The sequence below is a fragment of the Staurois parvus genome, unplaced genomic scaffold, assembly GCF_062004578.1.
Source record: "Staurois parvus isolate SC_StPar_1 unplaced genomic scaffold, SC_StPar_1.0 ptg000018l, whole genome shotgun sequence".
Lineage (NCBI taxonomy): Eukaryota > Metazoa > Chordata > Amphibia > Anura > Ranidae > Staurois > Staurois parvus.
Window position 1 is genome coordinate 24,285,792 of NW_028317814.1, and position 72,089 is coordinate 24,357,880.

Here is a 72,089-nt window from a genome sequence, read left to right on the forward strand (position 1 = left end):
CTTGAGGGTTAGGGACTGATGTGAATGTACAATATATATGTAAAGTGCTGTGTAAAATGACAGCTCCATATAAGTACCTGAAATAAATAAAAATAAAATAAACTCTTCTGCAATATGTAAACCAACCACTTGGTGTCACTGTGTTCATCACTACACTCCCCTGCAGGAGCATGCGCCTTCTCAGCCCTTGATAGAACAGATTGAAATACTAGAGGGCGCCATTTCATATCAGCTGTGACATTTGTCTCCGTTTTAGGAGCCATTTTGACGTAGTCTTCTACCTTGGTTTTCATTGTATATGGTCTTCGGACTAATGGCTTCCTGCAGCGCAGTTCTGAGGACACCGGTGTTTACACATGAGGCTCAGCTCCTGGTTAGATGGTGATCACTTTCAATGCTGAGTCCCCGCTATGTTTTCTTGTATACAGTGGACGGGGTGAGCTGTGTCACCTGTGTGATTGCAGGACCTGCCTGCTCTGCCTTGTGCAGCCCTGGAAGGTGAGCCCCAGGCTTCTCATCCATTCATGGCCCACGGTGAGTACAGGGAACCAACATATATATGAACTTTATCCTCTCTAAGCTGCTGACAACTAATGCATTCCCTCCCCCATAGAAGTACATTGGACCTGCAGGGGTTCGCGGGTTGGACAACATGGTCCTGTACCCCCGGTTCACACCTAAGCGTTTTCCAGAAACGCAATACAGTCCATTTAACATGATTTCCTGAAGGGTCAGGGACTTTTTTGAATACAAAAGTTGCGTTTTTGTTCTATGGATAGAACAACATGTAATGCGTTTTTTATGCATTTTTGACGCCTTTTGCATTTTAACCACTTTAAGTCCGGACACTTTCACCCCCTTCCTGCCCAGGCCAATTTTCAGCTTTCAGGACTATCACACTTTGAATGACAATTGCGCGGTTATGCAACACTGTACCCATATTAATTTTTATTAGCATTTTTTGAGACAGATAAAACTTTATTTTGGTAATATTTATTATTTTATTTTTGCTATATAAATGAAAAATTCTAAACATTTTGAAATAAAAGTTTTTTTAATAAAATTTTTCAAATAAATAATCTTTCTTCATAAATCTTGTCCAAAATGGATTCAGCTATCTTTTTAGTAAAAAAAAAACAAAACAAAAAACAAATTAGTTTATAACCAAAAAGCATAATTTTTCAAAAAATTGTTTTTAATTTTTATATTTGTTATGGTTTTTTTTTTAACATACTGTCACCCTAGCAGTATAGTGTCACCATAGTGGGGGGTGATGATTTTTTTTTTTTTTTCTTTTTTTACACTGATTGCTTTTACACCCATAAAGGCTGTAAGGCTCCATGTACGCTGCAGCTGATAAACTGACGTTCAGGAGCTTTTCTGCGTTTTTTTGAGCAGCCCCTGAACTCTCCCTAATGTTTTCCTACGTGTCCATGTACACATCTTCATTTACAGGCAGTTGAGTTTACAGTCGTTTTTTTGAACGCACCAAACTTGCATTCAGGAGTAGATTTTATCAGCGTTTCAAATGCTAAACATGTTTATAGGCGTTTGCGTTTGAAAATTTTTTTTAACTCTTCCATTTCCAGATGCTGTCCAGAGCCTTTTTTCATCATGAAAAATGCATGCAAAGCTTTTTCTCGGTACTCAAATGGACCCGGTACACCATACTTTGAGGTTTTGCATGAAAGAAAATATGTTAGACACTGCTGCAATAATTTCTGCACAGAAATGAGCTGGAACACATCCAAACACCGCAAAAAAAAAAAAAAAGACAGGTCATCTCAACACATACTGCTCTCTCTGCTTCTGCTCTCTCTATTTCTCTCACAATGTCTGAAATAGGTAATTTTTTACTATTTTGAGTTTACAGTCGTTTTCTTGAACGCACCAAACTTGCATCCAGGAGTAGATTTTATCAGCGTTTCAAATGCTTGTGGAAATTGTTTTTAACTCTTCCATTTCCAGTTGCTATCCAGAGCCTTTTTTCATCATGAAAAATGCATGCAAAGTGTTTTCCCGACACTCAAATTGCTGCAATAATGTCTGCACAGAAATGAGCTGGAACACATCCAAACACCACAAAAAAAAAGACAGGTCATCTCAACACATACTGCTCTCTCTGCTTCTACTCTCTCTATTTCTCTCTCTTACTGTTTTCAGTACATTCTGGGTATTTTGGAAGGTCTCCTGATGTTATCTTTAAAAAACACTTCTAAACGCAAACTCTCAAACGTAGTATGCAAACGTGGCCAAACAGACGTTTTTTTAACCTACGTTTTCTAGCCAGGGGCGGACTGACCAATCGAGCACTCGGGCACTGCCCCAGGGCCCGGGGTCAGTAGGGGGCCCCATGAAATGCCCCTGTTACCTTTTTTATAGGCTTTTTTGGGTGTGCTTTGAGTGTGGGCAAGGACACGGGCCCCATGACCCCCTATTGCCCTGGGGCCCCATGAGTTGTCTCTCCGCCACTGTTTCTAGCAGTCAGTTTCCATCATTCAGAAGTGTCCTGTGTACATGGAGCCTAAAAGCAATAATTTCTCCTTCTCTCTGGCTGCATTCTTGCAGTCTTTGAGAAATACTGTGAGAGCAGTGATTGGTCACAGCTTGTCACAGGGTACAATGCTGTTGTGAATAGCCTTGCACCATGTGGCCTCGGTGATCATTCACAGATTTCACTAGTAAGCAATGATGTAAGGAAGTGACATCTTGTTTACTACTATTCCTGTGATCACTGATTGGCCAATCAAGGATCACATGAATCGGGACCTCACACAGTGGTCCCGTACAGCAATCGGTGTTCTCCGGACACAGTGGGCACCGGATAGCGGTGCCTCGTGCTCCCAGGGAGCTCACACAGGCAGTGAGTGCAGGGGCCATTTATAAATGGTGACCCGCTTTGGCACTGCTCCCGTCCGGCTGTTTATGTAAATAGGCCGGACAGGAAGTGGTTAATCTGCATAGCAACAAGAAAGAAAAAAAACCGCAAAACAGCAAAAAAGCACTGCAGAAGAAGATCAGACGCAAACTCTATAGGTTGAACCTAGCCTTAAGGGGCCCTTCAGCCAAAAGTACTGGACTTTCTGACCTTTATAAATATTTACCAGGCTGCATTGTCCACGCTGTCTTTGTACAACTGTTCAGTGCTGTTGTTGGTTGCATGCCGCCATCTTAGATTTGCGGCGGTGATTTTCTGATCAGACACTGCGGGCCCCTGACTGCCACTGTGCAGGATTGGAGGAGACTTGTCTGAAGTCTGCTTGGCAGCGATGCGCTCCGACATGCCTGAACCCACCTGAGCTATCCCACCGGGAAGTTGTCAAAGCCGACAGCATATCATAAGCAGCAGAGACAATATACGCCCCTTAAATACCTGCAGCTATGAGACGGGAATGCCTTCGGCGCCTATGATTGGCTGTCAGCTTTGACAGCTTTGTAGCAGGATAGATCATGTGGATTCAGATTTGTGTCCAAACATTCTCCGGGTCATCCCTGCTCCTGAGATGTGTGATGTATCCCTTGGGGGGGGGGAGCCATGGCCACGAATGGTGGTACAAGTATGGCACACACGTGGCTCATGCACACCCCCTACCCGGAACTGCAAATTCACGTGTATGTATATATACACACGTGATTTTGTGCACCCCTGCCACCCTGTAGCAGTATATCTGCTACAGGATGGTGGGGAAGCGGTAAACTAGAGATGTTTTTGCATTGAAGTCAATAGGGTACATTTTTGCATTGAAGTCAGAGGGACGCGATTTAGTATTAAAGTCAATGGGATGCGATTATGCATCGAAGTCAATAGGGGCGTTTTTGCTTTGAAGATATAGGGACGTGATTTTACTTTGAAGTCAGTGGGGTGCGATTTTGCATTGAAGTCATTAGGGAGTGTTTTTGCATTGAAGTCAATAGGGGGTGATTTTGTCTTGAAGATATTGGGACGTGATTTTACTTTGAAGTCAGTGGGGCGCGATTTTGCATTGAAGTTATTAGGGAGTGTTTTTGCATTGAAGTCAATAGGGGGTGATTTTGTCTTGAAGTCGGTGGGACACGATTTTACCTTCAATCAGTTATCATTATCAGCACCTTTTTTTTTCTATTGGCAAAAGGTTGATAACCCTATTTTTGGCCAATAATTTTCGGTGGCCAATATATCGGTGCATCACTAGTTTTTATTTCTGTCTGTTGCTGTTGAAAATTCCCTTCACTTCCTGTCTGGTAAAATGTCAGCAGGACAGGTATTATGGGAAATCACCCCTAAGAAAGCCCTGGATAGTAAAAACCTGACAAGGGTTCTAATCCTTCTTCACTGTATCCAAAACAAAGAAAAAGTTTTGGTGGGATATACACGCCCACCACAAGGTATCTTTTCAGTCATCTCATATAATTCTTTTAACACGATTTTCCTCTGCTTACAGGAAAAGTGTATGACTATGGCAAAACGTCACATGCCTGCCGCAGAAATCGTAATGCTGATCTCAGACTCCGCCTCTAGCGAAGGAGATTCTGATGAGTACATTCCAGATCACTATCACAAGCAATCCGCAGATGCCTTCAGTGATGGAGAATATGAGCCCTCATGCAAAAAAACTAAATACAGCAACACAGTGAAGCTTCAAAGCCATGTAGAGGATACTAATACAAACTGTAGAAATGTTTCTCCAAAAACATGTAGGGATGTTGCATATCATGATGGACATTCAGAGCCTTTGTTTACTTGGACCGTGCCTAATGTGATCCAACCTGTGCGGCCTCCTTTCACAGCAACCTGGGGGTGTAGGATTAATACTGACAGTTTTTTGCCCATTAACTATTTTCACTTGTTCCTGGATGATGAGTTCTTTGAGAACGCCGTCAAACAAACCAACCGTTATGCAGAGCAGTATTTTTTGGAACAGGACAAAAATCAGGATGGTGGTCCTGAGTCCAGCCAGTGGACACCAACCAATCTGTCTGAGATGCAAAAGTTTTGGGGTCTCACGCTAAACATGGGCATTACCCAGAAGCCAAGTATTGAGTCCTACTGGTCTGCAAAGCATCCACTTACCAACCCTATTTTCGTGGCTACAATGAGCCTTAATAGATTTTTGCTGTTGCAGAAGTTTTTACATTACAATGATAATAGGCTGGCTCTACCTCCAGACCATCCTCAATTTGATGATCTGTTTAAGGTGAGGCCTGTCCTTGACCATCTACTCAAGAGATTTCAGGAGGTCTACATCCCAGGGCAGAATCTAGTGGTGGATAGGTCCTTGCTCAGTTATAAAGGCCGTATAGTCTGCAAGGAATATTTTACCAAGAATGAAAAATGTTGTAAACTACACAGGCTCTGTGAAAGCTCAACCGGTTACACTTACCGATTTAGGGTTTGCATTAACAAGGTGCCTGACCTAAATTCATCTGAATGCTCTTCAGACTTTGGTTTCAGTGAGAAAATTGTAGACAACCTTGTGCATCCTCTCTACAACCAAGGCTACCACTTGTATATGAACCATTCATACTGCAGTTTTGCTTTGCTCAGGTTGCTGTACACTAAGGGAACGTTGGCATGTGGAACAACCCACCCTTCTAAGAAGGGGTTTCCACGAGAACTCAGAATTAAAAAGCAGAAGAAAGGTGAAACCACCCTACTGCGCTGTGAAGAAATTCTTGCTGTGAAATACAAAGGAAGCAAAGATCTACTGCTTCTCACAACAATACACGATGAAAGCACGTTAGCCTTCGCCATGGAGATGGAACAAAATGTCACCAAACCAAAGTGTCTCTTAGACCACAACTACTACATGGCTGGAGTAGAAAGATCGGAGCAAATGTTGGAGCCATTTATTGCTTATCATAGGGGCATGGTGTGGTATAAAAAGTTGGTTCTTTATTTGGTTCAGCTCTCCATGTTCAACGCCTATGTGGTGTATCACCAAACCACTACTGAGAGGCGCCTGTCTTTCCTAAAGTTTCAAGAATCAATCATAAAAAGCCTTCTGGATAATGATCAATTTAGCATTGCTGTAGCAGAACCAGAAGTGGAGGAAAGACTAGTTGGGAGGCACTTTCCTGAGTTGATACCTCCAACCACAAAAGCACACCCAGCAAGGAGATGTCGGGTGTGTTCTCGGCATGGATTTCGTAAGGAGACACGATACTACTGCCCAGATTGTTCCTTGAAGCCTCCGCTTTGTATACGAACCTGCTTCAAGACTTATCATACAAAAGAAACTTTATAGTATGTGGACCACATCTGTTGTTCTCTCTGAGATTTCCGTTTGAGTGTTTTTCGAGAGTTGTGTTTTTTGATTGTCTTATACAGGAGTTTTATTTTTCAACTATAGTTTTATAAAAAAAATGTTTTTTACGCAGTATGAAAAGTAAATGTGTAACAGCTCAGAGGACTACCGTTCCATTCATGCCTATGCTGTGTGACAATCTTCTGGATTTCTCTATGATTGGCTCCTACAATAGGATGCATTGTTCTTTTAAGTCTCCAGGCACACTAGCGTTTTTTTAAGCTCCTAGAACACGGGTGTCAAACTGGTGGCCCTCCAGCTGTCGCTAAACTACAAGTCCCATTATTATTATTATTATTATACAGTATTTATAAAGCGCCAATAGTTCGCTCAGCGCTGTACATTACAAAAGGGGACAGAACATGTGACAGAACAATACCAATACAATGCAAAACATGAGGGGATCGAGGGCCCCGCTCTTTCGAGCTTACAATCTAGGAGGCATTGCAAGATTGACAGTTAAAAGCATGACTCCCAAAGGCAGGGGCATGATGGGACTTGTAGTTTCACAACAGCTGGAGGGCCTGCAGTTTGACACCCCTGTCCTAGAAGTTATTAGTGTATTTTTTGTGCTCCTAGAAGCTAAATAGCGTTCTTCTATGCATCCCTGTACATTACTTTAGGCTATTAGCATTCTTTGAGCTTCAGCATCTAGGAGCAGAAAATAAAATTTTTTTGGAGTGTTTTTCCAGCAGAAAAAAAACGCTAAATGCTTCTAGACATACTTAACCACCTCCCGTTCAGCCGTTGTATATAAACGGCCAGACGGTGGCAGTGCAGGGTCAGGTGGCCGTTTATAAACGGCCTCCCCGCACCCTGCTTGTGCGCTTTCCCTGGGAGCGCGCAGCACCGCAATCCGGTGCCCGCTGTGTCCTCCGAACACAGTGGAACACTGATCATCGGACAGGACCTCTGTGCGAGGTCCCGATCATGTGATCACTGATTGGCCAATCAGTGATCACATGCAGAGTAGTAAGCAAGATGTCACTTGTGACATCATTGCTTACTACATGTGAAATCTGTGAATGATCACAGAGGTCACATGGTACAAGGCTATTCACAACAGCCTTGTACCATGTGGCCAATCGCAGCTCACTCAGTAGTTCTCAATGGCTGCAAGAATGCAGCTAGAGAGAAGGAGAAATGATTGCTTTTACAGCCTTTATGGGTGTAAAAGCAATCCGTGTAAAAAAAAAAAAAAAAAAAAAAAAATCTTTATCACCCCCCACAAGTAGTAGAGTGTCACCATGGTGACACTGTACTGCTAGAGTGACCGTATGTAAAAATAAATAATGTAAAAAAAAAAAAAAATGTTTAAAAATTATAATTTTTGGTTATAAACTAATTTGGCTTATTTTATTTTACTAAAAATATAACGGAATAAATTTTGGCCAAGATTTATGATGAAATACTATTTATTTGCAAAATTTTAGAAGAAAAACACTTTTTTTCAAAATTTTTGGACTTTTTAATTTACATAGCAAAAAAAAAATAAAAATCCCAATGATGAATAAATATCACCAAAATAAAGCTTTATCTGTCTCAAAAAAATGCTAAAACATTCATATGGGTACAGTGTTGCATGACCGTGCAATTGTCATTCAAAGTGTGATAACACTGAAAGCTGAAAATTGGCCTGGACAGGAAGGGGGTGAAAGTGTCCGGACTGGAAATGGTTAAACGCTACTAAAACGCTCCTAACAGCTTTATTCAAGCTGTTTTTCCTCTGCATGTACTGTAAAAACGCTACTAAAATGCTAATGCTCCTAAACACTTCTGAATGCTGCTAAAACACTACTAAAAACGCTATTACCAGTGTTTTGTATCCAGCATTTTTCCCAGCGTTTTTTGAGCTTAAAATAAGGCTAGTGTGCATGAAGCCTAAATCACAATTGTAAATGCAGTCCTAGTTAAAGTGCAGGCATACGCACATTGCACATTACGTAGTATTATTTATCCCTTGGTTACATGCTGGTAAAAAGAGGGCTGCAGGGACACTGCCCCATAACCCAGCAAGGGAGAATGTCACCAGCACACCGAGGATCACCAATATGGGTCCAAATGTTTTAATGAACGATCACATAGTTTCAGCAAGGCAACGTTTCTCAGTCTCTCAGGACCCCTTCATCAGGCATTTTTCACATACCTGATGAAGGGGTCCTGCGACACTCTGACACGTTGCCTTGCGGTAACTATGTGATCGTTTTTAAAAACTTTTGGCCCCATATTGGTGATCCTCGGTGTGCTGGTGACATTTTCCCTTGCTGATTTTGTTCCATTCCAGCTGACTGTCGCTGCAGCACCCACTTATACCCACAGTCATTTTTAACGCAGGAACGTGTGCATTTGGATTGTACACTTGCCCCTATAACCCCTCACACTCCAATTTAGCCTCCATTTTTTTGCTACTGTCTTTAGATGATGGACATCTGCAGAGAGAAGCTTACCTACTTATGTTGGGTGTATTTCTCTCAAGAGTTTTCTATCAAGACCCAGCTGCACTATAGCCACAGCTGCTTTCCTTCAGCAGCTTCCCAGTCGGTTGACTCCTTGGGGGACCATACCCGGACCTCGTTTGGATGAAGATGCGTGGCCAGCCTGTAATGTTGCTTCAGGCAATAGATTCTGTGTGGGTGTTCACCTTAACATGTGGTGCATTGTGTTAAATTATCTATAGTGTACTATATAGGTCCATGGCCATGGTTTGCCTGCTATGGACTCCTATCCCTGAAGACCCCTTCGAGTGTACCCATTCAAGGAGGGTAAAGCCAGGATGAGGCTTGTCCTTCTGCTCCTGCAGGAAGATGATCTGCTGCTTTGAGTCAGCCTACAACCCTTCCCTGGGCCCAATGTACTTTGTTCTTATCTCCTAGGGCCCAATAGAGCAATGGTTGTGACACTTTAAACTTTCACTGAGCTTTCCCTGCATGTAGGTACCATTTTTACTCCTGGCGCACAGAGGACCAGCTCAGTGTGCTCCTGCCAGTAAAGCAGCACAGCAGTCATAGGACATTGCATGGGCTCCAGCAGTGATGGGTGCCTGGCAGAGACAGCGTTAGACTTCCCACCCCACTACAACTATTGTGAGTACCCCTCTGGGGACACTGCAGCTCCACACATGGCAGATCTATGGTGCACGGGCCTCGGATCTTGTTACTCATGGTGGATAAAGTCTCACTGTTTGCCGTTTCATACTGCAGCCTATGGTGGCAGAGCCTGACCATACACTATACAATATTCTTACATTTTTCTGCCCAATTTCCTTTAGATTTACCTTCAACTATGTAGTGCAACGGCCTGCCTAATTGGATATCATTGAAAGTGTTATTTAAGTTTGACCTCATATTATATGATTTTTGGTAAATCTAAAGCAAAATTCTCAAGAAAATTGTTTAGTGTATGGCCAGCCTTAGTCACGGATGGCCATTACCCTCTTCTACTATATAGGGCTTTACATTTGACATTGTCGGTGATGCTTTATTGTACTGTTGTACTGCAGCCTTTGGTGACTTAGTCATGGAATCTATGAGGGTTATTTACTAAAACTGGAGAGTGCAAAATCTAGTGTGGCTCTGCATGGAAACCAATCAGCTTCCAGGTTTTATTGTCAAAGCTTAACTGAACAAGCTAAAACTAGAAGCTGATTGGCCATCATGCACAGCCGCACCAGTTGCAGTAAATCTCCCCCTATGTCAGATTTAGTTACTGCACATGCACCAGTGGTAGACTGAGAGACCAAGAGATTGAGGTCATCCATGTGCGGTGCCGAGCCACATACCTCATATTTGAACACAAACAGAAACCTCTGACACCAGAATGTGAAGGTTTACTCTACCATAGGCTGCACATACGGGCCAACAAATGACACCATGAACCTACATGATCAATGCACAGGTGAAAAACACAAGGTGCAGGTTTATAATACCTTTAAAAATGCTTTTTAGGATTTTTACATTAATATATAATTGAGAGTATATAATAATTAATAATAGTTAATTGAGAGTATTTTTCAGCCTACATTTCTGTGTTAACAAATCCCATGCATATTATACTTCTATATCACAACACTCAAACCTATAATATCCCAGAAAAGTGATCTACCTTCACCCTTGAAGGCCAACTTAACAATATATATGTGACTTTTCTATGAGCAAATACATCAAATCAAATGAAATAAAACCAAAAGATTATATGAAAATTATAAAAATGATATAAAATAAAATAATGTCCAAAGTCCCACCGTGTCCAAAATTAAAATCAAAAATCCCAAAAAAATAATCCTCACAAGTGTAACACAAAACTTAAACTTTTCCTTCTTCTTTCATCACAAAAACCTTCTTAATACCCGAAAATCCTGATATTCGTGTACCTCAAAAAGGAAAAAAAACTCGACATAGTGTCATACCCTAAATAATAAAACACACGTGCCACTCACTGTGCAGCATGCAAAATAAACGTGTATACTCAAACCAAGTGTCAAAACACATACAAATAAGTGAAATGACAATGTGAGTGAAAGCACATTCACATAGGATATGCAATGCAATGTGTAAAACCACTTCACAAATCACACTGACAGTGTATAACACAACACCCTATATATAAAAAGGTGATAACCAAAACCCAGATCACCACTCTCCAACTCTAATATGGATGGGTAAAAAGGTAATTTGAATAAATTCGATGCCTATATTGATATCAATAAATATATTAGAAAATTGAATATTAAAAAATATTTTGCATCTCTACCAGGCCCCACCTTCCTATCAAATATAAATAGTGGATCTACTTTTGTCCATAGCAACCTTAAGAATAAGTCCACCTTTAATCCGATTAATTCAAAGAATCAGAATATAGAGGTCTTTAAACAAATGGTAATAGAAGATTTGCAGAGATTACAAATATCTAAGATTATGGAAGAGAAATCGATCTTTCAGGGCGTGAATGCCCTGAAAAAAGAAAAAAATCTAGTTATCAGACCAGCGGATAAGGGGGGAGGGGTGGTGGTGATGGATAGAAAACAATATGAAGAAGAGATGGAATGTATTTTAAGTGATTCAGACACATATGTTAAAATTTTAAAAAATCCGAATGTTTTCTATAAAAAGCAGTTAAAAAACTAGTAAATCAAGCAAAAGATAACAAAATTTTAAATGACAAAGAAGCGTTATACTTAATACCTTCACATTGTAGAACCCCGTTTATTTATATTTTACCGAAAATACATAAAAGCCTGACGAAACCCCCAGGTAGGCCAATCATAAACGGCATTGGGTCAATTCATTCGAGAATTGGGGAATATGCGGATTTTTATCTGCAGCCCATTGTGAAGGGAATGCCGTCATATTTGAAGGATAGTCGAGATGTAATAAACCTACTGGAAGGAATGGAGACTACACAGAATACTCTGTTTGTAACAATAGATATCAATTCTCTTTATACTAATATTAGACATCAAGATGGGATTGAGGCTGTGAAATGGGGTCTGAAGATTTTTTCGGACCTACATTTAAAACAGAGGAAGTTTATTATTCAATTGCTCGAGTTTAGTATGAGTAAAAACTTTTTTTGGTATAAAGGGGAGTTCTATGAACAAAGGAAAGGCGTGGCGATGGGCGCCAAGTTTGCCCCTAGTGTGGCAAATATCCTTTTATCGAAATGGGAAGATAAGATCATTTTTGGTAAACAATGGGAAGGCCTAAAAATCTGGAGAAGATATATTGATGATATTTTGATCATCTGGGAGGGTACAGAAGATAATTTGAAGATTTTTTTAGAGGTTATAAAAGACAATGAATATGGTTTGAGTTTTATATGGAAAATTGATAATGAATCGGCCAATTTTTTAGACTTGAATATTTTTAAATATGAAAATAAAATCTGTTTTAAAACCTTTTTTAAGGAGACTGACAGGAATGGGTTCATTCCCACGACAAGTTGCCACCATCCTCAATGGATTCGTGGGATACCGATTGGACAATTTTCAAGAATAATGAGGAATTGCTCCAAATTAGAGGATTATATAATTCAATCAGAATTGATAAAACAAAGATTTATAATGAAAGGATACAACCCAATCGAATTGGAGAAGGCAAGATTTAAAGTTAGTAAAAACTATATAGGAGAAACTAAGATAAAGACTGAACCTAAAAAGAGAAAAGATAAAAATGTGGTAGATTTTGCCTTTATTTCAAAATTTAATTGTCAGTACAAAGAAGTAGAGGGTATTTTTAAAAAATATTGGCCCATTCTGAAAATAGACCAAACATTGAGAAATGTATTGCCTGCCCAACCCCAGTTTGTTTACAGAAAAAGTGATAATCTTCAGTCCTTACTAGTTAAAGGGGCCATTTCACCCCCCAGAAAGAAAATGATGTTTGATCTACAGGGGTTCTATCCTTGTAAAAAATGTAAAATATGTAAAGTGACAGGTATCAAGGAGAGAAAAATCTCGAATCATAAATCAGTCTATACAGGAGAAGAATTTAATATAAAAAAATTTATTACATGCGATACTAAATATGTGACCTATGTTTTAGAATGTCCTTGCCCATTACAATATGTAGGTAGAACAAAAAGGAAGTTGGGTACTAGACTAAAAGAACATGTGACCAATATCCTAAAAGGTAAGAAGGACCATAGTGTCTCCCGTCACTTTAAAGAATACCATAACTCAGATCCTAGTGTAATTAAGTTTTGTGGTATTGACATGGTTGATTCCCATTGGAGAGGTAATAACAAGGTAAAGAGTATATCACAAAATGAGACATATTGGATTTTTAAATTGAATACTTTAAAACCGAATGGTTTAAATATTGAACTAGATTTGAACTGTTTTATTGTGGATTTTTAACAATATATTTTAGTAGATATTTTACTTATATTTTAGAATTAATATGTTATTTATATTCATATTATAGGATATTGTTTGTAAAATATCCCATATGTATGAGGGAAGTTTATATGGATTCATGAAATTAACGAGTGGAATCATTGAGGTAATATAATTTTATATGAAATAATTGTTAATAATAATTGTAGGATATTTGAAATTTTTAATTATTCATTTTAATTTTTTAATTATATACTATCTTATGTATTAGTACAAAAAGAAAAATTAATTAATTTTCAGGTGTTAGATTATGTGTCTTGAATTACGGGTGTAGGATAGGGGTAAATATTAATATCGATATATGGATTTCCAGGCATTAGAATAAGTGTATTGGGGATGAATAATAATATAGGGCAGAAGTCTATAAATTATAGAAATGCCTTTTAATTTTGACCAGTAGAGGGAGCCTTTAGTATGTGCTTTAGTTGTATATGTTCAAAATTAAATAGATATGTTCTTTAATAATTATAAATATGTTTACATCATATCTTGATATATTTAGATATTTTATTTGTGAGATCTTGATGGTTCTTTGGATATATACATGTGTGTGGTCCTATGGAGTATACACTTGTATTTATGTATCAAGATAGGAATGGTAATGTAATTGGTCCTGGTATTATATGTAATGTACACTGTATTTGTACCTTATATGTGGTGTCTTACCTTATAGAGGTATAAGGTTTTAGTTATGTATAGGTGGCAGCTCTATTTTTGTATTAGATACAATGCAGTCAGGTGTGGGCAGCGTTTTCCAGCTTCCAAGATGGCGTTGAGTGGTGCCGTTAATGTAGGAAGGGCGGTACATAAGGAGTCAATGCGCAGACGTCCTTACCCTTCTGAAAAAGTCAAAGGAAGTGACGAAACGCGTCAAGGACACGTGACGTCATACGCATCGACGTTGACCGGAAGTGCGATCGCGGCCATCTTGGAAGTGGGAACATGCGGTTTATGTTTCCCTGAACCTGTCCATGTGGACACTGCTTGTGAGGAGGAGCTGTTACCACGGAATTGTTATGTGAGTTACCAATAAAGAAGAATATCTTTTATATTTGTGACTGGTTTTCTGGAGGAAAGTGGAAGAAGTGACCCTAGTCTTTGGAGAAAATCGATAAGAGGAGAGTGTAACCCAGAGTGGTTAATCTGCCCTGCTGTTTCTGCTATAGGGTAATTACCCATCCATATTAGAGTTGGGGAGTGGTGATCTGGGTTTTGGTTATCACCTTTTTATATATAGGGTGTTGTGTTATACACTGTCAGTGTGATTTGTGAAGTGGTTTTACACATTGCATTGCATATCCTATGTGAATGTGCTTTCACTCACATTGTCATTTCACTTATTTGTATGTGTTTTGACACTTGGTTTGAGTATACACGTTTATTTTGCATGCTGCACAGTGAGTGGCACGTGTGTTTTATTATTTAAGGTATGACACTATGTCGAGTTTTTTTTCCTTTTTGAGGTACACGAATATCAGGATTTTCGGGTATTAAGAAGGTTTTTGTGATGAAAGAAGAAGGAAAAGTTTAAGTTTTGTGTTACACTTGTGAGGATTATTTTTTTGGGATTTTTGATTTTAATTTTGGACACGGTGGGACTTTGGACATTATTTTATTTTATATAATTTTTATAATTTTATAATTTTCATATAATCTTTTGGTTTTATTTCATTTGATTTGATGTATTTGCTCATAGAAAAGTCACATATATATTGTTAAATCCCATGCATAACCTTTTACATTGGTGTTTCTTCATTGAACAAATGGTTTTAAAGGATAAGTTCATCATATTCTGGGCATAACATGTTACGAACTGAGCGCCCCTCCCCCCCCAATACCCTTGTTGACAGGGGCAAATTTCTCCCCCCTCCCCCCACTAGCTGTCAGATGTTTAAAAAATACGACTGTGCCTCACCCACCCGGGCGTGTCACTCATACACAGCATTCTGTGAATGAGAGACTACAAGTCCCTACAGCCTTAGGCTGGCCATACATGGGTCGAATTTCTAATGATTTTTCGTTTGAAAATCGGACCTAAGAATAATTAGCTGATTTTCGCTGTTAGTGGGGCAATGGCCCCGGCCAATTTTCATGGTTCCTCCCCATTTCGTTTATCAGGCATGCTGGAAAATTCATGAAATCGACTGATTTTCAAAATCATTGGTGGCACCATCGGATTACAGAATGAACGTTGTTTTTGATTTTTGATCGGAAAATCGGTCAGAATTTGACCCATGTATGGCCTGCTTTAGCGGCTGTCAGCTTGAAGTCTTCAATGAACTACCACAGTGCTGTGGAGCGCCATGGTAGTTCATTGAATCTTCCTGTCAGTATACCTGCTTCCTCATACATCTCGTACATCCTGTACAAGCAAGCAGATATTCTGACAGATCTGCAGGAGACCTGCATGGCTGGTCTGAGTATTTCACAAATTGCTGATCTACTGGGATTTTAATGCACAACCTTCTCTAGGGTTTACAGAGAATGGTCCGAAAAAGAGAAAATATCCAGTGAGGGTAGTTGTGTGGCGGAAAATGCCTTGGTGAGGTCAGAGGAGAATGAGCAGACTGGTTGCTGTGTCATTCAGATGGTAGGGTCCAGGGGCAGACTAACAACACATGGGGCCCCTGTGTCCTTGCCAAAACTCAAAGAAGCCTATGAAAAAGGTACCAGGGACATCTCATGGGGCCCCCTACTGACCCGGGCCCTCGGGCAGTGCCCGATTTTCCAAATGGTCAGTCCGCCCCTGGAAGGGTCAGAGTTTGGCATAAACAACATGAAAGTATGGATCCATCCTGCCTTATAGCAACGGTTCAGTCTGGTGGTGGTGGTGTAATGGTATGGGGGAGATAGTGAATGCAGGGTCCGGGGAGAGTGGATATAGTGAATGCAGGGTCCGGGGAGAGTGGATATAGTGAATGCAGGATCCGGGGAGAGTGGATATAGTGAATTCAGGGTCCGGAGAGACCAGATATAGTGAATGCAGGGTCATGGGAGACCGGATATAGTGAATGCGTGGACTGAGGAGACCAGATATAGTGAATGCGAGGTCCGGGGAGACCAGATGTAGTGAATGCAGGGTCCTGGGAGACCAGATGTAGTGAATGCAGGGTCCTGGGAGACCAGATGTAGTGAATGCGGGGTCCGGGGAGACCAGATATAGTGAATGCGGGGTCCGGGGAGACAAGATATAGTGAATGCGGGGTCCGGGGAGACCAGATATAGTGAATGCGGGGTCCGGGGAGATCAGATATAGAGAATGCGGGGTCCGGGGAGATCAGATATAGTGAATGCGGGGTCCGGGGAGATCAGATATAGAGAATGCGGGGCCTGGGGAGACCAGATATAGAGAATGCGGGGCCTGGGGAGACCAGATATAGTGAATGCAGGGCCTGGGGAGACTAGATATAGTGTATGCGGGGTCCTAGGAGACCAGATATAGTGAATGCGGGGTCCGGGGAGACCAGATATAGTGAATGCGGGGTCCGGGGAGACCAGATACAGTGAATGCAGGGTCCGGGGAGACCAGATATAGTGAATGCGGGGTCCGGGGAGACCAGATATAGTGAATGCGGGGTCCGGGGAGATCAGATATAGAGAATGCGGGGTCCGGGGAGATCAGATATAGTGAATGCGGGGTCCGGGGAGATCAGATATAGAGAATGCGGGGCCTGGGGAGACCAGATATAGAGAATGCGGGGCCTGGGGAGACCAGATATAGTGAATGCAGGGCCTGGGGAGACTAGATATAGTGAATGCGGGGTCCTAGGAGACCAGATATAGTGAATGCGGGGTCCGGGGAGACCAGATATAGTGAATGCGGGGTCCGGGGAGACCAGATACAGTGAATGCAGGGTCCGGGGAGACCAGATACAGTGAATGCGGGGTCCGGGGAGACCAGATATAGTGAATGCGGGGTCCGGGGAGACCAGATATAGTGAATGCGGGGTCCGGGGAGACCAGATATAGTGAATGCAGGGTCCGGGGAGACCAGATATAGTGAATGCAGGGTCCGGGGAGACCAGATACAGTGAATGCGGGGTCCGGGGAGACCAGATACAGTGAATGCGGGGTCCGGGGAGACCAGATACAGTGAATGCGGGGTCCGGGGAGACCAGATATAGTGAATGCAGGGTCCTGGGAGACCAGATATAGTGAATGCAGGGTCCTGGGTTTAGGAACACTTTAAGGCTGTATTGATGAAAAAAGAACTGCATTCTTCTTGTCTTTTTCATCTTCCTAAAGTTCAGCATTAAAGTGCAATATGGTCCAACCAAAAGAGTTTTCAGAGGACATCATTAAAGTCACTGAGGCTCCTGTAACCCTTACTGTCATAATCTGCTCCATCAACTCTTTCAAATGCACAATGAATGAATAATAATGTCTGTATGTTTGTGATGGGCTGTCCTTCAAGTTGTCATAGTGTAGGTGTGGTGGTCAGGTGTCCACACACGTATGGTCATATAGTACATACGCCCGCCTGTGGTATCACTTTGAGGGGTGGAGCTTAGAGCAGTAAAGAAAGCCACACATAATCATCTAATGTACCTACATGAGAGGCAAAGGAATACGAGCGTCATGGTTGGAAAAGAAACAAATTAGGCCAACTAGCCTCAAATGTATTTAAATATTTTGTGGCTGCTGACACATATACTGCCTTATGGCACCAAGATACTGAAATTCCCAGTTCTGCTAAACAGCTGTAGTCATTACAGAACCAAATCTTATTTTCATTTCCCCCCCGAAGTTACCACAATGTGAAGTCACTCAGGAAGAGATGCCAGCCACAGAGAGCAAAGCATAATGCAGTAGCATTGGACTAGTCTTCATACAGCGCCTTGAAAAAGTATTCATACCCCCTGAAATTTTCCACATTGTGTCACATTACAACCAAAAACATAAATGTATTTTATTGGGATTTTATTTGATAGACCAACACAAAGTGGCACATAATTGTGAAGTGGAAGGAAAATGATAAACGGTTTTCAACATTCTTTTACAAATAAATCTATGAAAAGTGTGGCGTCTGTTTGTATTCAGCCTCCCGGAGTCAATACTTTGTAGGACCCCCTTTCGCTGCAATTCCAGCTGCAAGTCTTTTTGGGGATGTCTCTACCAGCTTTGCACATCTAGAGAGGGACATTTCTGCCCATTCTTCTTTGCAGAATAGCTCAAGCTCTGTCAGATTGGATGGAGAGCGTCTGTGAACAGCAATTTTCAAGTCTTGCCACAGATTCTCAATTGGATTTAGGTCTGGACTGTGACTGGGCCATTCTAACACATGAATATGCTTTCATCTAAACCATTCCATTGTAGCTCTGGCTGGATGTTTCGGGTCGTTGTCCTGCTGGAAGGTGATCCTCCGCCCCAGTCTCAGGTCTTTTACAGACTCTAACAGGTTTTCTTCTAAGATTGCCCTGTATTTGGCTCCATCCATCTTCCCAGTGCCATTAGTACAGTGTCAGTGCTTTTTATTGGAGCTGATCACTGTATTAGTGTCAGTCAGTCCCCCCCCCCCCTCCCCCCATGTCAGAATGCCCGCCACAGTCCTGCTATAAGTTGCTGATCACCGCCATTACTAGTATTAAAAAAAAAATCCATTATATATACTGCATTTGTAGATGCTATAACTTTCACATAAACCAATTAATTTACACACATTGGGATTTTTTTTCTGCAAAAGGCATGTAGCAGAATACATTTTGGCCTAAATTTATGACGAAATTAGATTTTTTAATTTTTTTTACTGGATATATTTTATAGCAAAAAATCAAAAATATTTTTTTTCTCAAAATTGTCGGTATTTTGTTGTTTAAAGCGCAAAACATAAAACCGCACAGGCGATCAAATTCCACCGAAAGAAAGCTCTATTTGTGTGGAAAAAAGGACGTAAATTTAATTTGGGTGCAGCGTTGCATGACCACGCAATAGTCAGTTAAAGTAACACAGCGCTTTAACACAAAAAATAGCCTGGTCAGGAAGGGGGATAAATCCTCTGGAGGGCAAGTGGTTAAAAGAAAAAAATTTTTTTACAAAAAATAAAATACAATAAAAAATAAAACCTGTGTAGTGCTGGTTCATGTGTTCTCATTTCAGGTAATTGGTGAGCACCTTCTGCCAGGGCAGTGCCTATAACATACACTAGATGGCGCTCTCTCCCTGTACATAAAGCTGCTGGAATAATGCACTGTATATCCCTCCAATTGTGTGTTGTTCCATAGATAGGTCCTATGGACACTGGACTGTGCGGTCATTAATATGATAATAAGCCATGGTTTGTGAACACACTTGGCATAATGTGGTTACGCCAGGGGCGGCCTAAAGTCATGTGGCCCCCGGGCAATAGGGGATCATGGGGCCCCTGTGTCCTTGCCCAAACTCAAAAAAGCCTATGAAAAAAGTACCAGAGGCATCTCATGAGGCCCCCTACTGACCCCGGGCCCTCGGGCAGTGCCCAAGTTTCCAAATGGTCAGTCCGCCTGCGTGCTGCTGCGTGCACTTTACACTGTGCAGTGATATTTGTGTTCAAACCACCAATATTTATCCTGAAGGTCGTTCTTCTCTTGGTGCCCCCCCCCCCCCTGCAGATCGATCATCCTGCACAGCACTGGGAGGATCTGAATTGGTGCTACAGGTAACAAGATCTGTTTTTGTTTCAAACATGTTTATAAAAAAAGACCCAAAATGAACATGAATACCGCTTCCTGTATAGCTGACCATGCACATACAACCTGATTGTACAATTTCATTTCGGTTTTCTCAGCCTAAAGGACAAGGATATCCACTGAATGGGTTCGGATAAGTTCACTTTAGGCTTAGTCAGTGGTCTTAAGTCGGCCATACACGAGTCGAATTCCGAAAGGATTTTCTTTCGAAAATCTTTTCTAAGAATTTTCATTCGAATTGTGCACCATTAGTGGGCCACAACAATGGACGATTTTCAAGCGACCATCGAATTAGAGTGATTGGGCATGTTGGAAATTTTTTTAAAAACTAACGAATTTCTAATCAATAATGGGAGAATCATGCCAGAAATATAATCGAAAAAGAAATGAGCGTGAGCTGTGATCTGGAATGAAAAGAAAATTCTTGGCCACGAAAATTCAAATGAATTTCTAATGAATGATGGGAGAATTGTGCAAGATATGTAATCGAACAAGAAATGACTTGTGACCTAGAAAGAAAAGAAAATTCTTGGCCACAAATATTCTAACGAATTTCTAATCAATGATGGGAGAATTGTGCAAGAAATGTAATCGAACAAGAAATGAGCGTGAGTTGTGACCTGGAAAGAAAAGAGAATTCTTGGCCACAAAAATTCTTTTCTGTGGCAACATGAGGGGAAATGAAAGGCTTGGTTGGTCGAATTTCAAAATCAATGGCGGCAACATCGAATTTCAAAATGCACAAAATTTCTGATTTCTGAAGAAAATTTGTTCGGAATTCGTCCCGTGTATGGCCTGCATTAGTCAGTGACCTTGCTTAAGCCGGCCATACATGAGTTGAATTCTGACAGAATTGTCTTTTGAAAATCTTTTCTAAGAATTTTTGTTAAAATTTTGCACCATTAGTGGGCCACAGCAACAGCCGATTTTCAAGTGACCATCAAATTTGAGTGATTGGGCATGTTGGGAAGTTTTTGAAAAACGAATGCATTTCTAATCAATGATGGGAGAATCGTGCCAGAAATATAATCAAAAAAGAAATGACGTGGAATGAAAAGAAAATTCTTGGCCACGAAAATTCCATTTTGTAGCAAGATGTGAAATTGAAGGCTTGGTTGAATTTCAAAATCAATGGTGGCACCATCGGATTACAAAATGCACGAAAATGTTGATTTCCTAAAGAAAATTCGTACAGAATTCAACCCATATATGGCCTGCATAAGGCTGGCCATACTCTATACAATTGTCTGTCCAATTTCTGCCCCTATTCCTTTAGATTTTTAGATCCTTCAGCTATGTAGTACAAGGGCCCGCCTAATTGGATACAATTGAAAGTGTTGTTTAGCTTTGACCTATTATATGGTTTTTGGTAAATCTAAAGCAAAATTCTCAATAAAATTTAATAACATATGGCCAGCCTGAAGCCGACCATACACGGGTTAAATTCCAAAAGAATTTTCTTTTTAGAAAATCATTTCTAAGAATTTTCGTACAGATTTGGCACCATTAGTGGGGCACAGAAACGGCCAATCTTTGAGCAACCATCAAATTTGAGTGATTGGTCATGTTGGAAATTTTTGCAAAAACTAACGAATTTCTAATCAATGATGGGAGAATTGTGCAAGGAATGTAATTGAAAAAGAAATGAGCGTGAGCTGTGACCTGGAAAGAAAAGATAATTCTTGGCCATGAAAATTCTTTTTTGTAGCAACATGAGGTGAAATGAAAGGCTTGGTTGGTCGAATTTTGAAATCAATGGTGGCACCATCGGATTGCCTACTCACAGGACATAGTGACAATTGTAAATGTTTGGGGATCTTCACAATGTACATTTATAAATTTCTAGATCTTTTGGATTTACCACTTGCCTACCGGGCACGTTTACCCCCTTCCTGCCCAGGCCAATTTTCAGCTTTCAGCGTTGTTACACTTTGAATGACAATTGCACGGTCATGCAACACTGTACCCATATGACATTTTTATTATTTTTTTCACACAAATAGAGCTTTCTTTTGGTGGTATTTAATCACCACTGGGGGGGGGGGGTTAGTTTTTGCACTATAAGTGAAAAAATTGCAAAACATTTTAACAAAAAAAAAAGTTTTTCTTTGTTTCTATTATAGAATCCTCCTTCACTGATGTGCGTTGATGAGGCTGCAATGATAGGCAGCACTGATAGGCACTGATGAGGAAGCACTGATGGGCACTGATAGGATCACTGATGGGCACTGATGAGGCAGTAATGATTGGCACTGATAGGCAGCACTGATTGGCACTGATGAGGAAGTACTGATGGGCAATGATAGACAGCACTGATGAGGAAGCACTGATCAGGCAGCACTGATGAGGAAGCACTGATGGACACTGATAGGCAGCACTGATGGGCACTGATGAGGAAGTACTGATGGGCACTGATAGGCAGCACTGATGGGCATTGATGAGGAAGAACTGATGGGCACTGATAGGCTGCACTGATAAGGTTTCACTGGTGGGAATTGATGAGGAGGCACTAATGATGCTGCACTGATATGCAGCAATGATGGGCACTGACTGGTGGCACTGATGGGCATTGATAGGCGGCACTGCTGTGCACTTTTGGGGTTGCACTGATAATCAGGGCACTGATTATCAGTGCGGATGTCCTCTGTGACACTTCCTCTGTGACGCTGTGACAGCCTGAGGAACGTGCTGCCAATAACCAACAACTACATTTACTTTGTGATCAGCTGTGTGGTTGGAGGACATCATATGACACCCTCCTGGACAACTGCGCTGATAGCCCGGTTGTCAAGTGATTACTAGGAGTATCCTGGAAATAATTGAATGTGGAAATGTCTATATATGATTTTACATATAAAGATCCACTTTAAAGCTGACCTTGTAAAAATATCAAGGTTTGTCTATCTTGGAGCCCCCTGATTAACTGCCTTCCCCTTCCCTGATCCCACCATAAAAAAATAGAAGAAGAAAAAAACCCCTAATACTCCCAGCCTCTGGCCACTTCCTTTAGGCACCAATGATGTTATTTGGCCTCACTGTAGGATCCTGGGAAAGCTAAAGATCCCACATCTCGCAAGTAGATGCATTATCACTTTGAATGATTTGGGACCTCATATTTCTCAGATTCCCACAGTGAGGCCCAGTGATGTCACTCTCACCTAGGTGAACCACTGACAGGCACACCCCACCACCTCCCTATGTAGATAATGGCACAACACGGCTGTTTAGGTCAGGCAAGTCAGAATGGTGATTTGTGTGCAGCATGTAGCTCTCCCACTCATTCCTTGTTGCCCTCAGTGGATTGATCATTTAAACTTCCCTCCAGGCTGTATATACTACTGTAGAGTTTAAAGACAAGTCTACCTTTATGACCATGTTTCATGCTACACCTATATTTCGGGTGTAACATGAAACGGTCACAGCCTGCAGCCCCCCTCACCCCCAAACTGCCCCCCTCTTACAGAATCTGGGGGTTCGTCTACTCCCTTGTTGAATTTGATGCAGAGCTGTGTTGTTCCAATCGCAGTGATCGCAGTTGTGATGCTTTGTAGACTCAAATAAAAAAAAAATAACTGCGCATTGTTTTTATTAATCAATATGGGTGCATTTATTTATTTTTTTACAAAAGGTGGAATTAGCCTTTAGGGCTCCTTTGGAAGAAAAGTTATCAGTTGCAAATGTCTTATGGTAATGAAACACATTGGTCCTGATCGCTGTCAGGAAGCTCGCCCTGGGAACAAGTGTATGTAGACAAGAAGTGGATAAAAGAGGTTGCAAGAGATCAGCAGCACCGAGATACAGATAAAGATGAAAAAAGGTTAAAAACTGTTTATTAAAAAAACAAACAAACACATGGCAATTGTTGCACAGACGCAAACTACATGTCATCCAGTTAAGCGGTATTAAAATGGTTCTAACACCTCAAGGTTTTTTATGTGAATGTATGCATTCCATGTCACATAGTGCCCCCCCCCAATACTTACCTATGCCCAGGGATGGACTGAAAGCTCATGGGGCCCCCAGTCAATAGGAAATCATGGGGCCCCTGTGTCCTTGCCAACACTCAAACCACACCCAAAAAAGCCTATGAAAGGTATCAAGGACATCTCATGGGGCCTCCTACCCCGGGCCCTCGGGCAGTGCCCAAGTGCTCAAATGGTCAGTCTGCCCCTGCCTATGCCCCATCCATCGCTGTGCACAAGAGCTGCAGCTCTCCTGGCTTTGTCCCTTCTCCCCGGGCAGATCAGTAGCAGCGGGATCCATTGGCTGCTGCTCCTATCAATCAACTCCATTGATAAGAGAGTGGGGGCAGAGCCAAATCCTGCAGTCTGTATCAATGGATGCGGCAGCGGGACTCCAGAGCGAGCCCACACAAGTGCCCCCATAGGAATCACCTTCCTATTGGGGGCACTGAACACAGAGAAGGAGCCAGGAGCACCGGCAGGGGACCTGAGAAGAAGAGGATCGGGGCCACTCAAGCAGGTAAGTGTAGACATGTTTGTTTTGTTTTTTTCCTTTACAACCACTTTAAACCCAAAAACAAACTTTTGTTATATTGCAGCTTACCAATTCTTAGATGTGGTGGCTGCATTAGTTTTCTTTTTAAAAATGTTTTCCTTCCTTAACAGAGAACACTGTCTTGCAAAAGTGGCAGTTAGAGGGTTGATCTAGATCTACTTTATCCATCCACACCTTAAAGCAGAGGTCTCCAAACTGCAGCCTGCGGGCCGGATGTGGCCCTTTGCTTGCTTTTATCCGGCCCTTGGAGCACTTTTTCTTCCACTGATACAAAGCACTATTCCTTCCATTGACACCGATAGGACGCTATTCCTCCAACTGACACCAACGATGGGACGCTATTCCTCCCACTGACACCAACGATGGGACGCTATTCCTCCCACTGACACCAACGATAGGACGCTATTCCTCCCACTGACACCAACGATGGGACGCTATTCCTCCTACTAACACCAACGATGGGACGCTGTTCCTCCCACTGACACCAACGATAGGACGCTATTCCTCCCACTGACACCAACGATGGGACGCTATTCCTCCCACTGACACCAACGATGGGACGCTATTCCTCCCACTGACACCAACGATGGGACACTATTCCTCTCACTGACGCCAACGATGGGGCACTATTCTTCCCACTGACGCCAATGATGGGGCACTATTCTTCCCACTGATACCAATGATGGGGCACCAGTCCTCCCACTGACACCAGTGATGGGGCACTATTCCTCCCACTGACACCAATGATGGGGCGCTATTCTTCCCACTGACACCAACGATGGGGCGCTATTCTTCCCACTGACACCAACGATGGGGCGCTATTCCTCCCACTGACACCAACGATGGGGCGCTATTCCTCCCACTGATAACAACGATGGGGCGCTATTCCTCCCACTGACACCAACGATGGGGCGCTATTCCTCCCACTGATAACAACGATGGGGCGCTATTCCTCCCACTGACACCAATGATGGGGCACTATTCCTCCCACTGATACCAACAATGGAGCACTATTCCTCTCACTGATACCAATGATAGGACACTATTCCTCCCACTGACACCAATGATGGGGCACTATTCCTCCCATTAATACCAATGATGGGGCACTATTCCTCCCACTGACACCAATGATGGGGCACTATTCCTCTCACTGACACCAATGATGAGGCACTATTCCTCCCATTAATACCAATGATGGGGCACTATTCCTCCCACTGACACCAATGATGGGGCACTATTCCTCCCACTGACACCAATGATGGGACACTATTCCTCTCACTGACACCAGTCCGCCCCCTCAGTCTGAAGGACAATACACTGGCCCTGTGTGAAGTTTGGAGCCCCCCCGTACAGAATACAAGCCGCCGGCCGCCAGTCCCACCCCAGCCCAGTGGGAGGAGATTACAGACAATCCCCTGGACGGTTCACAATCCCTGACTGCCCATTGGACGTCGCGGAGAAAGGGAACCAGGCAACCAGCAGCCAATGAGATTTCAAGGATATGTTTAAAGGTCTGAACCCCCCAGGGAGGCGAGGTGGCAGGTCCATGTAGATGTGATCGGATCACCGAGGAGTCCGGGCTTCACCCAGCGCCTGCCACCCCCGATACATCCATCTCAGGTAAGGGGGGCGGTGTGCCCATCACTCACATTCACCGCACATTCACCGACACTCATCAGAACTTTCCCCCGTGTGCCTGGGCACGGAGCGATCACACATCCCCTTATGGACCGGGGACACTCATCTCCACTTATGGAGGAGAACTACAGATCCCAGCATGCGGCAGAGAACATATGGATCTGTATAACCGCAGTAATATGGTACTTCTCTATGTATAGCAGTACACAGTTCTCTCATAGACCCCCTGCCTGGCTGGTGGGCTGGTGACAGTCCTACTAATGGAGGAGAACTACAGATCCCAGCATGTAAACGACACTATGGGCAGCCTGCATCTGTATGTTCTTACTTCATAGGGGCCACATGGTATCATTTGTTGTGTCATTTTCTGTAGCTATAAAATGATATTGTAGATTCTCTGCCTCGCCTATGGATTGGTAGCATTCATCTCTTGGAGTAGAACTACAAGTCCCAGCATGTTGCATTGTATACAAGCATGGATCTGTAGAATCTCACCTGGCAGGGGCCACATTTCCATTATTTAATTCTCATTTTGTATTTCTATAGCCAGAGAAGTACAGAATGATGTTATAGATCCTCTGCATGGCTTAAGGATTGGTCATCATCTCTACTAATAGAGGAGAACTACAAGGCCCAGCATGCTGCATTATCCCTGACTGTAAACGGGAATATGGACCGTATGGATCTGTAGAATGATACCTTGTTAGGACTATATTTTTCTATAGGGGATCAATATTTGGACTTATTGATACAGGCGACATTTTCTTCATTTAGGGCCGGTTCACACTATAGATGCATTCCGGATGCATTTTTGCATGTGCGTTTTTTATGCGTTCCAGTTCATTTCCCCTCGCTTTTTCTTCAATTTAAATAGGGACATGTGTGTTCCAGTGCATTTTTGGTGCACTTCGGTGCATTTTTGATGCGTTTTACAATACGGTACGACTTGCAATGCGATTTGCAAGTCACATGGCATGGCAAATTGCATGCAAAGTCGCACCTGGTGTGGCCAGGGTCTAAAGTCTTCAGAAATCACGCTGAAATTTCACAAATTGCGCGAATTTAAATCACAATGGTATGACCGGGGTGTAAAATAGGTGCTTTCCAGTGTGTCTTTGGTGCATTCCGGTGTGTTTTTGATGCATTTTACTGCATTCCAGTACAGTTCTGTGCAGAAAACATGCAGCATGTTGTACTTTTTTTTCTGCATCCGGAACACACTGGAACAGCAAGCAATGATGTGAACTATGACATTGGCAACCATATAATCTACTTTCTGTGCCTTTTGGATGCAGAAAAAAAGCTACTGAAACGCATGTAGTGTGAACTGGCCCTTTGATCTAGTTCACACTAGTTGCAGTTCAGTGCACTTTTTTTCTGCATCAAAAATGCATGCACACTGTTTTCCATGTATTCCAATGGCCCTGGTTCACACCAGTGCAGTCAGTTCCAGTCAATTTCCAGTGCAGAAAAAAAGTAGAACATGCTGCATTTTTTCTGCACTGAACCACACTGGAACATGGCTAACCGCATCAAAACTGAACTGGAACTGTGTGTGGCGTGAACTGTAAGCAACAACTTATCTGGAGTGCATTTTTGTACTGTGAACTGGCCCTTAATGTTGTATTTCTCTAGCTATAGAAATACTAAATGAAATGATCTATTTTCTGCATTGTATCTGGATTGGTAACCATCATCTCTACTAATGGAGTAGAACTACAAATCCCAGCATGCTGCATTGTGAACACTCAGGGATCTGTAGGATCTCACCTTAGAGGGGCTGCATTTGCATCATTTCATTTTCATAGAAGTACAGAATTATAGATTCCCTGCATGGCAGGGGCGGACTGACCATTTGGAAACACAGGCACTGCCCGAGGGCCCGGGGTCAGTAGGGGGCCCCATGAGATACCCCTGGTACCTTTTTCATAGGCTTTTTTGAGTTTGGGCAAGGACACAGGGGCCCCATGATCCCCTATTGCCCGGGGGCCCCATGAGTTGTCAGTCCGCCCCTGCTGCATGGTTAATGGATTGGTAACCGTCATCTCTGCAAGTTTAGTAGAACTACATATCCCAGCATGCTGCATTGTGAACACTCCTGTGTACATCATGGATCTGTAGGGTCTCACCTTAGAGGGGCTGCATTTGCATCATTTCATTTTCATAGAAGTACAGAATTATAGCTTCCCTGCATGGCTAATGGATTGGTAACCATCATCTCTGCAAGTTTAGTAGAACTACAAATCCCAGCATGCTGCATTATCCCTGAGTGTAAACAATAATCTGTACAGTATGGATCTATAGAATCTTCCCTTATTAGGGTCATACTTTGGGGGATCATTATTCTTACCTCCTTATACCGGCTACATTTTTTTTTTCGTTTAATTTTTTATTTCTATAGCTATAGAAATAGTAAATAAACTGATAGATTCTCTGCATTGCCTATGGATTGGTAACATTCATCCCTGCTAATAGAGAAGAACTATTTATTTATTCATTTTACAGAATACAAATCCACATTCAGGTGCAGGCAGGGTGGCCCTGTGTGTTGTCACCTTTGGCGCAGTCACATGACTTGCTATGGCAGCAGTCACACCTTCAATTAAAGGGAGAGGTCACTAATCCCAGATCCCTGGATTGTGATGAATTGAGCGTAATGGTGTTGTTCACATTCAGAAAGATGCAGCAGCCAACTGCTCATACAACACACTTCCTGCTGTCTCCTTGTGCCAATTATTAGGCCTGAAGAACCCTGTAAGGAGAATCACAGCGACTGGGGAGATGGTGGTGCAGTGTGTGAAGGCCAGGAGTGTGCAAAGGCTATCACTTTGCTGCTGAATGTGTGTGGATTGACGGCACAGAGGTCTAAACAACATCATTACACTCATCTTTACCATATAGTGTATTGACCCAACATAATGTACATAGCAGGGGCGGACTGACAACTCATGGGGCCCCCGGGCAATTGGGGATCATGGGGCCCCTGTGTCCTTGCCCAAACTCAAAAAAGCCTATGAAAAAGGTACCAGGGGCATCTCATGGGGCCCCCTACTGACTCCGGGCCCTCAGGCAGTGCCCGAGTTTCCAAATGGACAGTCCGCCCCTGGTACATAGTGTATAGTATAAGAGTGTAAATTCAGTAGGCGAGTATTATGAGTTATTATTGCGGTATAATTATTATTTGCAGTGTCATTTTTGATGTCTTGCACATTATTACTGGTTATTGCTTTAATTATTAAGATTTGTAGATTATGCTGAACATCTGAGGACGATTGCCCACTTTATACAGGTCAGGGTGGTCTGAGACACCAGACCTGACAAATAGTTTTACATTAGATTTAGTTCTTTCTGATATCTTGTTGTTGCAGATCTTCCATGTACAGGTCCCTAAGGGACCCCCCTGGTCATCATCAACAGATAATTATTTTGAAACATTGTATTTTGCGTATTGCCTGTTCCAGCCTGAAAGGGCTGCAGTTTATAATTGGCTGGAGGGTGGGGGGGGGGTATGGATGTATATCTTCTCTGTATCGGTTTGTAACTTCTTTCTTATGAAAAAACGAATAAACACTATTGAAAAGAAGATTTGTAGATTAACTACTAGAGGCAGAGTAGATTAACCCCTAGGCCTGTACTGTTAGAACAAACAGCAAAGCACAACCATTTTGTAGCACTGCAAAGCAGGAAGCTGAACCTGCCTATGTAATGACTCCATATGCTTCCCCCCATAGATAAATATAGAGAGAGAGAGTCACTAGAGGCAGAATAGATTAACCCCTAGGCTTGTGCTGTCAGAAGAAACGGCAAAGCACAACCATTGTGTAGTATTGCAAAGCAGGAAGCTGAACCTGCCTATGTAATGACACAATTTGGCCCCCCATAAATAAATATATATATATATATATATATATATATATATATACACACACACACTAGAGGCAGAGTAGATTAACCTCTAGGCCTGTACCGTTAGCAGAAATAGCAAAGCACAACCATTGTGTAGCACTGCAAAGCAGAAAGCCGAAACTGCCTATGTAATGACACCATATGCCCCCCTTATGAATATATATATATATATATATATATATATATATATATATGCACTAGAGGCAGAATAGATTAACATCTAGGCTTGTACTGTTAGAAGAAACATCAAAGCACAATCATTATGTAGCACTGCAAAGCAGGAAGCAGGACCTGCCTATGTAATGACACAATTTGCCCCCCCATAAATAAATAAATATATATATATATATATATATACACACACACACACACACACACTAGAGGCAGATTAACCTCTAGGCCTGTACTGTTAGAACAAATGGCAAAGCACAACCATTGTGTACAACTGCAAAGCAGGAAGCCAAACCTGCCTATGTAATGACACCATATACCCCCCCTATAAATATACATATATCTATATATGGATATATATAGTCACTAGAGGCAGAGTAGATTAACCCCTAGGCTTGTACTGTTAGAAGAAATGGCAAAGCACAACCATTGTGTAGTACTGCACAGCAGGAAGCCGAACCTGCCTAGGTAATGACCCCCATCCATATATATATATATATATATATATATATATATATATATATATATATATATATATACACTGGAGGCAGTGTAGATTATCCCCTTGGCTTGTGCTGTTAGAAGAAATGACAAAGCACAACCATTGTGTAGCATTGCGAAGCAGGAAGCCAAACCTGCCGATTTAATGACACCGAGGGGGAGATTTACTAAAACTGGAGCACTCAGAATCTGGTGCAGCTCTGCATGGGAGCCAATCAGCTTCTAACTTCAGCTTGTTCAGTTAAGGTTTGGCAATAAAACTTGGAAGCTGATTGGCTACCATGCACAGCTGCTCCAGAGTTTGCACTCTCCAGGTTTAGTAGATAACCCCCATATGTCTGTGTGTGTGTCTGTGTGTGTGTACCTATACATATGAAGAAACAAGGTTTTTAAAACGGTTACACATACTGAAAATAAATACAATAAAGCAAATCCCTTTCTTTCTATATCCACCCTGAGTAGGATTTTATTCTATGGTAGTCATCCAGGTAAATGCTCATTTCCACTTATTATAGGCGGTTGCATTTGCCTATTGATTATTAAACATAACTGTCAGTGGTGAGCTGAATGCATTGCCAGATCTGTACACACAATACTTAGGTCTGGTGTGAAGTTTGATGTGTGTTAATAAGTCTTGCAGTCCATTAGACAGGTCCATACAGTGTTGTGTGCAGGTCTGTGGGGGAGCACACCGGTGTGACAGGCCTGGCTGCCATTGTATCTCCTGCATCCTGATTAAATTGCCAGGTGATCTGATCCTGCCGCATATCCCGAGGGGATTGTCACCTCCTGCAAATCAGCTATTACAGGGAAAGACAAGTAATGGTAAAAGCAGGCCACTTCCAAGCAGCACTGTATGTGTGTCTGCAGGGACAGGAGCGCACTGTTCTGCTTCTTTACAATATCCAGTAACCAGCAACTGTAAATTATAAGGACAGGACCAGCTAGTGCTCTTTCTATATAATATCCAGCCCTCGCTGGCTGTAGATCATCAGGACAGAATCAGAGAGTGCTGCTTCTGTATAATATCCTGCCTATAGAATAATACAGAGATCACTGACAGTAGATTATCAGGACAGGAGCAGACAGTGCTCCTTTTATATAATATCCAAAGATCCCTGACTATAGATTGTTAGGGGAAATCAACCACTGCAAAGTAGGAAGCAGATCCTGCCTATGGAATAATACAGAGATCACTGACAGTAGATATTTAGGGAAGATCAACCACTGTAAAGTAGGAAGCAGATTCTGCCTATGGAATAATACAAAGATCACTGACAGTAGATTATTAGGAGAAGATCAACCACTGTAAAGTAGGAAGCAGATCCTGTCTATGGAATAATACAGAGATCACTGACAGTAGATTATTAGGGGAAAATCAACCACTGCAAAGTAGGAAGCAGATCCTGCCTATGGAATAATACAACGATCACTGACTATAGATTATCAGGACAGGATCAGATGATGGTTACTTTATATAATATCCCGAGATCACTGACTATAGATTATCAGGACAGGAGCAGACAGTGATTCTTTTATATAATATCCAGAGATCCCTGACAGTAGATTATTAGGGGAAAATCAACCACTGCAAAGTAGGAAGCAGATCCTGCCTATGGAATAATACAAAGATCACTGACTGTAGAATATCAGGACGGGATCAGACAGTGATTCTTTTATATAATATCCAGAGATCCCTGACAGTAGATTATTAGGGGAAAATCAACCACTGCAAAGTAGGAAGCAGATCCTGCCTATGGAATAATACAAAGATCACTGACTGTAGATTATCAGGACAGGAGCAGACAGTGATTCTTTTATATAATATCCAGAGATCACTGACAATAGATTATTAGGGGGAAATCAACCACTGCAAAATAGGAAGCAGATCCTGCCTATGGAATAATACAAAGATCACTGACTGTAGAATATCAGGACGGGATCAGACAGTGATTCTTTTATATAATATCCAGAGATCCCTGACAGTAGATTATTAGGGGAAAATCAACCACTGCAAAGTAGGAAGCAGATCCTGCCTATGGAATAATACAGAGATCACTGACTGTAGATTATCAGGACAAGATCAGCCGATGGTTACTTCATATATTATCCAGGAATCACCGACTGTGGATTATCAGTGGGGTCTGGACAGTGCTGGGATCTGTACAATGTATGGAGTTGGTGTTATATTTGAAGTAAGGCGATTCTGCATGACAGGCCAGGAAAGGGTGGTTATCTGCACAGGTAACGGCATTCCCGAGTGGCTCAGCGACAAGCGCAGGCAGCAGGAACAACCGCTATTTGTTCTGAACAAACAGTCTCTGGGGTGAGGCCTGGGGGAGGTGGTGCGGCTGTGGCAGAGCCCACAGAGGGAAATTATCTGGCTATATTTACTGTCATTAGGGGAGAGGCAGCTAAATGGAGAGCAAGATGGCAAACAAGAGGGATCAGAGCCATACAGATCGATCTGAAAAGATTCATTTGAAAATCGCATGAAAAATTAATAAATAAAACACTCCATTTTCAAACAGTCAATTGCAGACTGAACATGCACTGAAGTAAAGGAATGGCCATACACTGACAGATTGTCTGAACAATTTAAGAAAAAACTTTTTTTAGTTTAGGATAGAGTGGATTATAATACCTTACAGCTTTTTATTGCTGTTTGTGTCCCATTAGGGAGATTCACCCTCTCTATCTTTCCTGTTTACTGTTCTCGCCGAGAGCAAAAGTGAAAAAAAATCCCACGTTTTGGGTTGTCACCAGAACAGGAATAGAGGGGGAATCCTTCAATGGAGACACTGTTTCTGGTGACAACGGGGGATTTCCTCACTTTAGGGGGGTCTCCTCTCACTTCCTGTTTTGTTTATAGGACAGAAAATGAAGGGAAATCTCCTCAATTGGACACAGTGGGTAAGAAAAAAAACTGTCAGGGACTATAACCCTCCCTAACTCTATCTGAAATGAACAAGCAAGATCTGGCTTTAGTTCTTCTTTATATATGGATGGTGGATTGCAGGATTTACCTACTGTAAGGATATGGTTCAAGAGTGGCCCATTGATTATACATTTGTTGGTAATTATTAGAATTGAACAATCAAAAAGAAGAATGGCATCCTGGAAACTAGGAGGGTTATGTGATAAGGGGACATCTGTAGTGTTCCATGGTCATTAGTATTGACATTCCACATGGTGTCATACTAGGTAACCCCATAGAAACAAATACTTCACCTGCCCATTTCCTACTACAACTGATGCTTGTATGTGTTCTAGCTGACACCATAGTCCAGGGGTGTCAAACTGGTGGCCCTTCAGCTGTTGTGAAACTACAAGTCCCATCATGCCTCTGCCTTTGGGAGTCATGCTTGTAACTGTCAATCTTGCAATGCCTCATGGGACTTGTAGTTTGGCAACAGCTGGAGGGCCGCCAGTTTGACACCTGTGCTATAGTCCATTAATGAATCAGAAGAAACCCTCATGCTCTGCCACTATATAATCAACAAAAGGGAGTATGTATAAGATCATACATGTAGATCATACATGTGCTGCAGGCACCCATATGTGTTCCCACAAAATTACAGTATAAACGCAGTACAACACCGTTATACTATAGCCCAGGGGTCTCCAAACTATGGCCCTCCTGGTGTTGAGGAACTGCAAGTCCCAGGAGGCCTTGCAAGACTCTGACAGCCACAGGCAAGACTCCCAGAGGCATAATGGGACTTGTAGTACTTCAACAGCTGGAGGGCCATAGTTTGGAGACTCCTGCTATAGTCCATTAATGCACACAGTTTTGGAGCCACCATGCTATGGATGTAAATCCAATCACTAAGATCTCCTGTAGGCTCTAACGTGTTTATGCAATATAGAAATGATTTTCCATCTATTTAAATCTGCAGCTTTTAATAAAACAATGCCTGGTAATCCTGCCATGAAGATCCTGGTCTAGGCTCTTCCTGTTAAATGGGGGCAATGCTGTCTCCCTGAACTCCTAGTTGTTCGCCTGGTTTGTCAACTTACCATGGGCCCCTCCAGTACCAACTATAAGTGGCCATGCTGATGCTTATTGCACAGACATATTTGGCCTTTGTCACCATCAGGAGGCCCATCACACAGCTGTTGGTGGCACAAGTCCATGTAGATAGGAAGTGCTCGAAGGTGGTTGTAGGAGATCAGCAGCACCAAGGTGCAAAAACAGAATAAAAAAAGTGAAAATAGTATCTTCTGAAAGAAAAAAATATGGCAAATGTTTGTGACTACACTTCTTATTTAAGAATTCTAATGAGATGTCTCTGATTATAGGTTTCATCATCTCCCTTCTCCTAGAAGACCATGCCAGTCCTTTCTTCCCACCACCAGTCCTTATCACTTATGGAGAAGGATAATAATCGAGAAGATGACAGTTTAACCAACCTTCAGTGGCTCCAAGACTTCTCCATCCGGAGTTCAGACTTGTCATCCATTGCCACTTCATGTCCTCCTCCTCTGCACACAAACCAGGGTCCATGCAGCCCCACCGCTGGGGATATAGCCTCCTGCCAGGCTCCTCGTAACGGGAAACAAAGGGTTACCCTGGGAAGCAACGCCTGGCCTTCTTTACCTACATCTGCCCCCAATCCTATCCAGGAGGTAGATTACAGAACCAATCCTCATGTGAAACCGCCATATTCGTATGCTAGTCTTATCTGTATGGCCATGGAGGCAAGCCAGCAGAGGAAACTGACCCTGTCTGCCATATACAACTGGATCACCCAGAACTTCTGCTACTACAGACATGCTGACCCGAGCTGGCAGGTAAGAGATGTCGGGCGAAATCACCTTTCTATTTTCTGTTATGTACCAAGCCTAGGGTAGAACAAGCAGAAACCCTTCATTATCAAGAATAGATATTCTCAACCAATTAATTTTCCTTTTATTTTTCAACACTGCCCTGGAGGAATCTGTTTGGGCAAAAGGTACTTCAGTACATACAGTGAAGGAAATAAGTATTTGATCCCCTGCTGATTTTGAATGTTTGCCCACTCACAAAGAAATGATCAGTCTAAAAATGGAATGGTAGGTGTATTGTAACACTGAGAGACAGAATAGCAACAAAAAATTCAAAAGAAATGCAGGTCTAACAAATGATGCACTGATTTGCATGTTCATGAGGGAAATAAGTATTTGATCCCCTTCACAAAACATGACTTAGTGCTTGGTGGCAAATCCCTTGTTGGCAATCACAGAGGTCAGATGTTTCCTGTAGTTGGCCACCAAGTTTGCACACATCTCAGGAGGGATTTTGGCCCACTCCTCTTGGCAGATCCTCTCCAAGTCATTAAGGTTTGGTGGCTGACGTTTGGCAACGTGAACTTTCAGCTCCCTCCACAGATTTTCAATCGGATTAAGGTCTGGAGACTGGTTAGGCCACTCCAGGACCTTAATGTGCTTCTTCTTGAGCCACTCCTTTGTTGCCTTGGCAGTATGTTTTGGGTCAGATACTTATTTCTTTCACTGTATGGCCTTATACCCTGATTTTCCGCTGATCTCTATGAGATGCTCAAGGGAGGTTCTTTTAAAGCCCAACTCCAGCCAAAGTTTTATATTTTGTATTGGATAGAATGGGATGGGTTACGGCCTTTATCTTGTTTATATTGTCAACTGTGATCCATCGCTGATAGTGTGGTGTGTTCTGCATGAGTGAAAGCTGAAGGTGATGATGACATGATAATCAGTACAAGGAACAATATGCATGCAAGTGCAAAGCCCAGTAAGCCACAGCAACCAATTATTATTATTATTATACAGTATTTATATAGCGCCAACAGTTTGCTCAGCGCTGTACATTACAATGGGAGACAATACATGAGAAAGTACAGTAACAATACAATAAAATACACGAGGGGTTCGAGGGCCCTACTCCTTGTAGCTTACAATCTAGGAGGGAGGGGATAGTGGTACAGGAGGAAATAGCTGTGGGGGACGGAGTGGTAGGAAGAGCGGAGGAGATCAGCAGTTAGGTGAGGGCGGGGTAGGCTTCTCTGAAGAGATGGGTTTTCAGGGTGCTCCTAAAGGTGAGGAAGGTAGGTGACAGTCTGATGGATTGGGGTAGTGAGTTCCAGAGGATGGGGGAAGTCCTGGAGAAGGGCATGGGAGGAGGAGACCAGGGAACTGGAGAGTAGGAGGTCTTGTGAGGAGCGGGGAGTGCGTTTTGGGTGGTTGATGGATATCAGGTCGGTGATGTAGTTTGGGGCAGCGTTATGAATGGCTTTGTACGTCAATGTTAGTATTTTGAATTTAATGCGTTGGGCAATCGGAAGCCAGTGGAGGGAATGACCAGGGGGGTGGTGGATACAGAGCGGTTAGTGAGGTGGATGAGTCTGGCTGCAGAATTCAGGATAGACTGAAGCGGGGATAGTCTGTGATGAGGTAGGCCGATGAGGCGGGAGTTACAGTAGTCAAGTCGGGAGATGATAAGGGAGTGAATGAGTTGCTTTGTAGTTTCTGGAGGAACGAGCGTATTTTGTAGACGTTGCGTAGGTAGAGTCTGCATCAATTTGTCATCGATTGGACCTGGGGCTGGAAAGACAGATTGGAGTCTAGAATGACACCAAGTACTCAGTCTTGCGGGGTGGGGCTGATGGTGGTATTGTCGGTCGTGATGGAGAGGTCAGGGGGATGGGGGGGCTGTGGGGAAAACTAGGAGCTCGGTTTTGGAAAGGTTTAATTTGAGGAAGTGGAGTGACATCCAGTCTGATATGTCTTTCAGAAGGCTAGTGATTCGGGCGGAGACTGAAGGGGTGAGGCGAGGGGTAGAGAGATAGATTTGCGTGTCATTGGCATAGAGATGGTAGTTGAAGCCGTGGGAGTGTATCAGTTGGCCAAGGGAGGAGGTGTAGATGGAGAAGAGAAGGGGCCCGAGGACGGAGCCTTGAGGGACTCCAACAGAGAGGGGGAGGTGGCAAAGTTATAGGTAACACTGAAGGAGCGTTGTGATAGATAGGAAGAGAGCCAGGAGAGAGCGGAGTCTCTGAGGCCAAAAGAGTATAGTCTTTTGAGGAGGAGGGGGTGGTCGACTGTGTCGAAAGCCGCAGAGAGGTCGAGGAGTAGTAGCACTGAGTAGGGGCCATTGGCTTTGGAGGTTAGCAGGTCGGTTAGTTTGAGTAGGACGGTTTTGGTGGAGTGTAGGGGACAGAAGCCAATCAGACTTTGCTTTACCAAAATCTAACCAATTCGAGATATATTCTGATTGGTTGCCACAGGTACTTTAACTCATTGCTCTTTCCACTGGTTTTATTAAATAAGCCCTTTCATGTAAAATATCACAACAAACTACTTGACCTTCCAACACGACCAGCTCTGTAAGGTGTAAAATGCTCTTAATTGTCTTTAGAACTATTGTAAGGTGTCGGTTTAACTGTCAGATGGTTCTTTCAATGAATTCTTGAAAAGAGTTTGTTGACCTGTCAGTTGATTTAAAAGGACAAATGTACCTTTGATACAGGTTGTTCCTTTAAGGCATTCCCCCACCCTCTTGAATGCAGCTCAGTCCATCAAGCATTTACCTCTGTCCCCATTCTATGATCTTTGTGCAGCCCTGCCCAAGTCATACTGCCTTTCTTTCAAAACCATCAATGGTGGGTCCCTTTCCTCCTGCACGTGTGTGCCCTGGTCCACTTTATTTAGGTCGAGAGAGCCATACCCCACAAGACTGCTAAAGGCTGCAGTGAGTACTGCTCCTCATAGAAATGAATGGGGCTGTGGCATGCAGGATGACGAGGACCCAATGGGGGTATAATGGGGAAGAAATGCAGAGTTCCAGCTGAAAAAAAAATAATAAAAGTCAGCAGCTACAAAAACTGTATCTGCTGACTTTTAAAATACAGCCACTTACCTGTCCCTCGGTCTCGCGATGTTCTCACCACTGCTGGTTTCACCGGCCGTCTTCTCTCCCCGGTGCCAGCATCTTCAGTGTGGGCACCCAGCTGTGACAGCTTGCAGCTTCACAGCCGGGTGCCCACTGCGCATGCGCGAGGAGCGCTGCACTTTGTGAATGGCCCCGTAGTCTTCTGGGAGCTGTCATGTGTTCCACAAGCCTACGGGAAGAGAGGGGGGAGGGCAACTTCCGCTTCTGATCACCTTAGGAATTGGGAATGGGAATACCTGTCAAATTCGGGTACCCCCCCCCCCCCGGCTCCCCAAAGGTGCCAATCCTTAATGGGGAGCGGGGGACAAAGGCTTAAAGCAGAACTTCCCCTTTTGGGTGGAGCTCTGCTTTAAGGGCTTATAAACACTTGACTGAATTTCTAACTCTTACCATACACTCCCATAGCTCTAGTAAGGCATTAATGAGCTTTAGTATGGGCATTAGACTGGCTTTTTACAAGTGCTAAAAACTCTCCCCAAACGCCCTATGTGCAGTTTTGAAGCATTTTATAAGCATTTTACAAGTATTAAAACCACATCACAAATGCCTATAATAAACTGTAATATTATTAACGCGCCTTAACCGCAGCGCAAATGCCCTGCATTTGTGGAGCGTCACCCTAGACATGAATGGAAGGAGTTGAAAGGCTTCAAACGCCTCCTGACTCAACTCGAGGCTTCATTTTTGAAGCAAAGCAATGCTTCATGTTTTGATCATGTGAACAGCACTATGTGCTGCCCATAATATCATTTGCATAGGCATTTGAAGAGCGTTAAAAACGCCCCTCAAACTCCTGCTTTCAATGCCAGTGTGAACTAGGCCTTAGGGACAAGTTATACCTACAGCACAGTTGTCCTTTTATGCAGAAGGTGGAGAGATTCCCAGGTGTGGAGTATTCTGAACCGGATGGAGTGGTTTGTGTTGGGGGGACCTAAACCTCCATAGACACAGGATTACAACATGGCTGCATCTATTATTTATTTATTTCAGGTACTTATATAGCGCCGTCAATTTACACAGCACTTTACATATATATTGTACATTCACATCAGTCCCTAACCCTCAAGGGGCGTACAATCTAAGGTCCCTAACTCACACATTCATACATACACATACTAGGGACAATTTAGACAGGAGCCAATTAACTCTGTTAGATTGTAAGCTCCCAGGATCAGGGCCCTCCTAACCCTCTTGTATTGAACTGTATTGTTGCTGTATTGTCTCCCGTTATATTGTAAACCGCTGAGCAAACTGTTGGCGTTATATAAATCCTGTATAATAACCTACCAGCATGTCTTTGAAGTGTGGGAGGAAACTGGAGAAAACCCATGCAGGCACAGGGAGAACATGCAAACTCCAGGCAGCTGGTGCCATGGTTGTATTTGAACCAACGACCCTCCTACTACCAGGCGGAAGTGCTAACCATTTAGCCACTGTGCTGTCCGTATGCTGCATCTTGTGATCAAAGTTTGCTGGAAGAGCTTTTTTTGTTGCACACAGCCAGTGGGGGGGATTTTGATAGTGGACAGGAAGGGGTGACTACAGCAGGTGGGGGAAATTACTGGAACCGATCTTTTGTGGCTTTCCCTGCAGCAGCTGAAAGCCGGTTGGAGGGAGGAGATGCAGGCTTTCAGCTGCTGCAGTGAGAGCCACAGAGAAAGTCGGTACCAGTTACTTCCCCCACCGGCTGCGCCCCTCTCAATGTGGCGCCTGCGGCACATGACCCTCCTAGCTTCACCCACACACACAGCAACTTATTATTATTATTATACAGGATTATTATACAGTTTGCTCAGCACTTTACAATAAAAATGGAGACAATACATCAACAAAACAGTTCAATACAAGACGGATAGGAGGGCTCTGATCCTGGGAGCTTACAATCTAAGAGCAACCAATCCGATTCTCATTTTTTTCTTGTCTCCAGCACATCATGATTGGGTGCAGTCGCTCTGTTCTCTTGGAAAATTGCAGCAAACTGTAGTTGCCTATCACAGCTAATTACATTAATCGCTTCATTTACAAATGCGGGCAGCACAGTGGCTAAATGGTTAGCACTTCTGCCTGGCAGTACTAGGGTTGTTGTTTCAAATCCTAACCACAGCACCACCTCCCTGGAGTTTGCATGTTCTCCCTGTGCCTGTGTGGGTTTCCTCCAGGTACTCTGGTTTCCTCTCACACTCCAAAGACATGCTGGTAGGTTAATTGGATCCTGTCTAAATTGTCCCTAGTATGTGTATGTGAGTTGGGGACCTTAGATTGTACACCCCTTGAGGGTTAGGGACTGATGTGAATGTACAATATATATTTCTATATTTGGTATTGTTCTGTCCCCCTTTGTAATGTACAGCGCTGAGCGAACCATTGGCGCTTTGTAAATACTGTATAATAATAATAATAATATATACAATATATATATATATATATATATATATATATATATATATAAATTGACAGCACTATATAAGTACCTGAAATAAATAAAATAATAAATAGAACCTGACAGGTTATTTTGGGCAACTGTTCCAATTTTCCTCCAGTTTTTAGAACTCTTTTTGTTGCAGGGCCACCTGTGTAGCAGCTATTTCTATACAGAAGAGCAGGCCAGCGTAGATGGAAATGTCCCCAGGCGGTGGTCCTTTTCTTTCATGTGTCTTGCACCTGTGCCTCCTTATCTGAATTTAGGACACAGCAGGACCTGGTTTATCCCTGGCCGGGGAGATAAGAGTGATCTTTGTAGAGGAAGAGCAGTGACAAGCGGCCCATGGTCTAGTGGGAATCCTCTAGTGTCTGTGACACACTGCATTATTCATGGCTATGCTCGGTGTATGGCGAGGACCGTGCCAGGTGTCTGTCTATAGTCATTTGTGTGCTTCCTGCCTGCTCCCCAAGACAGCTGTATAATGGGCCACTTTGTCCTCGCCAGTAAGTGACACCTGAGCTATTAAGGAGGGGGGGTAAGAGAGCGAGGCCATGGAAGATAGGTCATCCCTTTATGTTCCACCATCATGATAGGCCTGATAAATGGGATCAGGCTATCCAAACATGAAGGATATCCTCACCCTCACCTGTGAGATAAAGAAGAACTCCAGTGAACCGGTGAAATGGGAAAGCAGAAAGTCGGTTTAGAACGAGGAGCTTGAAACAAAAAGAAATAAACACATTATTGTTTTGACCTCTTTTTAGAATGTCCGTCATCTTCTCCCTGACTTCTTTTGGGTGTCGGATCTTTGACCATCTTGATTGGTTGGAGGAAGAATGTCGCAACACCCATACATGTCCACGAGAGTTCATTCTTCATGGCACCAAGGAGTGCTGGGTTGGGCAGCACAGTGGCTAAATGGTTAGCACTTCTGCCTGGCAGTACTAGGGTCATTGGTTCAAATCCCAGCAATGACACCACCTGCCTGGAGTTTGCATGTTCTCCCTGTGACTGCGTAGGTTTCCTCTGGGTAACCTGGTTTCCTCCCACACTCCAAAGACATGCTGGTAGGTTGATTGGCTCCTGTCTAAATTGGCCCTAGTATGTGTATGTATGAATGTGAGTTAGGGACTTTAGATTTTACGCCTCTTGAGGGTTAGGGACTGATGTGAATGTACAATATATACTGTATGTAAATTGACGGTGCTATATAAGTACCTGAAATAATATACATTGCGAATGTTTGTTTTCTTGCAGAAGAGACATAGCATGTCTAGATGGGTGACACAGTGCAGTAGACATTAAAGGAGCCATCACATGCTCATAAAAACACAGTTACACAGCTGAAATGAACAAAACAGGGCGCACTCTCCTCGTGCATTACTGTAATAATGTGAAATTTATTTAAAAAAGCAAAAACATGCTCACAAGCCAAAAAGGTCATAAAAACTGAGACAAGAAGTCAAAGGATGCCAGTCGTGGACAGCATGGGTCCTCGGTTAAAGTGCTAACGCGTTTCAGGAGTCGAACTCCCTTCCTCAGGGCAATAGTTACACAGTTAGTCTGGCTGAAAAAAGACAAAAGTCCATCCAGTTCAACCATTAAAAAAAAAAAGTAGATCAGCAGGATTGGCGGATCCTGACCCAACAATTATCCAAATGTTCTAGGAATGTTATCATTCTAGAAAACGCCAGCAAGGTTCTTCGTAAATGGTATTACACGCCTGCTTGTCTGGCTCGTTTTATTCCCACATATTCCCCGACTTGCTTTGGAGGTTATCAACAGACAGGTACCATGGTCCATATTTGGTGGACTTGCCCCAAGGTGTGCAGATTGTGGATCAGAGTTTACGCCCTTCTCCGCACTATGTTCCACACAGACATTAAACACAACCCGTACGAAGTGCTGTTATTTAAACCATTAGTGGGCCTACTTCATTCTGAACGTCAGCTGGCATCGCACTTGTTCATAGCCACCAAGCTGACGATTGCGAGAGCCTGGAAGACTCCCCTCCTCAGCTTCGAGGCTGTCAAAAACTGGATGAACTTTATAATGGTCAACGAAAAGTTGACAGCTATACTGTTAGACACCCATACAAAATTTTTACAGACATGGCGTCCTTGGCTTGATATAGCTCAACCGTCAAGATTCGACCAGTCCCTCTTGTCGATATAAAACTTATATACCAGCGTATTTTTTTCTCCTTTTTTAGATTTTTTTATTTTCTCTTCCGCGGTCCCCCTGGAGCCCCCCCCCCTTTTTTTTGTTGTTGTTGTCTGTTTGTCTTCTTCCTCTTTGCTCCTTTGTTTCCTCTTGTCTAGTCCGGGTGTCGGCAACCCGCGGCTCCAGAGCCGCATGCGGCTCTTTTTCACCTTTGCTGCGGCTCCGGAGCACACTGCCCACCAGGTGACAGGCAATAGGGTTGCCGTAGCTCAGTGGTCGGCAAGCCGCGGCTCTTTTAACCCCCCTGGCGGTTTTCCCGAGTGTAGCTCGTGGTAGAATTTCTATACCATGAGCTACACTCAGGCTTACCATGCGGCGCTGCTCTGGGGGTCCCTGCAGCACTTACCTTGTCCTTCGTTCCCGCGATGTGTCCCCTGCAGCGTCCCCGGCCATCTCCTCCGGCCGATGCCGGCATCCGGCTTCTGTGTTCCGGTCCCCGTGACGTCGGGACGTACGGGCGCCGCCGGCGGCGGGAAATTTAAAAAATTTAAAAAATGTCTTTTTTTTTTTTCAATTTTCAATAGTAAAACATTGCTGTTTCATCCCATTTCACATACATTTTGTCCCGAGTGCTTTGTCCTGTGCCCTGCCTGCATTTTGTCTGTTCTTTCTGCCTGGAAACTTAGAAAAGTCCATGGCGTCCAAAAAGCGTCCCTTTAGGTCAAAAGCGGTTTTAGACCGGCTAGAGAACAGCGATAGTAAATCAGAACCACTTGCAGAATTGAGTGATAATGATTTGTGGGGAAATTTTCCTAAAAATGACAGCCTACAATAAAAAACTATTTCCATGCGAAAAAATGGTACCGCTTTCAGCACAAAAAATCGGAAGGAATCATACCGCCAGGGAGGTTAATGCAGCTCTTCTGTGTGCCGGGCGCCCGCTCCCCTCCCTCCTCTCGGGCGGCCGCCCCAAAAGTCAGGACTCTGCAGCTAGCCTAGCAATGGGCAAACTACGGCCCGGCGGACCTTATAATCCGGCCCACGGAGCGTGGCAAACATTGGCTGTCAGGATGTAGGCGGGGCAGCGTGACGAACTCCTCTCCTCTCACAGTCCGCCCTGAAGACCAGAACTGCGCGGGAACATGGCGAGAGGAACGCGCGGAGTACAGGTAAGTGAATTGACACAATATGGGAATGAATTACTATAGGGGGGATGAATTACTATAGGGGGGATGAATTACTATAGGGGGGATGAATTACTATATGGGGGATGAATTACTATATGGGGGATGAATTACTATATGGGGGATGAATTACTATAGGGGGGATGAATTACTATGGGGGATGAATTACTATATGGGGGATGAATTACTATAGGGGGGATGAATTACTATGGGGGATGAATTACTATATGGGGGATGTATTTTCAGTTTTAAAAATGTGGCTCTCAAAATAAATTTTAATCGTGGTTTTGGCGAGATTTGGCTCAGTTGAAAAAAAAGGTTGCCCACCACTGACCTAAGGCTATGATTGTGATTATGATGATACACTGTGGCCCTGATTAACCCTTTGCTTACTAGGCCCTTAAACCCCCTTCATGACCAGAGCGCTTTTTGCAATATATGCAGTGTCGGATTTGTTTTAAATGTTGCAATGGTTTTGCGGCTCCCAGTCTTTTTTTCCCTCTCGGAAACGGGTCCAAGTGGCTCTTTATGTCTTAAAGGTTGCAGACCCCTGGTCTAGTCTGTCCTCTCCAGGTTATTTGTGCTGATCATGATTCCTGTTTTGAGTCCCATACTAGCAATACTGCACCCATGTGCTGGACTCCTTTGAGAGCCCTGCGTGTTAAGAGAGGCTCCTTCTCCTATTCATCTCACATTCTGTATGCTGATTCTGCAAAATTTTTCCTGACAGTTCATTATGTTATTAGTCTCTAAATGACTATCATTTTTGCAATTTATTGTCTTTCCTTTCTGTAAGGCACTTATGTACTCAGTTTATTTTCATGTTTTCTCATAAGTACATATTCTGTATTATCCATCGAATCTTTTGCATGTTATATTGCTGCTGGTCATTGCATATGTTCTTGACTGATTCTCTGCTGTTTCCTATTCTATAATAAAATTCTTTGTAAAAGAAAAAAAAAAAAGTTATAATCCTATACTCACAGTTAATCCAGAGGAAGGCAAAAAACCCAGCAAAGTATGATCCAATTTGCTCCTGCAGGGAAAAAAATTTCTTCCTGATCCCCCCGAGAGCCAATCAGATATTTCCTGGATCAATTTTACCTATAAATGTTATATCCAGTTATATTATTATTTTTATTATTATTATACAGTATTTATAAAGCGCCAATAGTTTGCTCAGCGCTGTACATTACAAAGGGGGACAGAACACAACAATACAATGCAAAACATGAGGGGAGCGAGGGCCCTGCTCTTTCGAGCTTACAATCTAGGAGGGAAGGGATGGTGGCACAGGAGGAGATAGCTGTGTATATATATTCTATATTCTGTGTATCTAGGAAAGAATCCAGGCCTTTTTAAAGCAATCCACTGAGCTGGCCAGAACCAACTCTTGAGGGAGTCTATTTCACATTTTCACAGCTCTTACTGTGAAGAAACCTTTCCATGTTTGAAGATTAAGGGCTCATGTACACAGGGAGTTTGGAAAACTCTTCTGAACGATGGAAACTGACTACTGGAAAACATAGGTTTAAAAAGGCCAGTTTATCTGCGTTTGCATACCGCGTTTATGTGTGTTTGCATTTAGAAGCGTTTTTAAAAGATAACCTCAGGAGACCCTCCGAAATGCCCAGAATGCACTGAAAAATAGTAAATGATTAACTATTTCAGACATTTTGAGAGGAATAGAGAGAGCAGAAGCAGAGAGAGCAGTAAGTGTTGAGATGACCTGTCTTTTCTGGTTGTATTCACTATGGATCCCATCATGAGCATAATGCAGCACGTTCTACCATTTTCCTTCACGTAAAACCTGGAACTGACTGCGCTGGTGTACCGGGTCCATTTGAATACATGGAAAATGCTTTGCATGCATTTCTGGTGTTGAAAAAAGGCTCTGGACAGCATCTGGACATGGAAAAGTTAAAAAAGCTTCTAAACACTAATGCTTATAAACGCGGTTAACCGCGTTTACAAGCGTTTGGTAAAATCTCCTGAACGCAAGTATGGTGAGTTCAAGAAACGACTGTAAACTCAACTGCCTGTAAACGAAGATGTGTACATGGACACATAGGAAAACATTAGGGAGAGTTCAGGGGCTGCTGAAAAAAACGTTGAACAGCTCCTGAACGTCAGTTTATCAGCTGCAGTGTACATGAGTCCGGAATCTCTTTTCCTCCAGACGTAAAGAGTGCCCCCTTGTCCTCTGTGATGACCTCAGGGTGAATAACTCTACACCTCAGGGGCGGACTGACCATTTGGAAACTCGGGCACTGCCTGAGGGTCCGGGGTCAGTAGGGGGCCCCATGAGATGCCCCTGGTACCTTTTTCATAGGCTTTTTTGAGTTTGGGCAAGGACACAGGGGCCCCATGATCCCCTATTGCCCGGGGGCCCCATGAGTTGTCAGTCCGCTCCTGCTACACCTAGTTCACTATATGAACCACTGATGTATATAACCCCGCAGATACATAGCATGCGCCCTCCTGTGCCTTGTCTTACCTTTATGGAGGCAATACATACTGGATGACGGTTTTGTTGCTTTCAGTCATCTTTCAGCCACAGAGGTTTCCTGTCTTTATGTGAGCAAATGATAAAGATAATTGTAATTGATTTCCACCACCTTTCCAATGATTTCATCAATGCAAGAAATAGTGGTTGAGAGCTTGTTACGCAATTGCCTAGTGTATGGCCAAGATCAGATTGCCTGCCTCCTGGATGGAGCCATAGCTTGCCAAAAGACCTAAACTCCAGTTAGCCATAAAACGTCACTAGTGTGTGCTGGCCCAGTATAGGAAGGGGTTAATGCGTGTAGGCAGGTGCAATCTGTTTTCCCCACTGTAGGTGACACTCGACCTGAGTGGTACCTCAGTCTGGAGAGAACGTCTGTAGGAAACATCGTTTCTCTGTGGTTTCCTGGGTCACTGTAGCAGCATTCTGGTTGGCTGTGCTGTGGCCATGTGACCCTTGGTGGCCATCTTGGGACAGCAGGGTCTATTTAGGTCCCTGTTCCTGGGTTTTGGCACGCTTTGTTGCGAGTGGCTATTGTAGGGAGAGATACCCCAATTGCTAGGATGAGTAACCAGCAGAAGGGAAAGGTTCCTGATGAGGAGGGAAGGCTAGGGGCTTGCTTCCTGGAAGAAGTCTCCCCTCCTTGGACCGCACTTCTTCCTCTGAAACAGACGCTGTCGGCATCTCTCCACCGCCATCTCTGACTGCATTGAACTGTGAGATATTTCCCTTGTGACGCCCTCACACCAGCACAGCCATGCAAACCAGTGTGCTTACAGTGAAGCACACAGACACAGCACTATCCTAGATTGTAAGCTCCCAGGATCAGGGCCCTCCTAACCCTCTTGTATTGAACTGTATTGTTGCTGTATTGTCTCCCGTTATATTGTAAAGCGCTGAGCGAACTGTTGGCAATATAAATCCTGTATAATAATAATATGTAAAACAGCACACAGTTAACCCTTTGATCGTCCCTCATGTTAGCCCCTTCCTGCCCAGTGCCATTAGTACAGTGTTAGTGCTTTTTTTTAACACTGATCACTGTATTGGTGTCACTGGGGATGTCAGTTCCCCCCAGTGTCAGAATGCCCGCCGCAGTCCCGTTTTAAGTCGATGACCGCCGCCATTACTAGTAAAAATTAAATCTCCCAGTATATATACTGCCATTTGTAGACGCTATAACTTTCACATAAACCAATAAATTTACACGTATTGGGATTTTTTTTTTGCAAAGAAATGTCGCAGAATACATTTTGGCCTAAATTTATGACGAATTTAGATTTTTTTAATTTTTTTTACTGGACATGTATAATAGCAAAAAGTAAAAAATTTTAAATGAACAGGCGATCAAATACCACCGAAAGAAAGCTCTATTCGCAGGGAAAAAAAGGACGTAAATTTCATTTGGGTGCAGCGTTGCATGACCGTGAAATTGTCAGTTAAAGTAATGCAGCGCTGTAATGCAAAACATGGCCTGGTCAGGAAGGGGGGTAAATCCTCAGGGGGGGGCAAGTGGTTAAAAATCTACTACATGACAATAAAAATTACTCCCCACATAGGGGTTCATAACATCCAAAGATTCCGATTACAGTTCACATGTGGACTCGACGCGTTTTGGGAATCCTTCTTCAGGAAAACGTGACAGAATCAGCACACTGAAACCCACTCCTATACTTTAATAGAGTAATATCAGCCAGTGGGGTAGACTGGGATTCATAACATATGCATGTTGAGCATGGAGGTGCAAATTGGTAAGCCTAGGTGAAGCCACTGCCTCTCAGGTGGGAATTTCAGGTACATTCAGTAAACAGCCAATGGTCTTGTACACACGATCTTAAAATAAAAGGACCAACTTCCCAATGGAGAACCATTCAGACCCAACGTAAGCAAGGCCCCATTCATACCTGACATAGCATTTTTGCACGTTTTTATGCACTTTTGCAAACGTTTGTGCGTGATTTGTTCACACATTTTCAAGCTTTTTGATTTCTGGCGTTTTTGTATTAGCCAAAATAAAAATTTCATCTGTGGCATCAATTGTTGCCATGCCAGAAAGATGATCTTGGTCGCGCAACAAAATCCGTGAAAGCACATGAAAACATATTATTTGCGTATTTCCATGTATTTCTATGGGAATGAAAACACCCCAAATACGCATCAATCTGCCTGAATGGAGCTACAGAAGTAGCTCCAAAACTTTATTGAGCTTCAGGCGTTCTCCTTCAGGTGACTTATGCAGGCCATAGATGGGTCGAATATCGGCCGATTTTTCTTTTAAAAAACAAACAATCGGTTGTTCAAGCGGCCGACGTTACCAGCAACGGTAAAAAAAATTGGCCGATTTTCATCCCGTCTACAGCTGGCAAAAAGTGTCCCTGCAGAGAGCTCCGCTATTTCTTTGACAGTTCTCTGACATTTATAGCGGATGCAACAATGTATCTATTTGTATTCATTTAGGATACAGATGTTTTTATTCAGAAACAAATAGATACTTTGTTGCAACCGCTATAAATGTCAAGGAACTGTCAAAGAAATAGCAGAGCTCTCTACAGGGACACTTTTTGCCGGACTGGAATTCCTCTTCTTCTTCATCCTCTTCTTCTTCCTCTTCTTCATCTTCATCCTCTTCTTCATCTTCCTCTTCTTCATCCTCTTCTTCTTCTTCTTCATCCTCTTCTTCTTCTTCTTCATCCTCTTCTTCTTCATCCTCCTCTTTTTCTTCTTCTTCATCTTCTTTTTCTTCATCCTCTTCTTCTTCATCCTCTTCTTCTTCATCATCCTCTTCTTCTTCATCCTCTTCTTCATCCTCTTCTTCTTCTTCCTCTTCTTCATCCTCTTCTTCTTCTTCCTCTTCTTCATCCTCTTCTTCTTCATCCTCTTCCTCTTCTTCATTCTCTTCTACATCCTCTTCTTCTTCTTCCTCTTCTTCTTCTTCTTCTTCATCCTCTTCTTCTTTTTCCTCTTCTTTTTGTCTTCCTCAGGTCACTGGCTCATGCGCAGAATTTTTTATCGGTAAAAAGATCGGCCGATCTGCCCATCATTGCTGCGAAAATCGGCCGAACAATTAGCCCACTAACGATCCGAAAATCGGCCGATTTTATTTTCAGCCGATTTTCGACCCATCTATGGCCTGCATTAGAGTGCAGATGTGAACCATCTCCATAGAGTAATATTGATTTTTTTTTCTCTGAGCGTTTTGGAGCTTTGCACTACAAAACGCTCAGGTGTGAATGGGGCCTAAATCACCATAAAGACAGCATAGTAGTCAAGGTAGTCATAGCACATATATTCCAAAGAGGGAGCTCTTGATAAGTATCTTAGGAACACACTCAGTTCACATCAATCTAAAGTCCTTGACTAAATATATTATTCATAGTTATCCTAAAACCTTCAGCGGGATCAGGAAGGAATTTTTTCCCATGCTATAGCAAATCGGATCATGCTTTCCAGGTTATTTTTGCCTTACTCTGGGTCAGCTGTGGGTATGGGATTGTGTATATGTTGGTTTTCAATTTTAAGAATCTTTAAAATTTAGTGAGGAACAATCAAATGTATCTTTGCAAGTTATACCCAAGATGGGAGTTTAACAATAAACGACCGGACGTCATAGCAAAATCATTTTAGGACCCTTCAGCTGTACAATTATTACTTCCGCTACCAAACCCCCTCCCATTCCCATTTGGTGCCATCTTATCTGCTGTCATGACGGCCCATAACAAGTCTCAAACTAAACTTTCTGTCTGTCACATTCAAAGGGACTTTTTGTTTGGGAGGCCCTAAGCAGAACTCTACTTACAAGCCGACTCATGGTTTTACCAAGTAGCTGTTGAAATCACAAAAAAATAATTGGCAAATTTAGAGGAAGCAACCGATTTGCTCCAAACACGACACCCTAATAATCCCAGTGCAGTGCTCACCCTCTTCGCAGAGTATTTGTAGAAAACTGGGGAAATTTAAATTTTTAGCGTTTTTTGGGTTTAGCCCCATGATGTAATGATGGGAAGAATTATTTATTTTTTCTTTTACACTCTTTTATTGCACATGGGCCTGACTGTTAGAGCCAAGAAGAGATGATGCTTTTTGAAATAACATTTGGCTTATCTAAAGTGACCAGTTTAATACAAACAGTGCTCATCTGTGATTAGGCTCGATTTATCATTTATAAACTGCAGGTTGACAAATGGATAGAGGAAATTGACTTGTACCTTTTGACAACACAGTGTGGAAAGGATTAGAACTCCTTTCAGGTTTCAGCTACCATCTGGATTTTTGTTTGGGGAGATTTGCCTTATTTCCTGTGCCAGTGATGGTGATCACCCAAGTGGGAGAATATGCTTTTTAATGGGGGCACAGTAATAAAATTGCAAGGGATTTACACCTGTGTCACATTTTTATTGCTGCTTGCTTCTGCTTCTCCACCGGGGAAATTTCCTACTTCTTCATATTGAATGAGGTGCCAACAAGTACACTAAGGGTTGGGTACCACATCCTCACAAATTGAATATAGAAACAGAAAAAAAGTTGATTTCCTCGGTACCCCAAGAACAAGAGACAAACAATATGTAAAATGTCAACATTTATTACAAGACTCTAAAAAAGTTTTTGAAAGAGCACATAATTAAAATCAATTAAAAAACCTTCCCTCTATTATGTGATATAATTCCCTATTTTGGATGACTTGAGTCTCCTTAGGAGTGAGCTCCACCTCAAGATTGGGAATGTGCACACAGCAGCTTTCTACATGTTTCGCAGCAGTGGCCTCTTCATCAGGTGGAACAGGGAATATACAGTATCTGAAAAGGAGCAAACGTACACATACAATGCCAACATTTGGGTCTTTGCCTTTTGACCTGGCGGTTGTCCTCTGGCTTTGGGTAAGCCCTATCTAGCACCCCTCTGTTTCCAGTCTTCCTGTTGGTTGAACCTTATTGTATATTTCATATATCGGTGTTTTATGTGTTCTTTTGAGTAATGATAGGCTCCTTTGCAGATAATGTACATTCCCTGTTCATCCTGATGAAGTGGCCACTGCCTCCAAACATGTAGAGGGTTGTTGTGTGCTTGTTCCCCTTTGTCTACAATCTTGAGGTGAAATTTCCCACTTGTTGGAACAGCAATAGTCGCTGGGTTAGGAATTCAGAAAACAGGGGAATTCTTTTCAAACAGGATTCAAACTTAATGAATACCTGATAGAGGGTCCAGGCCTTCCCCACTTTATCCAGAAAATGTTTTGGCTGTGGTTATATCCATATACCTACTGCAATTCTTACTCTTCTGCTTTGTGTTTTAGAACTCTATCCGTCATAACCTGTCCCTGAACAAATGCTTCATGAAGGTCCCTCGGGGAAAAGATGAACCTGGAAAGGGTGGATTTTGGCAGATGGACCCCCGTTATGCAGATATGTTTGTAAACGGAGTCTTGAAGAGGAGAAGGATGCCAGCTTCTCACCTTGACCCTCCGAGATGCAACAAGGTGACACTCCACCATCCCTACCAAACATCCTCTCGAGTGAACAACCACCAAACCCAGCGTTCCTCTTGCGGATACAAGCAGCCTCGGAGACAAGAAAAAGCCAATCCTGTTCTTCCAGCATTGAGAGTCCCTGAAAGACATGGAGACAACCTGTTTCCTCCTGAAGATCCTCTGAATGGCAGCAACTTTGATGACCTCGATCTGCAGACCGCCCTAATATCCATGTGGTGGGAGGGAGATATGGGCTCTTCTGGACCCAATGCCTCAGTAGTGACCAACCCTGGACTGGAACTAGCCCAGCAAGACCCTGCCATAGTGGATAGCCAATGGTTTATGATTCCTGAACACCACCCAACTTGGCAAGAGTTGAAGGAAGAACCTGTGGCAGAACAGTGGTACAGTGAGAATGGCTATGCCGAAGACGTTTTGTACGAATGTCCACCTTGGGAACGGGCAGAGACATTGTTATGACGTTTTACAATGACTAAACTTCTTCAGTTATTACCAGAAATATAGCTGAACAGCCCTTTAAAATGAAAAGTGGACCTGAGGTATATCAGAGACTTTGTCTTGCTGAGCTACAGTCAGTCACGTTTTTTTTTTTGTGGGATTTTGCATTGTAGATAGGTCCCAGTCTTAAGAATGACTTAAAAAGACTAGTAGTGATGGAAAAAAGAGGGCATGGGGGACCGAGACCTCCTTTTTGCCTATTCCTGGTGCAGAGTGCCTGATGCCATACTAGGGCCACCAAGCTTCTACAGATGTTGGGGCATCTTACCTAGAAGACATATGTTCCGATGGACCAGCATGACATGCTGAAATTACAAGCAGCTATGGACAGTGAACAGTCACAGCCATTTAACACATCCGCTATGTCGCGGAAATATATTTTTTCTATAAAATAATAGACTATTGAAAAAAATGTGGGTGATGAGAGTTTTTGGTAAAATGAAGTATCTATGCAGCTAATATTATATGAAGAATATATGGATTTATTGTGATTTGAAGGATAGTTGGCTCCAAATGTGAAGTCTTTAAGGCCTATCAAGCCTGTTGAAAATAAAGAGAGAATATTTAATCTGTCTTGCTGTTTTTATGTGTATTGGCGTGAGTGTGGGCAATTTCAACTTGCACTGGATCCTGACTGCTTGCTATGGGCAACACAAAATAAAAGTTTAGTGCTCAGCATCCATTCTGCATATTGCTCAATTATGGTGAAAGGGATTTTTTTCTGAACCAGCAGTGAACTTGTAATTGGCATATACCTGTAATCTTTCACACCTGTGCCTGCTTTCCTTGTTTGAACTGTCATTTTGCAGCAGCTGAGAAATGTGGAGAAGCAGGAAATGGATCGGGATGCAGCTGTCTCAAACATGCCTGTCAGTAAAACAATTATAATTATATTGTACAATTTAAGTGCTTGAAAAATACCAATTAGTGTTCTTTCACATGGGCATTCCGTATGTTCGTTTTTCAGATGTTTGTTTACGGGTGAAAAACGGACACCCATGTATTTCTATGGACTAGCGGATGTAAACGGATGACCATCTATTTACATCCGTTAATGTCCGCATCCGTTGACATCTGTTTTTTTGAATGGAAGAAAACCCTATTTTTCTTCCGTAAAAAAAAAAACGGAACCGATGAAAAACGGATGTAAATGGACATATGGTCTGTTTTTGCATTGGTAAAGGATGTAAAAAAACAAATGTAAACTGATGAAAAATGGATGTAAACTGATAAAAAATGGATGTAAACTGATAAAAAACTGATGTGAACTGATGTGAACCGATCTGTTTTTTCTTCGAAAATACAGTAACTGAACTGATGAAAAAAATGGACCGCCTGTGTGAAAGGACGCTTAGTGAATCCACTTGCTGAGCAGGGGATCTCTGCTGATCCCCGCTGAGCAAGTAGATGACAGCTCTGTGCCCCCTCCACTGCTGCAGAGCAAACACAGAGCTGCTCGCTTTCCTCAATGGGAGATCGGATGAAAACGGACTGCCTGTCCATTTTCATCCAATCCGACGGACAGAAGGGGAATTGGATCCCCATCTGTCCCTTTTTGGGACCCGATCCATGAGAAAAAGGCCTAACTATATTTCCACACAATGCGCCGTCATTGAGTACAAAGTGCACTGACATAATCAATAGTAATCAGAATTCATATTTTTGCTGGTCAGATTGTAGCAAACTAAAATACGATTGACACCTTATTATTAAATGTTATCTAAACCCAAAAAAACAAAACTGTAATACATTGCAGCCTATCAGTCCCCAGACATGGTGGCAACAATCATTCCCAGCACTGTATCTACATGCATAGAAGCGTTGTCACCCTAGGCTGCTCTCCTGACTTGGACTATTAACACCTACCCAACCATCTCCATTTCATAGAGGGGTGTTGCTTTGTAGCTCACAGAAGATGGCTTAGAAAGCTGATAATATTGTTTGAGATATAAATTTAGATTGAGAAAGTAAATCCAAAGCAGGTACGAGGATACTAGATTTCTGGCAGGATTAACAGATATTTTGCTGTATTTGTAGTAAAAAAGAAAACTAATGCAGCCACCACATCTAAAGACTAGCAAGTTGCAATATAATAACTTGTTTTTGGGTTCAGATGTATTTAATGACCTATGTACAGCTTTACTACATAACCCTGTTTAATTTGCAGAGGCATAGAATTAGTCTAACAAAAACTGATATACAACAGTTTTAGTTAGATTCTGCTTGGCCACATCATCCCCTGGGTGTCTATTTCTGTTGAAGAGTCCAGCAGTAAGATTTATGTGCCTGTGTCACAATGGCCTCCTACCCACCAATGAGGAAGTCTTAAAGCTGAAGTTCAGTATATATATATATATATATATATATATTAGGGGGGGATACAGAGCCAGATATATGGGGATATTAGGTATTTACAGTATAATGGTGTATCCCATTACCTTCACGCATCCACAGAACAGAAGCTATCTTCCAGCTCCTAGAGAGTTAACTGCAGCCACTGCTACCAAGAAAAGTTGTGCCGCTGGCCCATCCCCTTCTGCTCTCTCCACCATCCACACAACATGTCGCACTTCAATCCCACAATGCATCCTGTATTGTGAATATGCAGGGGAGACCTGCAATTCAGCTGATCCTCTTCCATTCACAGAGCACGATGCATTGATGGATTGTAGTAATGTGCGTTCTGTGAATGGTGGAAAGGGCAGAAGCGGCTAAGTGGTGCAACTTTTACTCAGCAGCAGTGGCTGCAGTTAACTCTCGCAGTACTGAACGAAAACTGATAAGCATGATATCCAGCAGCTGTGAGGAGGTGCTGATATTTAGCAGATGTAGATGCCTGCAGGTACATGGGATACACACCATTACATATGGTATTTTATATTAATGCATTCACAAAGTATTGAGAACCCCTTCACTGCCTTCAGTTTTGTTATGTTGCAGAAAAAAAAGAAACCTTTTGCAAATTCCAATTGGGCTTTCCTGTGTTTCACACTGAGGAGAGGATTCCATCTAGCCACTCTACCATAAAGCCCAGGTCGGTGGAGGGCTGCAGTGATGGTTGTCCTACGAGAACTTTGTCCCATCTCCACATGGGATCTGTGGAGCTCAGTCAGAGTGACCATCAGGTTCTTGGTCACCTCTCTTTCTAAGGCCCTTCTCCCCAGATTGCTCAGTTTGGTTGGGCGACTAGCTCTTGGAAAAATCCTGGTTGCGCCAAACTTCTTCCCTTTAATAATTATGGAGCCCACTGTGCTGTTGGGAATTTCCAGTGCAGCAGGATTATTTTTTGTAGTCTTCCCCAGATCTGTGCCTTGCAATAATCCTGTCTCTGAGCTCTGCAAGCAGTTCCTTTGACCTCATGGCTTTGCTCTGATACAGTATGCTTTGTCAGCTGTGAGGCCTTTTATAGAGAAACCACATCCAATCATTATTATTTACCACAGATGGACTCCAATCAAGGTGTAGAAACATCTCAGCAATGGTCAACAGAAATGGGAGGCACCTAAATTAAATTTCAAAATTTCAAGTGTTTTTGCAAAGGGTCTGAACAGGGCCATGGATAAGGGGGTACCACCAGTCCTCCTGTATGGGGACCAGACCAGCAGGGGGGGCCCAGGCAGCTGGGTGAATCAGATGTGGGCAGGGAAGGAGATGGACATAACGGGGGGTGGTGGCATTTCTGGATCCGATCCCCTGTATGGCTCTCTGCAGCAGCTGAACATTGACTTCTTCTCCTCTCCCTCCTGCTGGCTTTTAGCTGCTGCAGAGAGCCATACAGGGGATTGGTTTCAGTAATTACCCCCCCCCCCCCCCACTGCACCTACCGCCCTCCCCTGTGCACTATACGTTTACCTCTGCTGACCATGGAGGAGGGGCAGCTTTCAGGTTGGCTGTTTAGGGCCCCATAGTTTATAACAACAGCCCTGGGTCTGAATACTTTGACCAATATGATATTTCAGTTTTTTTTATTTTTAATAAATTCAGAGAGATTTATCAAATTCTCTTTTTACTTTGTCATTATGGGGTACTGAGTGTAGAGTAATGAGAAAAAAAATGAAATTAAACAACTGTAGTATCAGCCTGCAACATAACAAAACTGAACAAAGTAAAGGGGGTCTGAATACTTTTATATATACAGTTGTGACCAAAATTATTCAACCCCCAATGCTGTAAAGGGGTTTAGGGACTATAGTGTACATTTGGAATTGTATTCAGAATCAAATCCTACAAGGACGTTGTAACTACCCAAATGCAACTAAAATGACATCAATTGTTTATGTAATACAGTAGTAAATGGTTCTTATGTGGTTTCTTCATTGCCACAATTATTCAACCCCTTAAAGACTACCACTCTGAAGAACAGAGGTTCATACAGGTGCTTTCCATCAGGTATTGAAAACACCTGTGGATGTCACCGAGCAGCAATCAAGCATAATAAGCACCAATTAGGCAGCTTTAAAATGACTGTGATACTCAGCTCCTTCTAGACATTTACTGGTGTGGTTACAAACATGGTGAAGGCAAGAGAATGGTCCAGGAAGACAAGAGAAGAGGTGATTTCTCTTCACAGGAAGGGCAATGGCTATAAGAAGATTGCAAAGATGTTAAACATACCAAGAGACACCTTAGGAAGCATCATTCGCAAATTCAAGGCAAAGGGCACTGTTGAAACGCTACCTGGTCGTGGCAGAAAGAAGATGCTGACTTCGACTGCTGTGCGCTACCTGAAGCGTAGAGTGGAGAGAAGTCCCCGTGTGACTGCTGAGGAACTGAGAAAAGATTTGTCAGATGTGGGTACAGAAGTTTCAGCCCAGACAATAAGACGCACACTGCGTAATGAAGGCCTCCGTGCCAGAACTCCCAGGCGTACCCCCTTGCTGTCTCCAAAGAATAAGAAGAGTCGACTGCAGTATGCCAAAAGCCATGTGGACAAACCACAAAAGTTGTGGGATAGTGTTCTGTGGACTGATGAAACAAAATTAGAACTGTTTGGGCCCATGGATCAACGCTATGTTTGGAGGAGGAAGAACAAGGCCTATGATGAAAAGAACACCTTGCCTACTGTGAAGCATGGTGGAGGGTCAATCATGCTTTGGGGCTGTTTTGCTTCTGCAGGTACAGGGAAGCTTCAGCGTGTGCAAGGTACCATGAATTCTCTTCAGTACCAGGAGATATTGGATGGAAACGTGATGCAGTCCGTCACACACCTGAGGCTTGGGAGACGTTGGACCTTTCAACAGGACAATGATCCCAAGCATACCTCCAAGTCCACTAGAGCATGGTTGCAGAGGAAAGGCTGGAACATTTTGGAGTGGCCATCGCAGTCACCAGACTTAAATCCGATTGAGAACCTCTGGTGGGACTTAAAGAAAGCAGTTGCAGTGCGCAAGCCTAAGAATGTGACTGAACTGGAGGCCTTTGCCCATGAAGAATGGGCGAAGATACCCGTAGATCGCTGCAAGACACTTGTGTCAAGCTATGCTTCACGTTTAAAAGCTGTTATAACTGTAAAAGGATGCTGTACTAAGTACTAAGATTGAATGTCACTTGGGGGTTGAATAAAACTGATAATGCTGTGAGCACAGAAAAGACATTTGTGGTTATTTCATTATAACTGTTATGTTATATTTGTCTGACCTACAAGTGCCTCTTTAATGTAAATGTAAGCAAGATGACTGAATGATCAAAAGCAATGTCAAACTGGCCAAAACACTCAATTTCAGTGGGGGTTGAATAATTTTGGTCACAACTGTATATATGTATACTGTATATATTTCATGTAGCCACAGTGCAATGCCAGTCCCATTCAGCTTCTCCAGTTACAGCGGGTAGGTCAGGGTGTTCTGATGATGACTTACGGGAAGATAGCGCAGCGGCCCAGCCCTATTACCAGGTTCCCAGTGTAATCCTAGAATTCTGTGTCATCTCTTCTCTCAGCAGATGACAGCTAATTATTTCCAGCAGAGGCTCAGTTACCCATGGCATAATTACACCAGAGGGGAGGGATCTGTGTGTAGGAGATGGAGCTCTCCAAGGGGGTGGATAGGAGGCACTGTATGACCCTCCTGACCCTGGCTTTAATTAAAGTATGTGGGAGATGAGGCTGGCAGACCCTGACCAACCACCTCTGAGGGTCTATAGGTTATCGGCGGTCTCTATCACTGTTTCAGTCCATCAAGTAGATGTGCCCTGATGGAAATATAATATATAAATATATAATATAAACATATATGTGTGTGTGTGTGTATATATATATAATACATATATATAATATATATAATTATTTATTTATATTTTATATATATAATATATATATATATATATAATTTATTATATGTATATATAATATATATATATATATATTATGTGTGTATATATATATATATATATATATATATATATATATAGTTGCATGCAGGGTTGGGTACCTGTGCAGTCTGGGTCTGTTTGCTGCTACAATCAGCTGTGTGTATATGACAGCCTGCACTGACCAGGGAGGAGAATGGGTACCACTGTAGGCTGACATGAGCTGGTGAGAAGCAGACATATAGGGGGTTACTTAGTAAAGTTGGAGAGTGCAAAATCTGGTGCACCTCTGCATAGAAACCAATCAGCTTCCAGGTTTTATTTTTAAAGCTTAATTGAACAAGCTGAAATTAAAAGCTGATTGGCTCCCATGCACAGCTGCACCAGATTTGGAGTGCTCCAGTTTTTGTCAATCGCCCCCATTGCCTCAGAAACTGCTGTCCCTGATCTCATCCCTGATGTCAAAGTCAGATGTCCTTTCCCTGTCCCTAATCAAAATGTCCCTGTCCCTAATCAATTTTGTCCGGGCCACTCAAATGAATTTATCCTTTTTTCTGGACTAAAAATGGAAACACAGAGGTCTGTGGAGCTATGATGTTATTTTATTTATTTATTATAGGTACTTATATAGCGCCGTCAATTTACGCCGCGCTTTACATATATATTGTACATTCACATCAGTCCCTAACCCTCAAGGAGCTTATAATATAAGGTGAAAAAAGAAACACGGAGGTCTTTGGAGCTACGATATGAAAAGAAAAACCCAGAAGTCTGTGGAGCTATGATATTATTTTATTTATTTATTTCAGGTACTTATATAGCCCCGTCAATTTATGCAGCGCTTTACATATATATTGTACATTCATATCAGTCCCTAACCCTCAGGCTGGGATCACATATATGCAGTGCGGTATATCGCATGTGATTCACACAGGAACCGCACTGCATTCCTGTGCAAATCACATGTGAATTGTGTGCAGTGCGATTGGAACCATACATTTTCTATGGCTCTAATTGCCAGGCACCCGCACCAAAAATGTGTAGGAGCCTTTTTTGGTCCACACTAGAATAGGATCTCATGAGTATTCACACCTATGTGATCCGATTCTGCACATCGCACCGCCTTTTGCGGACCGATTTTGCGATGTTGTTAAACATACACACCTACAGCGGTTCACACGAACGGGGTGCGATTCTGATGCGGTGCGGAATTCGCACAGAAAACGCTGTGAATTCTGCACTACATCAATGTGAACCAGGGCTTAAGGAGCGTACAATGTAAGGTGAAAAAAGAAATACAGAGGTCTGTGGCGCTTTGATATGAAAAAAGAAATACAGAGGTCTGTGGAGCTTTGATATGAAAAAAAAAAATACAGAGGTCTGTGGAGCTTTGATATGAAAAAAAAATACAGAGGTTACAGAGGTCTGTGGAGCTATGATATGAAAAAAGAAATACAGAAACCTGTGGAGCTATGATATGAAAAAAAATACAGAGGTCTGTGGAGCTATGATATGAAAAAAAAATACAGAGGTCTGTGGAGCTTTGATATGAAAAAAGAAATACAGAGGTCTGTGGAGCTTTGATATGAAAAAAGAAATACAGAGGTCTGTGGAGCTTTGATATGAAAAAAAAAATACAGAGGTCTGTGGAGCTTTGATATGAAAAAAAAAATACAGAGGTCTGTGGAGCTTTGATATTAAATAAAAATACAGAGGTCTGTGGAGCTTTGATATGAAAAAAGAAATACAGAGGTCTGTGGAGCTATGATATGAAAAAAAATACAGAGGTCTGTGGAGCTTTGATATGAAAAAAAAATACAGAGGTCTGTGGAGCTATGATATGAAAAAAGAAATACAGAGGAAAATAGAGAGTTATATCAAATGGAGAGAAAGGGGTCTGTGTAAAAATGAAAACACAGAGGTCTGTGGCCCTCTGTGCCAACATTGCCCATTGGATGGCAGGAACCATCTTTGCAGCACAGTGTCCCCTGCCATGGTAATCTCACAAAGCGCTTTGTGCTCAGGGGATGTTGTTGGCATTACTGCCTTGATAGGATTTTCATGAATGGGGTTCAGGCTCCTCCATTCTGATAGGTGCAGGTAGGTCAATACGTTTGGCGTTCCTCTGGTGCGTTTGGTGCTATACAGTCACTCAGACCTCTCTGTACTATTATAAATCACCCGAGCTGTGAGCAAACATGAGCCGGATAAATACTCCAAGAAGCTGCTGAATTATTAATACCATCACCTCGCCTGTCACAGCCTCTCACGCAGCTGTCTGGCGCACACCAGCGCATTCCTCCCCCATCCGCCAATCCTCCACTGAATCATACAGAGGCCAGGGCTGTGGAAACGCATGTTGTACATAAGACGTAGTGAGGGGCTCAGTACAGATCATAGATAGGACCATGACTACACAATAATCATAGTAATAATACCACATAAACAGGACACTAAATTCTGGTTTTAGAAAATTCTATTCCAGTATATATCTTAAATTTAAAAAGTCCATTCTATTACTCTCAGCCTCCTCCAGATCCAGTTCAACCATAAAAAAAAAAAAAAGTTGCAATCCTTCACCCACAGTTGTTCCAGAGGAAGTCAAAATAACCCAGCAAAGCATGATCCAATTTGCTCCTGCAGGGGAAAATATTCCTTCCTGATCCCCCGAGAGGCAATCGGATATTCCCTGGATCAATTTTACCTATAAATGTTAGTATCCAGTTATATTCTGTGTATCTAAGAAAGAATCCAGGACTTTTTTTTAAAGCAATCCACTGAGCTGGCCAGAACCAACTCTTGATGGAGTCTAATTCACATTTTCACAGCTCTCACTGTGAAGAAACCTTTCCATGTTTGCAGATTAAATTTCTTTTCCTCCAGATGTAAAGAGTGTCCCCTTGTCCTCTGTGATGACCTCCAGGGTGAATAGCTCTACACAGAGTTCACTATATGAACCCCTGATGTATTATACATGATGATCATATCCCCCCTTATGTATTATACATGGAGATCATATCCCCCCTTATGTATTATACATGGAGATCATATCCCCCCCTATGTATTATACATGGAGATCATATCCCCCCTTATGTATTATACATGGAGATCATACCCCCCCTATGTATTATACATGGAGATCATACCCCCCCTTATGTATTATACATGGAGATCATATCCCCCCTCATGTATTATACATGGAGATCATATCCCCCCTCATGTATTATACATGGAGATCATATCCCCCCTCATGTATTATACATGGAGATCATATCCCCCCTCATGTATTATACATGATGATCATATCCCCCCTCATGTATTATACATGTTGATCATATCCCCCTTATGTATTATACATGGAGATCATATCCCCCCTTATGTATTATATATGGAGATCATATCCCCCCTTATGTATTATACATGGAGATCATATCCCCCCTCATGTATTATACATGGAGATCATATCCCCCCTCATGTATTATACATGATGATCATATCCCCCCTCATGTATTATACATGGAGATCATATCCCCCTTATGTATTATACATGGAGATCATATCCCCCCTTATGTATTATACATGGAGATCATATCCCCCCTCATGTATTATACATGGAGATCATATCCCCCCTCATGTATTATACATGGTGATCATATCCCCCCTCATGTATTATACATGGAGATCATATCCCCCTTATGTATTATACATGGAGATCATATCCCCCCTCATGTATTATACATGGAGATCATATCCCCCCTCATGTATTATACATGGAGATCATATCCCCCTTATGTATTATACATGGAGATCATATCCCCCCTCATGTATTATACATGGAGATCATATCCCCCCCTTATGTATTATACATGGAGATCATATCCCCCCTCATGTTTTATATATGGTGATCATATCCCCCCTCATGTATTATACATGGAGATCATATCCCCCCTCATGTATTATACATGGAGATCATATCCCCCCTCATGTATTATACATGGTGATCATATCCCCCCTCATGTATTATACATGGAGATCATATTCCCCTTATGTATTATACATGGTGATCATATCCCCCCTTATGTATTATACATGGAGATCACATCCCCCCTTATGTATTATACATGGAGATCACATCCCCCCTTATGTATTATACATGGAGATCACATCCCCCCTTATGTATTATACATGGAGATCACATCCCCCCTTATGTATTATACATGGAGATCACATCCCCCCTTATGTAATATACATGGAGATCACATCCCCCCTTATGTATTATACATGGAGATCATATCCCCCCTTATGTATTATACATGGTGATCATACCCCCCCCCCTTAATCTCCTCTTCTCAAGAGAGAATACATTCAGTTCCTCTAATCTTTCCTCATAGGTGATCTCCTCTATGCCTCGTATCAGTTCGGTTGCCCTTCTCTGTACTTTCTCCAGTTCCCCACGATTCCCTATTTGTGTTCCATTCCTTCTGAGCACAGATCTGTGCGGCTCCACACTTCCACACTCCACAACATATTTCAGACATGTGTGTTCCGCATCCTAAAGCTGAGCTGCAGGCAGATATGAAACATATAAATGAGTGCAGCTCTGTATGTATTAATACATTAGCCTCTTGTGACCACATAACTGGCATATATGCAGCTGCAGCAAAAGTGGGCGTTAGGTTAGGTTCCCCCCTATACAGTTTGCGTTTGATCCGTTTCTGCAGTGCATTTTGTGGTTTTTGCACGTGTTTTTGATGTGTTTAGCGTTTTGTTTTTTTTCTTATTGTTAGGCAGATTTAAAATGCAAAATGCATCAAAAATGCGGTAAAAACACACTACGTGCTTTTCTGCAGCATTTCCATTGAAGTCTATAGAACCAAAAACGCAACTTTTTGCATTTAAAAAAGTGCCTGACCCTTTCCAAAAAAATGCACTGGGTGAAAACACGGAGATGTGAACCTGTCCCATAGGAAATCATGTTAAATGGACTGTACTGCGTTTCCGCAAAACACAAAACACTGCAGAAGACTCTTAGGTGTGAACCTCGGGTGAAGTGTTACTAAACGCACCACAGTACAATCAGTCTGTATATGCAGTAAAGCATGCTTGTTATACTCACTGTGGAACCTAAGGGGTTAATCCTCTGCATTGTGTAAAAATGCTGTATGATCCTGACCTCTCTGATCCTCCCCTTCTTCCAGTGCCCCCCTCTTATTTCCTGATAAAACATATTGTGTAGTCACTCTGCACATGCTCAGTTTGGTGTGTATTGCTAGAGAGTTTTATTTTCTTGGGAGAGTGCATGTGATCTGCACAGAGCCAATTAGCACTGTTCAAACAGAGGTCCTGCATCCTCCAAGAGCAGAATGAAAACTCCTCCTATAAGCTTTAACCAGTGCTCTGCTGGACACTGATAGAAGCCACAAGACTGCTGTAACTGCCGATGAGAAAAGGTATTTAGCAATTTATATTTACTAAAATAATTGCATTTCCATGTTCTGTGTACTGTGGGAGACCGGATATAGTGAATGCGGGGTCCGGGGAGACCAGATATAGTGAATGCAGGGTCTGGGGAGACCAGATATAGTGAATGCAGGGTCCTGGAAGAGCGGATATAGTGAATGCAGGGTCCGGGGAGACCAGATATAGTGAATGCAGGGTCCGGGGGGAGACCAGATATAGCGAATGCAGGGTCCTGGGAGACCAGATATAGCAAATGCAGGGTCCGGGGAGATCAGATATAGTGAATGCAGGGTCCGGGGAGATCAGATATAGTGAATGCAGGGTCCTGGGAGACCAGATATAGTGAATGCAGGGTCCGGGGAGATCAGATATAGTGAATGCAGGGTCCTGGGAGACCAGATATAGTGAATGCAGGGTCCTGGGAGATCGGATATAGTGAATGCAGGGTCCAGGGAGACCGGATATAGTGAATGCAGGGTCCGGGGAGACCGGATATAGTGAATGCAGGGTCCTGGGAGATCAGATATAGCGAATGCAGGGTCCGGGGAAACCGGATATAGTGAATGCAGGATCCTTGAAGACCAGATATAGTGAATGCAGGGTCCTGGGAGATCGGATATAGTGAATGCAGGGTCCAGGGAGACCGGATATAGTGAATGCAGGGTCCAGGGAGACCGGATATAGTGAATGCAGGGTCCAGGGAGACCGGATATAGTGAATGCAGGGTCCGGGGAGACTAGATATAGTGAATGCAGGGTCCGGGGGGAGACCAGATATAGCGAATTCAGGGTCCTGGGAGACCAGATATAGTGAATGCAGGGTCCGGGGAGATCAGATATAGTGAATGCAGGGTCCAGGGAGACCGGATATAGTGAATGCAGGATCCTGGAAGACCAGATATAGTGAATGCAGGGTCTGGGGAGACCAGAAATAGTGAATGCAGGGTCCGGGGGGAGACCAGATATAGCGAATGCAGGGTCCTGGGAGACCACATATAGCGAATGCAGGGTCCGGGGAGATCAGATATAATGAATGCAGGGTGCGGGGAGACCAGATATAGTGAATGCAGGGTCCTGGGAGACCGGATATAGTGAATGCAGGGTCCTGGGAGACCGGATATAGTGAATGCAGGGTCCGGGGAGACCAGATATAGTGAATGCAGGGTGCGGGGAGACCAGATATAGTGAATGCAGGGTCCGGGGAGATCAGATATAGCGAATGCAGGGTCCGGGGAGACCAGATATAGCGAATGCAGGGTCCTGGGTTTAGTAACACTAAGTTCCTGGCCATACCGGGTGCAACTTGCCATGCGATGCGAGTTTCAAATCACATGGCAAATCGCACCCTATTGTCCACAATTAAAGTGATCATATCGGTGCGATTCTGACTTGGTTGGAGCTGCGCCGGTTTAGAAAGTAGCGCATGCACTACTTCAGGTAGGACTTGCACAGACATCTGTGTCTTGCAAGCTGCAGCTGTCTTGCAATTCACACCAGAAGTCAGAATGACATCCAACTTTGAAATCATGTCTTCACAGGAAGTGGCACGATTTCAAAGTCATATCGGTTTGACCGGGGACTTAACACCCAGCCGCCACATGTATGCATCCATTGCAGCCTGAGGTTCTGCGCTGACTGCTGTAGGAGGGGTCTGTAACAGCTCTCATTCACAGCTTCTGATCAGGAAATCCAATTGAGAACCAATCACAGTCCTCGGTGACAGAGAAACGGCGCTGCTTCCTGCACTAAAGCCTCGTTCACACCAAGGGGGAGTTTTACTGCGTTTTGCATAAACTTACTACAATCCATTTGCCATGGTTTCCTATGGGACACGTTCACATCCATACATATTGCAGTCGCAGCATTTTTGGAAAGGGTCAGGATCTTTTTTAAATGCAACATGGTGCGTTTTGCGCTCAATGGACACACAGCAGAATCACATGTAGTGCATTTTTTATGCGCTTTTGATGCATTTTTTTTTGCCAATAGGAAAGTATTGACTTTGATGCGACTTAGATGTGACTTTGCATGGGTGCGATATTGATGCGCTTGATGAAGTATGACAGTTCTGTTCACGTAGTGCAACTTTGATATGACTTCACATTCTCTGGCACTCAAGTAGCATCAACTTTGTACCCAAGTTGCACCCATCCAAAGTCACATCCAAGTTGCACCCATCCAAAGTTGCATCCAAGTCACACCCATCCAAAGTCGCATCCAAGTCACATCCAAGTTGCACCCATCCAAAGTCGCATCCAACTCACATCCAAGTTGCACCCATCCAAAGTCACATCCAAGTTGCACCCATCCAAAATCGCATCCAAGTCACATCCAAGTTGCACCCATCCAAAGTCGCATCCAAGTTGCACCCATCCAAAGTCACATCCAAGTTGCACCCATCCAAAGTCGAATTCAAATCACATCCAAGTTGCACCCATCCAAAGTCGCATCCAAGTCACATCCAAGTTGCACCCATCCAAAGTCGCATCCAAGTCACATCCAAGTTGCACCCATCCAAAGTCACATCCAAGATGCACCCATCTAAAGTCGCATTCAAGTCACATCCAAGTCTCACCCATACAAATTTGCATTAAAGTTGCCTCCAAGTCACACCCATCCAAAGTCGTATTAAAATGGCATCAATGTCAATACTTTCCTATTGGAAAAAAAAGCAAAATGGATCAAAAATGTGTTTAAAAATGCAAAAAATGCATCAATCGCAGCATGCAGAGGTGTGAACTTAGCCTAAGGGTCCACCAGGAGGTGGCACGGAGTTACATTTATTTCATTAATACAAGCAGTGTAAGTAGCTGCCTTAGGCCGGCCATACATGGGTCGATTTCCGAACGATTTTTCATTCGAAAATCAGACCTAAGAATAATCGGCTGATTTTCGCTCTGTTACTGGGGCGATGGCACCGGATGATTTCTGTGGTTCCTCCCCATTCCGTTATCGGGCATGTTGGAAAATTCGTGAAAAACGACCGATTTTCGAAATCATTGATGGCACCATCACACTACAGAGCGAATGACGTTTTCGATTTTCAATCGAAAAATCGTTTGGAATTCGACCCATGTATGGCCTGCTTAAGTCCTAGCCTCTTGTTAGTCACCTGTATAGCAGAGATCAGACGTGGAGAAGGAGAAGCAGCACAGCGAACCCATCAGTTGTTCTGCAGTGCTCATGTGCTAACACAGAGCTTGCTGATAGGATGGAGAGCGGAGTAACTGAATTCAGCTTGGTATCATCCTCTGCACGTCAAGGCTCAGACGGTTAGAGGAGGAAGCAGCACAAAGGCAGAGAGTTGTGCTGCAGTGCAAACAGAATTCTGATAGGGGGGAGAGAGCAGAGAGATGAGCTTTTCAGTCTGCTGCTGCTCCTTCCACTGTCCAATCAAAGGCTGGGGGAGGGACAAGACCTCCAAGAGTTACCTAAATGCAGCAAAGGAAGATCAGGTCTTCTTCCTTGCCAGACAAGGTTGTGCTGTGTGGCAGAGCAGTGCAAATCTCAGAACTGGTTAGCCAGAAAAACGAAGCCTTTGGCACTCTCTCGTGTTAGTATGTAGCTGTTTGCTGCTTTGGTGTTCAGCTTTAATCTTTTAACAATTTTCTTTCTGAAGAATTTCACAAGAAAAATGAGAAATCAGTAGGTAGGGTTTCCCCCCGAAAATCGCCTCCTTAGGCCCTGGCCTGGAAGGTCGACGCGTGTCTGGAGCAGGGGCGGACTGACCATTTGAGCACTCGGGCACTGCCCGAGGGCCCGGAGTCAGTAGGGGGCCCCATGAGATGCCCTTGCTACCTTTCATTGGCTGTTTCATAGGCTTTTTTGGGTGTGCACGAGGACACAGGGGCCCCATGATCCCCTATTGCCCGGGGGCCCCATGAGTCGTCAGTCCGCCCCTGGTGCATAGTGATTAGCAGGACAGAAGTAAAGTCCTCTATGTACGGCGAATACGTTACGTATCATTACAGTAGAAGAAGGCAGAGAGTGTGGCGTGACGCCACTTTATTTATTCCCTGTTCCCTTCCTTGTGTTACATGTGACAGAACAAAGCCAGGTAACCTCATCTTTTACCGCTCGGCGGATCAGGTGTCTGGGAGGGGACATTAACCCTGTCACTCCAGTACCCAGAGCCTGGATCCAGGACGACGTGGAAAAAACCAAAAGGACGAGCAAGATCCTTCCATATCTCTTCACTGCCATCACCCACAGGATGCACAAAAGACAAACTGCCATTGCTGAGGAATCCCTTTGAACATGCTGGCTGTCCTGCTGACCTTCTTGCGTAGACCTCTTGCACACTGGTGCCTAAAAATTTAGTGTTTGTAGGTATCTAGGTGTGTTTTTATAAAGATCTAAATTAATTGTCAATGTGCGTAAACATGTGCTGCGTATAGATGAGATACACAAACCTGAGTTGCCAGTCGGTATTTTATGCGCAAGTAGTATGCGCACAATACGCCCAAACAGGCATAAATGTACATATAAAAAAACAAGCAAAAATTCCCAGCTCACATACCAGCAGCCTGCAACAAACCCAATTACCCTTGTCTAGCCATTCATGCTAAAAACAAGGGGTTTAGTTCGCACACATTTACAAATATATGCGTAAGATGCAGCAGTCACATCATAGCACCCCAGTGTACTGCAGTCCGCTTTCATTTTGAGAGTCTGCCATGTTGGAGCACATATATATAATAGTGGATAGAGTAGGGGCAGGTATGCCAGGAGGGAGCCCACCCCTCTTTAACCACTTGCCCTCCAGTGGATTTATCCCCCCCTTCCTGACCAGGCCATTTTTGGCGATACGGTGCTTCCTATCTACAGTGCCTTGAAAAAGTATTCATACCCCTTGAAATTTTCCACATTTTGCCATGTTACAGCCAAAAATGTAAATGTATTTTATTGGGATTTTATGTGATAGACCAACACAAAGTGGCACATAATTGTGAAGTGGAAGGAAAATGATAAATGGTTTTCAAAATTTTTTACAAATAAATATCTGAAAAGTGTGGCATGCATTTGTATTCAGCCCCCTTTACTCTACCTCTAACTAAAATCTAGTGGAACCAATTGCCTTCAGAAGTCACCTAATTAGTAAATAGAGTCCACCTGTGTGTAATTTAATCTCAGTATAAATACAGCTGTTCTGTGAAGCCTTCAGAGGTTTGTTAGAGAACATTAGTGAACAAATAGCATCATGAAAGCCAAGGAACACACCAGACAGGTCAGGGATAAAGTTGTGGAGAAGATTAAAGCAGGGTTAGGTTATAAAAAAAATATCCCAAGCTTTGAACATCTCATGGAGCACTGTTCAATCCATCATCCGAACATGGAAAGAGTATGGCACAACTGCAAACTCACCAAGACATGGCCGTCCACCTAAACTGACAGGCTGGGGAAGGAGAGCATTAATTAGAGAAGCAGCCAAGAGGCCCATGGTAACTGCAGAGATCCACAGCTCAGGTGGGAGAATCTGTCCTCAGGACAACTATTAGTTGTGCACTCCACAAATCTGGCCTTTATGGAAGAGTGGCAAGAAGAAAGCTATTGTTGAAAGAAAGTCATAAGAAGTCTCGTTTGCAGTTTGCAAGAAGCCATGTGGGGGACACAGCAAACATGTGGAAGGTGCTCTGGTCAGATGAGACCAAAATTAAACTTTTTGGCCTAAAATAGCAAAATGCTATGTGTGGCAGAAAACTATCACTGCACATCACCCTGAACACACCATCCCCACCGTGAAACATGGTGGTGGCAGCATCATGTTGTGGGGATGCTTTTCTTCAGCAGGGACAGGGAAGCTGGTCAGAGTTGATGGGAAGATTGATGGAGCCAAATACAGGGCAATCTTAGAAGAAAACCTGTTAGAGTCTGCAAAAGACTTGAGACTGGGGCGGAGGTTCCCCTTCCAGCAGGATAACGACCCGAAACATCCAGCCAGAGCTACAATGGAATGGTTTAGATCAAAGCATATTCATGTGTTAGAATGGCTCAGTCACAGTCCAGACCTAAATCCAACTGAAAATCTGTGGCAAGACTTGAAAATTGCTGTTCCCAGACACTCTCCATCCAATCTGACAGAGCTTGAGCTATTCTGCAAAGAAGAATGGGCAGAAATGTCCCTCTCTAGATGTGCAAAGCTGGTAGAGACATCCCCAAAAAGACTTGCAGCTGGAATTGCAGTGAAAGGGGGTCCTACAAAGTATTGACTCCGGGGGGGCTGAATACAAATGCTGCCACACTTTTCACAGATTTATTTGTAAAGAATGTTGAAAACAGCAGCAGGAAAGGAGATCATCTGTACTGAGCTTCAAAAACGAGGGAATCACTGGTTGTCACCAGAACTAATGTCCCCATTGGAAGATTTCTCCTTTATTTCTTTTCAGTTCGATAATAGCAAAATCTGGAGGTAATTCAGACTAACTCTAATAGGTGTACAGAGACAGGCAGAGTGCCCGTCTCTGTACGCTGTGTAACATAGTGGCATGTTTGCCACCACTGCCTACTTCCCACCCTATCTCTCACCAGTTTTCAAAGTGACAGCTGACCAGCTACTTACAACCAATGACGTGAACCATGGGCGGCGCTGAGTCAGCTTGTGATTGACTGACTGAAGAATCTTCCTGCTGCCAATCACAAGAGGAGTGGATCTGATGGAGAACTAGCATCTCTGAATCTCCATCAGGCTCCACCAAAACACCAACAAAAGTCCTCGGCCGCTGCATTGTGTGTGATGCTCCAGTGGCAGGAAGGGAGTTCAGCTGTACTGACAATGGAGTGTATGTATGTCCAGCCTCGTTGCTCCTCCTATGCAGTGCTTTCCCCACATTCATGTAGCTGTGTCCAACACTTTAATTATGTCATGCATGATGGAATGATGGAATTTATGAATTGCCCAGTTTCTGTTTCCAGAAGGCTTTGTTGTGCTACACCAGCTTTACTCAACCTTTTCAACACAGAGGAACACTTGAAATACTAACGTTTCAGTCTCAGGGAACCTCTGCTAAAAATTAGGACTGTCTTAATACATGGGCACTGCCCAGAAGCCTCAGGTGCCTGGGGGCCCCATGATAATCTTGCATTATATCATACTTGCCAGCTGTCCTGGATTTGCTGGGACAGTCATGTTTATAACTAAACTGTCCTGGGATGGCACGGACAGCATCCCAGAATCTGTGCTATGCCCTCCTGATCCCAGTATTGTACCCTCCAGACTCCCCCTATACTGTGCCCTTCTGCCGACAACCCCCCTTCCCTGTCGTACTGTGCGTCATCCCTGGACAGTTTCGTGAAAAACATGACTGTCCCGGCAAATCCGGGACAGTTGGCAAGTATGATGTGATGCAAGGTTATCATGGGGCCACTATGCACTTGGGGCTCGTGGGCAGTGCCCAGGGGTGGCCATGCATTAAGACAGCCCTAGTGTGCTGGGAGGTACGGGGGGGGGGGGGGGGGTACAGTCGCAGACAGGGGCATTGTCCTGTTTGAGTGCATTTTCTGCTGGAGTGCAAAACAGCTGATCATGTCCTCTCTGCTTTTTCACAGATAAATGCTGTTAAGTGAACAGAATCTTCTATTCCTCCTA

At 43.1% G+C, this 72,089-nt stretch overlaps 1 protein-coding gene across 1 annotated transcript; it reads left to right on the plus strand.

The window, feature by feature from the left end:
* The first annotated feature begins 25,872 nt into the window (after positions 1-25,872).
* LOC149473203 (forkhead box protein J1.2-like) lies at positions 25,873-53,311 on the plus strand. The gene is made up of 3 exons (XM_089683268.1): positions 25,873-25,979; positions 34,878-35,369; positions 52,047-53,311. The coding sequence occupies exons 2-3, from the start codon at positions 34,908-34,910 to the stop codon at positions 52,698-52,700; spliced, it is 1,116 nt and encodes a 371-aa protein (XP_089539394.1). The 5' UTR covers positions 25,873-25,979; positions 34,878-34,907; the 3' UTR covers positions 52,701-53,311.
* Positions 53,312-72,089: the final 18,778 nt, after the last annotated feature.

What these genes read in the sequence shown, in the direction of transcription:
- LOC149473203 (XM_089683268.1), top strand. Translation starts at nt 34,908, where the DNA reads ATGCCAGTCCTTTCTTCCCACCACCAGTCCTTATCACTTATGGAGAAG. An exon ending in ATGCTGACCCGAGCTGGCAG is followed by an intron (nt 35,370 to 52,046) that starts GTAAGAGATGTC and finishes TTTGTGTTTTAG; the next exon opens with AACTCTATCCGTCATAACCT.